A 60,948-nucleotide genomic window follows, 5' to 3' on the forward strand; every position below is an offset into this window, starting at 1 on the left:
CTAAAATACAGGGGGTGGTCCACCCAGGTCTTTCCTAATGTGTCTAGACAGTGAATATACTACGGGTATATGTATGCCCACGGGCCTCTTGCCTAAGCCCTCCCTTGGTGCCTTCCCCTTCCCCCCTGGGAACAAATGAAACAGAATTATCCAAACAACTTCAATAATCAAAACACTTTGTCCTATTGACACACAAAAGACATAACCAATCAGCTCTCTCACTCAACCAATACAGGACACACTAATAATCTCCCTCTGAGAACAATCAACACAGTATATCACCCTCACAGCCATCAGCCGCCTCTCTCAGCAATCATCTCTCAGTTATGATCTCTCTCTCTCCGCATTCTTTTCTCTTGAACAGAACACTGGCTTTTATATAGCTTCAGAAGGAGTCTAATCGGATACAGCTGTAACTTGACGAGGGGGCGGGGTCAGCTCCAATCATCAATGGGGCTGACCAATCAGATGCATGGGGAGAATTCAGGAAGCCATCTCCTGAAACACACACACTCAAATACACAAACTACAACACAGAAACTGGGGAACGTAACAAAGGTCCCACAGTTGACAGAGCAAGTCAGAGAAAAAAACAAGAATTGTCTGTATAGCTCCGATACAGAATTGTGTCGAGGCACAGATCTGCAGCATTGAAGGGGCACAATGTCAAGGCACAATGTCTGCAGCATTGAAGGTCCCCAAGAACACAGTGGCCTCCATCATTCTTAAATGGAAGAAGTTTGGAACCACCAAGATTCTTCCAAGAGCTGGCCGCCCGGCCAAACAGCAATCGTGGGAGAAGGGCCTTGGTCAGGGAGGTGACCAAGAACCCGATGGTCACTCTGACAGAGATCTAGAGTTCCTTTGTGGAGATGGGAGAAACTTCCAGAAGGACAACCATCTCTGCAGCACTTCACCAATCAGGACTTTATGGTAGAGTGGCCAGGCAAAACCACTACTCAGTAAAAAGCACATGACAGCCCGCTTGGAGTTTGCCAAAAGGCACCTAAAGGACTCTCAGACCATGAGAAACAAGATTCTCTGGTCTGATGAAACCAAGATTGAAGTCTTTGGACTGAATGCCAGTCATCACATCTGGAGGAAACCTGGCCCCATCCCTATGGTGAAGCATGGTGGTGGCAGCATCATGCTGTGGGGATGGTTTTCAGTGGCAGGGACTGGGAGATCAGGATCGAGGGAAAGATGAACAGAGTAAAGTAAAGAGAGATCCTTGATGAAAACCTGCTCCAGAGCGCTCAGGATCTCGGACTGGGGTGAAGGTTCACCTTCCAACAGGACAACGACCCTAAGCACACAGCCAAGAGAACACAGGAGTGGCTTTGGGACAAGTCTCTGAATGTTCTTGAGTGGCCTAGCCAGAACCCGGACTTGAACTCAATCGAACATCTCTTGAGAGACCTGAAAATAGTTGTGCAGCGACGCTCCCCATCCAACCTGACAGAGAGGGTCTGCAGAGAAGAATGGGAGAAACTCCCCAAATACAGGTGAGCCAAGCTTGTAGCATCATACCATAGACTCAAGGCTGTAATCACTGCCAAATGTGCTTCAACAAAGTACTGCGTAAAGGGTCTGAATACTTATGTGAATTATATATTTCAGTTTTTATTTTTAATACATTTGCAAACATTTCTAAACCTGTTTTTGCTTTATTATTATGAGGTATTGTGTGTAGGGTGATGAGGGATAATTTTTTTTTAAAACCCATTTTAGAATAAAGCTGTAATGTAACAAAATGTGGAAAGAGTCAGGGGGTCTAAATACTTTCCAAATGCACTGTATATACTGTACCAGTCAAATGTTTGGACACACCTACTCATTCCAGGATTTTTCTATATTTTTACAATTTTCTACATTATAGAAAAATAGTGAAGACATCAAAACTATGAAATAACACATATAAAATGATGTAGTAACCAAAAAAGTGTTAAACACATTTTAGATTCTTCAAAGTAGCCATCCTTTGCCTTGATGACAGCTTTGCAGACTCTTGAAATTCTCACAACCAGCTTCACCTGAAATGCTTTTCCAATTGTCTTGAAGGAGTTCCCACATATGCTGAGCATTTGTTGGCTGCTTTTCCTTCACTCTGCGGTCCAACTCATCCCAAACCATCTCAATTGGGTTGAGGTCGGGTGATTGTGGAGGCCAGGTCATCTGATGCAGCACTCCATCAGTTTCCTTCTTGGTCAAATAGCCCTTACACATCCTGGAGGTGTGATTTGGGTCATTGTCCTGTTGAAAAATAAATGATAGTCCCACTAAGCCCAAACCAGATGGGATGGGATATCGCTGCAGAATGCTGTTGAAGCCATGCTGGTTAAGTGTGCCTTGAATTCTAAATAAATCACTGACAGTGTCACCAGCAAAGCACCCCCACACCATCACACCTCCTCCTCTATTTTTCACAGTGGGAACCACACATGTGGAGATCATCCGTTCACCTACTCTGCGTCTCACATTGACACGGCAGTTGGAACCAAATATCTCAAATTTGGACTCATCAGACCAAAGGACAGATTTGCACCAGTCTAATGTCCATTGCTCATGTTTTTCTGGCCCAAGCAAGTCTCTTCTTCTTATTGATGCCCCTTAGTAGTGGTTTCTTTGCAGCAATTCGACCATGAAGGCCTGATTCACACAGTCTCCTCTGAACAGTTTATGTTGAGATGTGTCTGTTACTTGAACTCTGTGAAGCATTTATTTGGGCTGCAATCTCAGGTGCAGGTAACTCTAATGAACTTATCCTCTGCAGCAGAGGTAACTCTGGGTCTTCCTTTCCTGTGGCGGTCCTCATGAGAGCCAGTTTCATCATGGCGCTTGATGGCTTTTGCGACTGCAAAGTTCTTGAAATGTTCCGTATTGACTGACCTTCATGTCTTAAAGTAATGATGGACTGTCATTTCTCTTTGCTTATTTGAGTTGTTCTTGCCATAATATGGACTTGGTGTTTTACCAAATAGGGTAATCTTCTGTATACCACCCCTAACTTGTCACAACACAGCTGATTGGCTCAAATGCATTAAGGAAAGAAATTCCACAAATGTACTTCTAACAAGGCACACTTGTTAATTGAAATGCATTCCAGGTGAGCTGTTTGAGAGAATTCCAAGAGTGTGCAAATCATCAAGGCAAAGGGTGACTACTTTGAAGACTCTCAAATATAAAATCTATTTTGATTTATTTAACACTTTTTTGGTTATTTCATAGTTTTGATGTCTTAACTATTATTCTACAATGTAGAAAATAGTAACAATAAAGAAAAACCATTGAATGTGTAGGTGTGTCCAAACTTTTGACCGGTACTGTATACAAAGTATGTGGATACCCCTTCAAATTAGTGGATTCAGCTACACCCGTTGCTAACAGGTGTATAAAGTCGAGCAGACAGCCATGCAATCTCCATAGACAAACATTGGCAGTAGAATGGCTTTACTGAAGAGCTCAGTGACTTTCAACGTAGCACTGTCATAGGATGCCACCTTTCCAACAAGTTAGTTCGTCAAATTTCTGCCCTGCTAGAGCTCCCCCGGTCAACTGTAAGTGCTGTTATTGTGAAGTGGAAAAATCATCTGTCCTTGGTTGCAGCATTCACTACAGAGTTCCAAACTGCCTCTGGAAGCAACGTCAGCACAATAACTGTTTGTTGGGTGCTTCATGAAATGGGTTTCCATGGCTGAGCAGCCACACACAAGCCTAAGATCACCATGCGCAATGTCAAGCCGGCTGGAGTGGTGTAAAGTTTGCCACCATTGGACTCTGGAGCAGTGGAAAGGCATTCTCTGTAGTGATGAATTACGCTTCATCATCTGGCAGTCCGATGGACGAATCTGGGTTTGGCAGATGCCAGGAGAACGCTACCTGCCCGAATGCATAGTGCCAACTGTAAAGTTGGAGGAATAATGGTCTGGGGCTGTTTTTCATGGTTTGGGCTAGGCCCCTTAGTTCCAGGGAAGGGAAATCTTAACGCTACAGCATACAATGATATTCTAGATGGTTCTGTGCTTGCAACTTTATGGCAACAGTTTGTGGAAGGCCCTTTATTGTTTCAGCATGACAATGCCACCGTGCACAAAGCGAGGTCCATACAGAAATGGTTTGTCGAGATTGGTGTGGAAGAACTGGACTGGCCTGCACAGAGCCCTGACCTCAACTCCATCGAACACCAGGCCTAATTGCCCAACATCAGTGCCGACCTCACTAATGCTCTTGTGGCTGAATGGAAGCAAGTCCCTGCAGCAATGTAACAACATCTCATGGAAAGCCTTCCCGAAAAGAGTGGAGGCTGTTATAGCAGCAAAGGGGGGACCAATTCCATATTAATGCCCATGATTTTGGAATTAGATGTTCAACTAGCAGGTGTCCACATACTTTTGGTCATGTAGTATATATTCCAATGCGTTGTGCTCATACGGCTTAGTGGTTGCGCTCAAACAATTTTGTCCTGACACCCGCCCTGTAGCAAAACACATGACGTCATCAGGAATGCGCTCGTGGTCGTTGATGAGTCGAACTAGCTGGTTAATTGCAATGTGTTGGGACAATTTTCCTTGCTTTATTTAACCAAGCAGCAAACCCATTGCGGAAAAGTTGTTGATAATGGATTACTGCAAAGACCGTCTTAAAGCAGACTGTGAGCTGTTGCTGAGTAGATTTCAGCAGACAGAATCGGTGCGATACGAGCTATTTTTGACGATATGGAAAGAGATGAAGTTCCAAAGTATTTTCTAGTAAGATTCTCTTTTTTTTTGTTAGACTAAAATCTACTGCTCTTCCACCTGTAAAATATAGTCTATCGTCTGTCTCAACTTCTCAGTGAATTTCATTAGCATCACGTGTTCCAATCCTGAGTGTTGCGATGAGTGTAACGTTGTCATGTAAATGGTTTCATATTTGCGTCTGTCTTGTGTCTTTTACAGTGGAAAAATTGAAAACAATCTAAAGAGGCTGTTCAGCCGTGAAGTCCTGGCTACAGCGTACACATACTTTCTGCCACCATACACCTTTCAGATTAGAGTTGGGGCCTTGTACCTACTCTATGGGCTATACCACTGCCAACTGTCCACACCAAAGGAAAAGGTTAGATACTCTGGTTTCACTGAAATACAGATTTCACCACCCACTATATAGCAGAACTACCATTCAATGTTTGAGATACAATTTCTAAAGTCAGTCTTGGACAACATATTCATACACAAACACATTCAATTATTATCTGTATACACTTGCATTTGTGTTCATTCATTATTCACATATAATGCATGCTTTTTAACATAAGCTGTTATTTTTCTCTTGTCTACAGATAAGGCTAGCCCTGAAGGACTGGGAGGAAGTGAGGAAGTTCCAGCAGGATGCAGTTAGTGCCCAGCACTTTGATGTGGTCTACATCATCAGACAGCTCATCTCACAAAAAGCCTTCTACTTCACTGTCATGCCCACGCCAGTAAGATCTCCAGTCTTCTTTAGCTTGCTGTCCACATCAACAAATGGATAGACCCTGTAGAGTTAATACAGAATCATCCCTAGTTGAATGATTGCACATGAGTAAAGGGTTAGATGTGTTAAAAATACTAACAAATGTTTGAACATTTGTGCTATAGCCTCAACATCATTGTTTTATAAGAAGGCTGTGAGGAACATTTGTTGTTGTTTTATTTGAATCCATCTACATGACATCTTTCTCCTTGTGCAGCTGATTTTCAACGTGAAGAAGAGCAACAAGAACTCAAGAACCGTGTGTGAGGATTTCCTTGAGCGAGCGGCCCGGCCACAGGAGCTGGTCAGCATGGATATGCTTGAGGTGAGCTAGTAGAATGACCATGTATTCCTACACACGCACACAAGCAGCTGGTTGGAATGGTAGACAAGTGCCTGAAGGATACTTATGTCTTTACTTTCTCAGAGATTATAAACCGGGGTACGTGTAGTTTAAGAGGCACTACTAGTGTCACTGCTGTATTAGGGCCTACATGTTACTGTGTGTATTACAGGCTCTGATGTTGTGGTGTATGTGTGTATTCTATGAATGAACACAGGAGCTGGCGAACGTACATGAGCACTATGAGCAGGTGAAGGCATCAATTTCAGCCAAGCCAGGCCAGTCAGACCCATCCATCAATCTGATCCACAAGAACTTGGTGCCACGGCTACACAATGCTGTCGTGGGATTCTACAACTGGCAGAAGGCTCAGGTTAGAGATCTGCTCATCGTTTGTGTGAGAGAGAGAGAGAAAGTGTGTGATACACCTACCGTTATACTAAGATTGTGTGCTTTATGTTAAATTATGTTTAGGGTTCGGAAGATAGAGTAGCTGGAGATAGCGGCGAGGGAACTTCAAATAAGCAAGAGGTGAGTTTTAATATACCAAAATAAACAACTATCAGAAGATTTCTTTGTTCCAAATTCACCCCTATGTTGAATTAAGACTGATTATTATTTGTGTGTCGTGTCCACAGATTTTCTCCACTGCCCTCAATACACATGTCTTGCAGTAATGACTTTGGCCAGAGGGTGGCACTGTGGTCAACATGTTTTCTCTTTTATTCTCTTCCCAGAGTTCCCAGCGAGCTCAGCGTATTGCATCCATCAAGTCTAAATCATATGGTCAGATAGTTGAGGTTTGTAAAGTTTTTCCTATGTACCAACATACCGTTTTTGATCCCGCTTCATTTGAAGTGCATCTTATGAAAGCTTCATAAAGGTTTCATATAGGATTCATAAGCACTACATAAATACTTCACAAATCATCTATAACCGTATATCATGCTCTATAAAGATTCATAATGTGGCATAACCATCCATTTATTTGTTCACATTTATTAATCCTTTATAGAGCATATATGGTTAGATTATTAGTGGATTATTATTAGTGACCCATTTATGTAGTGCTTATGAAGCCTATATGAATGCTTTATGAAGCCTTCATAAGATGCACTTCAAATAAAGTGGGACCCAGTTTTTGTATCATCACAAGTTAATTGGTTCCGGTTAATTATAATCTCTAATGACTGGAATGGTGGTTACGTTTTTCCCCATAGGCCTCCAAGGCCCGGCGACACCGGCAGGTTGAGAGGGATGAGGTAGTGCTTGCTAAGGAGACCTCACACCATAAGAGACTCAAGTCACTCAAACAAAGGACCAGTCATCTGACCCAAGGCAAGTCCCTATGTACCTGCCTGCCAGTAAGGCCTGTTCCTCACATCACCTTAAAATGGTCCTGATCAACTGACAGTCTGTGTGTCCAACTAACAATCTGTATGTCCAACAGGCGCTGCAAGGGAAGAAGCTCTGAAAACCACCAGCCTGTGGTGCATGAGTCAACTTGAAGCTCAAGGTATGTAAGGGCTTTGACACACGAGGTGAATGGATGTGGTACACTCAAGTATCTGCTCAGACAGTTTTGAATCAGATAGTGGTAGTTCTAGAGATGAATTTGATTGGATAATACAATTATGCTGTAATGTATTTGATATGAATGATTAGGGCTGGGATTTGCCACGGACCTCACTATACAATATTATCATGATACTTACACTACCGCTCAAAAGTTTTAGAACACCTACTCATTCAAGGGCTTTTCTTTATTTTTATTATTTTCTACATTGTAGAATAACAGTGAAGACATCAAAACTGTGAAATAACACATATGGAATAATGTAGTAACCAAAAAAGTGTTCAACAAATCAAAATATATTTGAGATTCTTCAAAGTAACTACCCTTTGCATTGATGACAGCTTTGCACACTCTTGGCATTCTCTCAATCAGCTTCACTTGGAATGCTTTTCCAACAGTCTTGAAGAAGTTCCCACATATGCTGAGCACTTGTTGGCTGCTTTTCCTTCACTCTGTGGTCAGTCTCATCCCAAACCATCTCAATTTGTTTGAGGTTGGGTGATTGTGGAGGCCAGGTCATCTGATGCAGCACTCCATCACTCTCCTTGGTAAAATAGCCCTTACACAGCCTGGAGTTGTGTTGGGTCATTGTCCTGTTGAAAAATAAATGATAGTCCCACTAAGCCCAAACCAGATGGGATGGCGTATCGCTGCAGAATGCTATGGTAGCCATGCTGGTTAAGTGTGCCTTGAATTCTAAATCAATCACAGACAGGGTCACTAGCAAAGCACCCCCACACTATAACACCTCCTCATGCTTTACGATGGGAACCACACATGTGGAGATCATCCGTTCACCCACACCGCGTCTCACAAAGACATGGCAGTTGGAACCAAAAATCTCCAATTTGGACTCCAGACCAATGGACAAATTTCCACCAGTCTAATGTCCAGTGGTTGTGTTTCTTGGCCCAAGCAAGTCTCTTCCTATTGGTGTCCTTTAATAGTGGTTTCTTTGCAGCAATTTGACCATGAAGGGATGATTCACACAGTCTCCTCTGAACAGTTGATGTTGAGATGTCTGTTACTTGAACTCTGTGAAGCATTTATTTGGGCTGCAATCTCAGGTGCAGGTAACTCTAATGAACTTATCCTCTGCAGCAGAGGTAACTGGGTCTTCCATTCCTGTGGGGGTCCTCATGAGAGCCAGTTTCATCATAGCGCTTGATGGCTTTTGCGACTGCACTTGAAAAAACTTTCAAAGTTCTTGAAATGTTCCATATTGACTGACCTTCATGTCTTAAAGTAATAATGGACTGTCATTTCTCTTTGCTTATTTGAGCTGTTCTTGCCATAATATGAACTTGGTCTTTTACCAAATAGGGTTATCTTCTGTATACCACCCCTACCTTGTTACAACACAACTGGTTGGCTCAAACGTATTAGGAAGGAAAGAAATTCCACAAATTAACTTTTAAGAAGGCACACCTGTTAATTGAAAGAATTCCAAGTGCAAAGCTTTCATCAAGGCAAAGGGTGGCTATTTGAAGAATCTCAAATATAACATCTATTTTGATTTGTTTAACTCTTTTTTTTCTTCATGATTCCATATGTGTTATTTAATAGTTTTGATGTCTTCACTATTATTCTACAATGTAGAAAATACTAAAAATAAAGAAAAACCCTTGAATGAGTAAGTGTTCTAAAACTTTTGACCGGTAGTGTAGGTTCCAATACAATATGTATTGCAATTCGATGTTCAAAACATATTGGTCACTTGTCTGCTGCAGAGGGACAAGAGAGACCCATGAGAAAACGAGTTTTGATCAGTCATGGAAGTAAGTGCTAAAAACAAATTGGCTCCCTATTTAAATATAACATGGAGAACAAGCTATGAAGGAAAAATACTGGAGTTCTGGTGCAGGTACAGCCAACTAGTGCAAAAATAATATTGTGATATTGTCAAAACGATACGATATATTGTGAAAAAGAATATTCCGATATGTAACTATCTATTTTTTCCCCCCATCACTATGAAGTTTGGAATATTTTATTTATTATTTAAATGTAACCTTTATTTAACTAGGCAAGTCAGTTAAGAACAAATTCTTGTTTACAATGACGGCCTACCGGGGAACAGTGGGTTAACTGCCATGTTTAGGGGCAGGATGACAGATTTTTACCTTGTCAGCTCAGGTATTCGATCCAGCAATTCCCGATTACTGGCCCAATGCTCGATTACTGCTGCCCCAGGAATAGAAGTGTAATGCTATGAATTTTGCTCTCTGCTTGTCCCATTTTAGAAACAACGAAAAAGAAAAAGAAAAGGAAATTCAAATGGTGACGTCACAGAAGAGGAAAAAGTTACCGAAGAGTTGGTTTGGTTTAGAGAGTCAGTCAGACATCAATCCCTGTGTACAACCACAATCATCATCTTTGGCGCAACTGATTTTATCCAGCATACATCTGGTTTCACCATAGGTGTTGTTAATCACTCAAAATGCAATGCTTTTAAAGTCTGGCACATAAGGAAGTTAGTCTCTCTAGGTGTTACCCTTCCTTTATGAAGGCTTCGAAGACATGCAAAGATTTTGTTCATGTCGCAGTAAAACATTTAAGAATTGTATTGTGCTGGTATCAGTCAATGATATGGATCATTTGTTTCTGTCACTGACAGTTTTATTCACTACTTGATGCTTGAAAATATTGAGAAACAGTTCAATTACATCGCAAACCAAGTTCCCTTTTCAAATGCCTATGATGTTTTTGATACTGTTGTTGGAACATCAAATGTTATTACTGTTATGGAGTTATGAGTTCAGAGAACATAATGTTGTCACAGATATGTAAGTCTTTATCAAAATGTATTGTTTACGTGCCGAATACAACAGGTGTGGACTTTACAGTGAAATGCTTACTTACAAGCCCATTCCCAACATTGCAGTTAAAACGTAAGACAAATATTTGAAATAAGGAAATAGTAACACAATAAGAAACAGTAACAAGGCTAGGTACAAGCAGTATGAGTTCTGAGGTCTCTGTTTATATGACGTCACTTTTTTTCTAAAAATGTATGTTTACAGAATGTTTGTGTTTTCTCCTTTTTATGCTGTTCTGGTTCCTGCATTCTGGGCTTTATTCTCTTGCCCACCATCTTACGTTGCGTTTGTGTATATGTTTCTGTGTGTGTGTTTGTATCTTTGATTGAATGGGCATCCAGGCAATTTAGCTGGATGGCACTGGCAGTATGACCTCTGAGGTCAGTATGGACTGCTCTCCTCTCTGTTAGTGTGTTTGCACATGCATGATTGACTTCTACACATGGGTGACTCTGTCAAGCGGATGTGTGTGCGTGGTTTTTAGTACTATATTATGTCACAATAAGAATACGAACCACTAATCTAATCCCCAGATCAGATTTACACTCAGTTGTTTTATTCATCTCTGCATTACATGCTGATGCATGTCACCACCACAATGCCTGACCTGGATAACCAATGTGCTACCAACCTTAGGGCAGCCTACCACACACACACACTCACTACATGCTTATTTTTTTAAATTCCAATATTTATTTCAGATGAATTGGAAATAACGTTTTAGACTACAATTTGCAATTATGCAAATATTTCCATCAAATGGAGTTAACTGGGTTGTAGGGTGCTGTAACATACTAGTCTGGCAGTAAATTGCTAACTGAAGATGGAGAACTAGTCTGGCATTGGAGGTGCAGAGGCGGGAGAAGAGGACAGGCAGGACACACCATAAGTATCAGCCAGTAACTGTGGGTTTTGTACACTTAAATAAAGAATTCGATCATTACTATTGTCACTCCCAGTCGCGGTAAGTAGTAGCCTATCGTTTTTCAATTATGTCGAATTGTTTCGAATCATTTATTTATCCTATAATCTATCTAGGTCACTCACTTGGCCAACGTGTCTTTAGCAAGACCGACCTGGTCCAAGTACATTTGTGTCACGAAAGTGTTTATTTAATTTGAAAGAAAATAATTTGTGCTCTGTTGGTCAAAGCCAGGTAGGTGCACATAAGGTCACTCGTGAGAAGATGAGAGAGAGACGGGAGGGAGAGGTATGGGGGCGAGCACGTCATTGTTTTGAGGCTAGGAGGGACGGTGTGTTGGCGAATCGTCAGGGTGGTAGGAAGAGTCTAAACCGTGAATGCGGCTAGAGAGCTGGGCAACTGCGGAAGGAGGCGAGGAAACGGCCCACGGCAGCCAGTATACCCCTTCCCGCCGCTATCCGTGCGGCAATCTATGGACAATGTGAGCCACCGGGAATGCCACTGCAACGTTAATCCTATTCACATCTAAATCGGACTTTAAACAGACTCAACCATGGCCACAGATAGTAAGTATCCCAATAGAGAAAATGAACAAATTTGTTTTTTTTTGTAGCAGAGGAAAGGCAAGAGATAGGCTAGTACAATTATTTAATTTCACAATCTGCTGTTGCAGATGCTATGTGGTTGAGATTGAAGCTATCTTTTTTTTTTTGGTGCGTCTGGCTACAATGTTTCCATTTTACACTGCTTGATACAGTGATACAATATATAATTTTGTTGGCTGCGTCGGCTGACATAATAGGCTATAATTCCGCTATTTCAGCTACGACTTGAACACGCATGTTGTGCTCTGCAATTGTATGTTGGCATATGTTGAGAATTCCCCTTTGCCATATTTCCTGTGACGACCTGCCATTGCAGTCATTATTATTGACTTTTCTGAGGGCTATTTGTGTTAAATTATGACGCAAATGATTAGAACTCGATTCAGTGTTAAAATAAAGGATAGGCCTGCGCCCAGATCAGTACTTGCATTTTATGTAGGCTATGGCACACAGAAGTTCCATGTTTGATATAGCCTGCCATCTCCAATGGAATGGTTAATCTAGGTCAACATTTGACAAGGTACAACATTAGTTTATACAAATCAGGCCATGAATAGGATACCACTTGTGAGGTTGAATAATGGCTGACAGGAGCCTGTATGGACTTCAATGAATGGTAGAATCCCCTAACTGACTCCACACACACACACACACACACACACACACACACACACACACACACACACACACACACACACACGCTATAAGCGCCTTATTAAATGTGTAAAGTTATCTAACAACTGACCTATCTTTACTATTCTGTCACATTATTTCAATAGCCTGTTGTACCAAAGCTGAATGGCCCTGCATTGTCGTGATGAAGTAACAGAGAACCTGTTGGAGTAACTCACCAGCAGTTGGACTCACCCTCACTTGCCAAACATAGACATTTAGAAAGACATAGTAATTTCTAGTTGCCAGAATGGACATTCATGAGGGGTGTGCCTGCTTTTTCATTCATAGTATATTCATTAAGAATGCATAATCGTGTTTATATAAACTCATGGAAAGGTGTGGGTGGAGTCGAGACACCCTTTAAGGTAAATATGCGGATTTACTGTGAGACTAGAAAGTCTGTACATGCATCCATACTTTTAGATCCCTTTTCTGGGTCATATCCCTAGAGGTGGCCACTCTCTCCAATGGACATTCTATCCCTGAACAACTGGTTTGGAACCATATCTCACCAAACTGCAAAACAAAGCCTGGGAAAACCTAGACATACTGTATTGTATACTGACTCAGTCGTAACCAACCTCCTTTCTCGGTTCCCACAATGGAGAGACTGAAGTGATGCTCTCTGATCTCTTATCTCTGTATGTTTCCGAGCTTTGTGTTGTGCAGGAGCTCCTCTGAGCTGGAGAATATGGTTGAATAAGTCCAGAGCACTCTGTTGTGTGTGCTGCTAATGGTGGCCTAGTTACAGGGCCATGCGTAATTCACACATTTCTCTCCATGTTGGGCAGACAGGGCTGGCCTGGAACTGACAGTGTGTGTGCGCGTGTGTGCATGTGTGTGTGCATGTGTTATTCATGTACAGTATTTCCTGTTTACTGTAGTCTGTAAACTCTGTTCAGAATATAGCATATTCATCTATATAGTTTCATGAAAAGTCAGATGTTCACAGACACAATTATTTTGGTAATCATCAAAAAAAAATTGGGCCAACACTTTTTTATCTTAGATGTGTTTGAACCTTACACCAGTGGAAAGGCAGTCTAGACTTTTTGAACGATGTCATCACCTCGCTCCATGTTATTGCATCTGAGAGCATTATTCAGGAAGGGTGTTTGGCCTAGCCCAGTTGGACAGGAAGAACATTAGGAGAGATTGAGGGAGCTAGTTCTTGTAGAGTCAGACAGAACACAGGGAGGGAGAAGGAAGTAGGTTGAGAACAGAACAAAGGTTACGTCTGTAACCACAGTTATGTGAGCTACATAATTAGTTCACTCCAATATGGTATACTCCCTCGCGGCAGTATACATTCTGAGTAAGGATTTCAGATTAGTCCAATGCATCGTGTAGTGCTGAGGCTGTGGCTGACCCCCTTAAACATCTTCCACTGCTCTACTTCCACCTTGTCCTTTTTCGAGGCGCAGTAGATCACAGACAAAGAGGATTGAAGTGATCCAATAGCTCACATAACCATGGTTACATACGTAACCTTTGTTATGTAGCACTATCTTGGATCACTCCATTTTTGGTATCACAATACCAGATTAATCGGTGAACTAGGTAAGGGCCAGGCAGAGAGCAAAGTCCTGTAGGACTGAGCTCAGGGCAGACATAGTCGCGGTGTTCCTCCGTCCCGACTCAGGGAAGCGGAGGCAGCATCCAGCAAAGCCGTCCTGACCTCATTGGCGGGGGCAACATTGACTCGAAGGTACCTCTTGGCCGTCATCATGGCATGCCTATATTGCGGCTAGATACACTCTCAATGTGGATGCCGCATCGAGCTGTGACTGAAAACCGTAAAACCGTTTGCACATATGACTCTCTCACCAGGTACAGAATATGCCCCGCCACATTTGATATGATGCATTGGTGGAAGAAGCCATGGCGCTCCGCAAAGTGTTCACCACATTGTCCTGAAGGCCTAGACTGGTCCACTAACGCCTCTCAGAGGCCAAGCCCGAAGCTGGAAACGGTGCGAGTCCGTATGCTACAGTGTCCCCCCAGCCTGAAAGAGCAGGTCGGGCCTTAGGGGCAGCTGTCATGGAGTCCATGAGAGGAGGGACAACAGGAGGCTGAATCATGGTGGTCTCGGCCAGCATGAAGCTATCAAGAGCAGCTGGTGGTCCATCAAGATGACCCTGTCTAGTGTATGGGAAATGGTGGGAACACGTAAAGCGTCGTTGCCAGCCAATCGTGAGCTAGGGCATCCAGACCCAGAGGGCCTATAGGGTCTGACATCGAGAAAGAGCTGGGGAAATCAGTGTTCTCCTGAGCTGCAAACAGGTTCACCTGTGCTCTCACGAACCTGTACCAAAGCAGTAACACCACCTGAGGGTGTAGACTCTAGTCCCCCTTCGACAGGCCGAGAGAGCATGTCCGCTGCATTGTTCAGGACCCAGGGGATACTGTATGTTCTGCTTGCAGCGATGCCAAGCGGGTTTGGGCCCATGGCAAGAGCTCCCAAGCCATTGAACCAGGAAATGCTGTCCTACCAGGTAGGGCTGGAACTGTTGGAGAGCTAGGCGAACCAACCTGAGCTCCAGCACATTGAGGCACCATGGGGGCTCCAGTGGCCGCTGGCTGCCATGCCACTGAACACGGCTCCCCAACACATCAGAGAGGCGTCAGCGCACACCAGCTCTCTGCGGTGGACTCTGATCAGGCCCACCCCCTTTTACAGGAAGGAGCAGGATAACCACTCAAACATGCACTCATCACCAGCAGGTGACGGTGTCTGTGTTGTTTTGGGTAACGGCCGTGGGAGTTGAACCATTGCTGGAGTGGCCTGATGGAACCAACAGGGTAGCCACCATCAGTAGGCCGAGTAACTGTTGGCACTCTAACACCGACATGGCTCATCCGAGCCAGAAAAGGTTGAGGTAGGATAGGATTTTGTTACTCTCACCTTTGGGAGATGTGTCCTCATGAGAGTCGAGTCTATGGACATCCCGAGGAAGATCACCTTCTGTGGGACTTAAGGGAAAGTGTGTTTATTTCTGTGCTTAGTCCTGCAATGGTCACCTCTTGTTAAGCTAGCTACTTTGAAAACTTGTTCACCGTGGAACACACAAAAGTCTAGGCAAGATGGCTGCACCCTGTGAGAGATGAAAACATGGTGCGCCGCGAAACCTAGCTTACATAGTTTCATGATCTTGGGAGGTAGGCGTGGTCCCTGAACCCCAATACTAAAACCGTGAGGGTTCCGGTGTACGGACAAGTCAAACAGACAACTAAGACAAACTCTCAGCGCCGCTATACTGGTCGACCAAACCGAGTATCGACTAGGTTTGTACGCTGTCACAAGAAATAAAAACAAAGACAAAACCCAAACAAGATGGCACAAGCCAAACCGGGTGGGGGGACAGTAGACCATCTAGATGGAGAGGCTAGCTAGGTAGCTGCTCCAAGCTATTGAATAGCTGCGGGTATACTTCTGCGCTAATACATGCTAACGTAGAGCTCTTACCAAGCAAATCCTCTCTGGAATGAACCAAGAAAAGGAAGAGCTGGAAGTAGTGTGGCGGCAGCTATTTAAGAGGGTCAGCATTAGCATCAACACTAACCGGTACACAACTCCAATATGAAATCCTATCTTGCCACGCGGAAGGATACCATATTGGAGTGATGCAATATAGTGCTACATAACTGAACTGAGACTGGGTGCAGGAGTGCTAGATTTAACTCTAACTGGAAGCTCAGTGTGAGACATGAAGGGTGAGAGAGGACCTAGAGACTCACAGTTCCCCTCTACAGGGACAGAACCTGCTCTACTCCACTCAGCCAGGACCTTTGAGCTGCTTTCATTTCATCAGTATATCCTCAGTCTAGTTTGTGTCGGCTGATAGGGAGATGTATGAACATGATATCGACTGATTAGGAAAAAAAATCTTGATTGATTGATTTTCAAATGTTTGAAGATGAGAGAACTTGACATTTACACTTTCTTTGGACCTCTATACCGTTTGTATCAGAGGAAACAGCAGATATTTTTCTTACATTGATAGTAATGTAACAAAATGAAAGGTTCCCGTTGTAGAAGGTTAATTTCCGCAGACCTCTGGGAGTCATTTGATAAATTGGTTGTTCTGTTGAATGCCATGACTAAATTGTCCAACAGATGGCGCTATCCTCTTTAGTCTCATGGGTTTAGGACCTTCTCTTTCTAAATCATCAAAGACAGAGCAGTTTGGGGAAGACAGATATTTCCTCAATTTGAATTCACGTAGATTGTGATCTCATTCCAGTGTGTGGCTCTGTGTAACTTTGTATTGTATTGTCTTTCAAGATGTAGCATATGCTACATGAAATTGCTCAGTCTGCAGAATATTCATGCACAACCTCATGGAACCAGCAGAGGGCATCTGCACATCAACATTGTGACAGTGCTCTTGATATTGGTTATTGAAACAGGACTGAAGACCTTGATCATTCATGTGAATGTTCAGTCTTACTTATTTCCATGCGTCAAGATTATTCTATGTTGACGTTAGTATTACCTTCTTCTCATATGCATGGCTAGACAGAATAACACAGCACATACAATACAGTAGCTATAGCCCACATGTTCATGACTGTTATCAATCACAACCCCCTGACTACTGTTGTGCTTCCTGGTTCCCACTCTCTCTGGGCCTTGCCCTTTGTCTCTGATCCCTACTAACACACTCACCTCATCACTGAAGAGCTCTTGTCCTCCTGACCAATCATGGCAAGACTGACTGGCAGTGCCATGGTAACATGGGTCCTTTCTCTGTGTGTGGGCAAAGACACTCATCACATTATCCTCAACAGAGCCATTGGGCTGTTTCCAAGGAAACCAACTACTGCTGTGATGCTCAGGTGTTTCTGAGCTGTGAGATAGGCGTTGTGGTCATAGGGTTTGAACTAAGGAGAAAACATAGTGGATATGAAGAAAACATCATGTGGTATATAAGGGTTGGGTTCTTCAACCCCCTGCCCAGAAACTGAATCTCTCTCTCCCAGGCACAGTGTGTACCACAAACACATGTTGGTGTCCTCACCTCAACATCAATGCGCCAATCTACATAGTCAGCAGTACATTTTATAATAAAGATCAGGCTTGGAGACTGGACACACACACACAGTCCTGTACCTTGGCACAACTATAGCTGCTACCCCAAACAATAGGACCACTCACACAATCACACAGCCAATAGACAGCATACAGTACCAGTGTTTGTTCACTGCCCTGCCCCTCTCTCTATTACACACCTGTCTACTCCAAGTCTCACTCTCCTGAAACAAGTTCATTAGCAGAGAATACATCCATATCTTCAAGACTTTTCCTTTGTAGCGAGACGATCTGATTCTACTGTAGTCGTCTAGTTGAGTGATGTTGCTTTGGCTCATTCTGTTCATTCTGCTGGAGGGCTGTGAACTAGCTGGGTATGTGAGATTTATTTTGATGTGAGTGGGGAGATGCGTTTGAATGTTAATGCCTGTCTGTGCATGATCCTGTTTGATTATTCAGTAAGAGCATGCCTGCTGGAGTATCAATGTGGTTCTGCGTGAATATTAAAACATTAGCTTGATTATTATGCTGCCCACCCAGCGTTGAAATGAAACCAGAGAGAGGAGAGAACACTTTGAAGTCAGGGTTAGATTCAACGGATGACTGAAAGCATGGTAAAATTGCACCTCAACTACATGATGATGAGATCAGTCCATAGAGCTTCTTATTAGTCTGAGAATGATCACAGTGGTGTTTAGATTACCTTATAGTGGAGCTGAACAAAGGAACTTCACACTGTCTTTCAGTCTGGTGTAAAGTCAAACAGGGATAATTAGGTTTCCTCTCTGCTTGGCTCGGCACTACTCGAGGTATCATTCATCTCCCTGCTGTTTCAAATGCAGCTTTTGAATTGGTATTGGTTTGTTTTCCTAGTCCAGACTCAGATGATATTGTCAGTAGTGTTGGCTCTGATTGTGTGTGTGTGTGTGTGTGTGTGTGTGTGTGTGTGTGTGTGTGTGTGTGTGTGTGTGTGTGTGTGTGTGTGTGTGTGTGTGTGTGTGTGTGTGTGTGTGTGTGTGTGTGTGTGTGTGTGTGTGTGTGTGTGTGTGTGTGGTAGAGGCAGATTGCCCTGCTGAGGGCTCTGTGGGAGGAGCAGGTGTCGCCCCAACCCCCTGACCCTGGTCCATTTCCTGTCCATCTGTATGGGGACACAGGGGGCTCTCAGAGAGACATAGTGGAGCCTTTGTGTGCAGCAGAGAAGGAAACCCCAGTTATCTTGTTTTGGGTCTCACCACAAATCTCCTCTGGTTGTTGTATGTGGATGTGTAACAGACCACAGTGAGAGACCTTGGGGAAATAGCAGATCCAGAGGCTCAGTGCGAGAAGAGTAGTACAACAGAACAGAGAATGACGAGAGGCATCATGGAATAATGAAGAAATGAAATAGATGAAGGAATTGTTTTACATGCTTCAGCGTCTCGTACACACACTCACCCACGCACACCTACAGTAATCCTCCCAGTAGTGTTGACTTCATATCATCTGTAGAGGGTGTTTCTCCAGGGCATAGAGTCATGGCAAAGCTCTACTCCTTTTATGGATTCCAATGCACTTTGGAGGTTGTCATGGAAACCACAAAGAAAGACATGGCTCTCTCTTGTACTGTACTTGCATTCATTGGTTGGAGGAGTCATTGAGAGTGGAGTGGAGTACTCTATTTTTCTGTCTTTCTCTTAGGGGCCATTTACATCAGTAACATATGTTCACTGAGATCTACCTATCTTCAACATCCGATGTGCAACTTTTCTGTTCACACTAGCCTTGGATGTCGTGTGGCCAAAGCCACATTCCTGCTTCATGTGTGACTCAGAAGGAGGTTGTGTGGGAAAAATCACTTAATGAGAGATTTGAATCTAGGTCTGTCTCTTTACACTTCACAGGTATCTCTCCTGGACCTGGTTTTGTGTTGTCAAAGTAGTGTAGTGTAAAGAGGCTGTTAGTACACAAGTCCTCCTCATGGCCTTCACAAGACAGCTCACTAAACATGCCCATAGAAGGACAGGATTCTGAACTTGAGCTCAGGCAGAGGGGGATATTTAACTACTCCTTCTATTTGACTATTTATTAGAGTGGTTTCAAAATAGTTGTGTAATACATGGCAAGTTACGTAACACTTACAACCCTGAATAAGAATCAGAATGTTCAATATGCAATGCTAAATCCCAAGAAAGTTTCATAAGCTTATGTATTGCAGACAATTGTATTATTATTTGAAACATGTACAAATGTATGTATATTTGCGCTAAAATTCAATAGGCAGATACCACAACCAGAATATGTAACTTCTGCCCTGTTAGCTTAATTAAACTGAAACTCTTACTAAAGTGTTGCCCATTCTGTCTGTGTGTGTATCCTGTGTGTGTGTGTGTGTCTGTGTGTGTGTGTGTGTGTGTGTGTGTGTGTGTGTGTGTGTGTGTGTGTGTGTGTGTGTGTGTTCAGGCTGTCTGTTTATGTGGTCTGATCAGTGTGTCTTTGTGTGTCCTCTCTCCTTCACAGTCACCCCAGAGGCCATCGGCTTCCTGTCTGCGGTGGGTGTCTTTGTGGTGTTTCTGGCCGTCCTCTTCCTCTTCATCAATAAGAAGCTGTGTTTCTCCCGCGTTGGGGGTCTGCCCTGTCTGGAGCAGCACGGCCGCGGGAAACGCTCCCGCAGCAGGCCCGGAGTCCGCCAGGGGCTGGGTGAGTGGACTGGCATGGTGCCTGACTAGGGCCTAGGGGTTATGAGCCTGGGGCAGGGGAATACGGGAGGCAGAGGGGTGGGGTCTGTCTGCTCTCTGGGTCCTGAGGTAGGGTTTCTGGTATTGGGTGACCAGTTGGAGGGGTGGGCCCTGGGATGGAGACTGGAGGTGAGAGACTGTCAGTGGGGAGGGAGCGGGCCTAATGCAGGGAGACAGGTAGGAGGCCAGAGAGTGGCTGGCTGGGGAAAATATGTTATATTCATGTAATTCACTCTCTTTCTTTCTTCTCACAAGTTGTAGAAATTCTGTCACTTTATCTTGAAACATACGGTAGTAGAACAATGGTACCCTTTAATGCTAATCATTCAGTCAGGGAGGAGGCTGTGCTTTGTTCTTCATTAGTCAAACACTGCAAACATTTCCCATAATCCCCAGGTAAACGTTAGGCTCTCTGTGGTTGGAGAGGGCGGTGTTCTTGGCTCCGGTATTTCCTGGTTGTTCAGTCCCTTGAGCAAACATCTCCTGCTTGGATAGGCAGAGTTTCGGCTGATACTGTACTCAAGTCAGCCGTTGCAGTCATGTCACTCTGAAGTAACAGTCGTTTACAGCGCGCTGCTACGAGATGAAGCGAGATGATCCTGTATCGGAGATCCTTTCTTTGAAAGGATGGTTCGTCCAGGTATCGGAGTCTTTGTCTGCGGCCCTCCTACCCTCGGGCCAGGGACCGGGCCAGACTAGGGAGTCTCAGGGAGTGTCTGCTGACCCAGCACCCTCACCAGGAGAGACCCAGGAGGTGTCTGATCCCTCAGAGCTCCAGGAGGACTTAGGGTCCCAGACCTCCAGGGCTGTTGTGTCCTCCATGGACCCCCAGCAGAGGCTACAGGCCCTCCAGGCTCAGCTGACTCTACGGGGCATGAGTAGGCCTAGCAGCTCCTGTTCTGGGGCTTCCCCATCTGCAGAGTGTCTGTCTATCATACCCGAGGAGAGTGAGGTGGTGGGGAGCAGGGTGAGCTGGGCAGCCTCATGGCACTCCAGTAAGGCTGGCACAGCAGGTAAAGCGTTTATCTTTCATCACACTGGGTGGGTCAATATCAGAAGTAGATTCAGTCTGTTATGCTGTGACATACTGTGATGTCACACATCACCTTGAAGATTGTGAATAGAGAGACTTTTATGTGAATCCTCATTGTACTGTACTGATGTGTGTTTTACAGGAAGGATGGTTAGAATATGTGTGTAAGTGCGTGGGTGACAGATACACAGACCTCTGAGGGATGCACACACACACACACCAACACACTGTTGAGTGAGAGTTGTATGGATCTCTGCTATACTGTAGGCACTTGAGAGTGGCCTACTTTTATATGTGGGCTCTGAGAGTGGCCGTCTAAATGAGCTCTCCAACATGTGCTACGGCTGTCACATGGAGACTGAGAGGACTGACAAATACTCTCAAGGTCATTCACTTCAGGAGTGGCCCTCCACCATATTAATTTGCATACCTTGATGGATGTGCTTGTGCAGCTCTCTGTGCCTGCACCTACAGCTCTTCTCAGCATTGTGGAGATGAACCTTCTCACTTTATTTTCTCTCCCTTTTAGTGCGGTCAAATGAGCATGAATCAAATATGTTTTTTAAAATGGAAACCTGCTTTGAGGGTTCTTCTGTGCACTCACTAGGCTTTAGTGAAGTGATGAGAGCTCTGCAAGAATAACTATTAGGATGTGGTAAAGGTCCTGGGCACAGGAATGATAAGCCTTGGAGTGATTGATGTAATGGTGGAGTACTGAGGTTGGAGTGGCAGGGAGCTGCGGTCAGTATGTTCCAGTAGTGATGACTTTGTGATAGGGTTGAATATTTTCCTGGTATTTTACAAATGTTCCATCCAGAGAATAAATCACTTTTCTCCCTGGTAACCCGGTATTTCCCGCCAAAACCGGAAGTGTCATTCAAAAGCATTCTAATGCATTTGATTTGATAAGAGCTTTGATCAGCATGAAAATTCAAACCTGATGCTACCTGAGTCTGTTGAGCCATAATTAAATACATTTTGTGAGTCCTACATTAAATACATTTTATGAGCCCAAGCCCAAAAAAGCCCAATTATTGTGCCAATTATTATTATTGTGCCATTATCCAATACATAATATGATATAGGCTACTACATTACGCATGACAGAATAATATAAAAGCCGATAGTATCATGGCACTAGGCGAGACCCAAATGCAGACACATGAGGCAGATGGTTGGAGTTTAAGATGTTTAATAAATCCACAGGGAATAGGCAAGAGAACGGTGGTGGACAGGCAAAAGGTCATAACCAGATCAGAGTCCAGGAGGTACAGAGTGGCAGGCAGGCTCGAGGTCAGGGCAGTCAGAATGGTCAGGCAGGCGGGTACAGAGTCCAGAACAGGCAAGGGTCAAAACCGGGACGACTAGAAAAAGGAGAAAAGGCAAAGCAGGAAAACTGGAAAAAACACTCGTAGGCTTGGACATAGAAGACGAACTGGCACAGAGAGACAGGAAACACAGGGATAAATACACTGGGGAAAACAAGCGACACCTGGAGGTGGTGGAGACAATAACGAGGACAGGTGAAACAGATCAGGGTGTGACAGATAGATGTAGCTAGCTATATGCTCTCTTGGGTAAATAAATGAAACTAGCTCCAGTAGGCTAGTCTTTTTTAGTGTGAACTGTATTACTGTATCAATCAATCAATCAAGTTTATTTTATATAGCCCTTCGTACATCAGCTAATATCTCGAAGTGCTGTACAGAAACCCAGCCTAAAACCCCAAACAGCTAGTAATGCAGGTGTAGAAGCACGTATTGTATTATACTGTATTATATGGACTGGATTTAGGCCTACTTACATCGTTCAAACCATGATAAAGCAGGAGAGAACATGTGATTCGGGTGCAGCACTTGCGGCCTACAAAGCTACAAGTGTAGGCTAGCTAATTAGATTTGACATTTGAAATATAATAGGGCCTATTTGTATAATTAGTGGTAGGCTGACTCATATGTACCTTATATAATATTTCCCCTAATGTTGTTATATATAGCCTACTCTCTCTTTCTCTATATTGTTTCTTCATTCGTTCCTCGCTTACAACAGTTAAATGAAATAAGTTTGTCCTCATCTTCATCATTTTAATGACATGCTTAATATAATATATAGTACTAGAATTAGATGCAGACGGCTTTCACTTCTCTTCACGAAGATTGAATGGTTATGTGTCTGAATAAATAAATGCATTCGCCTACCGCCATCGCGCGTTCGCTCTTCTTTCAAACTACCCGTGAGTTCTATTGGCTGCTGTAATTAACATTCAGCAAACACGAGCTTGCATCCCTCTTAGAATAATCTATTGGTATAAGAAATGCAAAGAAATAAAGCTATTCTAGTCTAGCTTTTCCTGCATGGGACTCCAAGAGCTAAGAAGCATTTTTTAATGAGAGGCCAGAGGAGCATAGATGTTTGTGTATTGCGCAAGAGACAGAGACTATAAATTATACGCTTGTTATGCATAACCCATCATTAGTTAGCTAAATATTAGGCTAAAACTGCATTGAATTTATTACCTGGAAGAGGTAGGCTAGGAAATCTATATATAGAGGGCTATATATATCAATCTAGAACAGGATTATCTATTTTGGATGCAATTTGAATAGAGTTGATGGAGAGAGAGAACGATATTCGAGTGATAGGCTATTTTAAAACTCTGCAGCGGCAATTTAAAAAAAAAAAAAATCTTTACAAAAAAAAAAAAAAGGTGACTCCCGAAAGCCAGATGGAGATGGGTAAATTAGATGCACATTCGGTCTTCATATTACTGCAACATAGGCTACGCTGCAGCAAGTATAGGCCTACCTGTCACAAGAAAAAAAGTTACCATGATGAGATGGATGATGTAGACCTGTCTGTGGTTTTGGGCGGTAAATCACGGTAACCGGTTTCCGCCATTCAACCCTCCTGTGTGATTATAAGGCTAAGGGTTAGATGGCTCTCGGTACTGCAGCCCTGGCGACGCATTGAACACGAGGTGGGCAGGGCCACAGTAAATCAATCAGCGGCCTCTCGCCCACTCACTAGAGCCATCCTGGGTTACCATGGTGATGGATGGTTCAGGTAAAGAGGGTGGTGTACTGGGTGACCTGCACTGACGAGGGAGACGGGGCCAGAGACATGTGATACATCTCCATTACAGCCTCAATCAATATGTCAACAGACACTTACATAACCAAGTTACTCACTGTCTTTCTGGCCATCACTGGTGGAACTAATGGTGTTCAGATGAAATGCTTTGTTGAGATGGGGAGAGGGGGAGAGGGAGAGAGAGGGTGGAGAGGGAGAGAGGGAGGGAGAGAGAGAGAGAAAGAGAGAGAGTGTATGAAAGGATAACAGGTGACAGCTAATTTGTTTTGTAATGCTATGGGGATGTACAGCTGGCACTTCTCTCCTGCTCTCCTTGTTCTGGTTTCATAGCATGGTAGATCACTGGTTTACACTAAAGTCCCAGTGATCCAATACTCACCTGCCAGGGACAATCTCATTTGGATATGCGGGTCATGCTTGTGATCGTTTTATTAAATGTTCTTTGAATTAATTCCTGTGTTTGTCTTGCCCTCGGCAGTAGTTTTAATAAGCACACATATTGATGTGATCATATTCACATTGTTATTATTGATGTGTTTCTCTATCCTCCTCTCCTCTCCTCTCCTCTCCTCTCCTCTCCTCTCCTCTCCTCTCCTCTCCTCTCCTCTCCTCTCCTCTCCTACTATAATCCTACTATAATCATTAGGTTCTATAGTAGCTCTCCTGCCTGCACCTTCTCTCCTTCTCTTTGTGAACTCTGTATTCCGTGTGTGTGTTTGTGTGATCTCTGGTCCATCCAGTGAACAGTTACGGGGATGGTGAGGATCAGTCCAGCTCATCGGATAGCGAGGACGAGATAGTGAAGCAGTTTGAGATCTCAGTGTCTCGCTCTCAGAGCTTCCGCTCTACAGGGACCACCGAGGTTGTAGCCCAGGCTGCACCGGGAAAACGCCACAAGTTCACCCGCCTACTCTCTGACCAGGAGGAGGGCAGCACAGAGCCCTCAGACTGCGAAGGTACTCATACACACGCACGCACACATACATAACGCACACAGAGACACACATTCTGACACAGTACAGAGTACAGATTAATTGGAGGATCTTAATTGGATCACCCTGTTGCAGGAGAGCTTTCTTGCAACGCAGGACATTTGAAACTTGTAGTGTATTTGAGGTTTAGAAAGGCTTCTGAAGTTTGTCATTTCCACATTTCAGACTTGATTTTCTCTTACGGAAATGTATCAAGCCCTACAAAAATGTCCATTAATTATAATCCACATAATAATTCACATTTCCTGTAGCTGCAGAATTATCTTCCTGCTGTAGCAAACTGGCTCAAAACTAGATCCTACATCTGTACACACACTCAAAACATGTCCTCTAATCTGATCCAATGGGATGTAAATGAATCAACCCACTGCCCCAGAGCCCAAAAATAACATTTCATCACAGACTGCTGTCTGTAAAGATCTCAGGCTGAACTTGATTGGCCCACTCTGTGAGGGATCAACACAGAGATGGTGAGAGAGCGCTCTGGGTCTTTAGATTAATTAGTGACTTGTTTGGACTCAAGTCAGGCTATAAGACTGATCAGTGTAAGTGGTGACAGCAGACCCAGGCATTATACAGATGTCATGGCCCTGGAAGATAAGGGGGGATTTACCCACCCAACCCCCTCTTCCACCACTAGTTACTGGTACATAAAGAATACAGTTAAAGTCTAAGTGTTCATCAAGCCCCTGTTAGATCATTGGAGGCCCCTGGCATTAGGAATTCCCTGACTATGCCTAATAGTTTTTCATTGAATTCAATTATTTTATTGAACAAAGAATCCATTTGTTTGTATGACTGACATCCTGTCATGGGGGTTCACAATGCCTCAGTGATTCACAATAACTACCTGTGACTCACAATAACTACCTGTGACTAACAATAACTACCTTTGACTCATAATAACTACCTGTGACTCACAATAACTACCTGTGACTCATAATAACTACCACATTTCCTTCCTCCAGCGAGCATGTGACTGGTGGTGTTATGATATAACTAGTGGTCTGATCGACCCTGGGAACACACAACACACACTGATGAGTCACACTGTGCCCTGTTGCCATGGTGATCACTCTCTGTAGTCGTTGATATAACTGTCGGTCTGCCCTTAATGATACGGAATTGGAGGTAATTGCCATTGATCAGCTCATGGTGCAGCCCCATACCAGCCACACTAATTGAAGGAACAAGTTTCTGAAAAGTTATGCAATTTCTGTTCAAATAGGAGGCTTTATATTGCTTATGTTTATAAAATGCATTCAATTACTATGTTATACACACAGGGCTGGCTTGTATTTCATTTCCCAAGGATGTTTCATGACAATGTTTAATTGCAGAAGTCTGTTCTGTCAGATATGTTTATTAAGGGAAGCCTGTTCCATTTCAGACTGCATACCATACAAAATATCTCAGTGTGAGTGTGTGCTGTATGTTTCCATGTGATATTGTGTCTTTATGAAGCCCTGCTGTGATCGTCCCCAGACGTGGACGGAGACGTGAGCAGGCTGAGTTACCAGAACCCCCTGTCGTACGGGGATGAGAAGCTGGGCTCCCTGGGGTCCCAGGAAATGGCTGAGGGTCTGGACGGCCCACCACGGGAGGGCTCGCTGGACACAGGGGGCAGCCCGGCCCCCAACATGAGTCGCCAGGCCACCGAGGGGAGCCTTGAGATGGAGACAGCCGTGGACAACCAGGGTGACGACAACAACGACCCTACAGACAGCTCCTCCACATGGAGCCCAGAGGTACTACAGCCAACAAGCTCTCGCTGTCACCTTGGGCCTGGTGAACCAAGGTTTCCTGATCAGGGTTTTTTCTCAAAGGAAATGTTGGTTGGCAATAAGAGGCAGCTATGTCCATCATGCCACACTGATGAGGAACCTGACAAGGAGAAGATGTTTTGTATTTGTCCCACAGTTTTTTCTTGTCAGAGGAATTTTGGGCATACCAAGAAAAGGCCGACATGAGGCCCAGGGGCACATTGGACACAGTACATAACTCCTTCCTTATGCCTCATAAATATTGATGAAATGTGGCACAACCTGTTGCTGTAAAGCGTTACTGAGTATTGCTAATGCTTGCATAAGCGTTGTGTTTGTGTGCTACTGTGCTAAAGCACTAATGTGTCATGTTTGATTTAGGCGCCCAGTTGGAGTGAGGTGAGAGCGAGTGGGCAAGTGATGCTGGCTAGCACTGCAGGCTTCCATTTCACTGTCTGCCCAGGCCCAGACGTGCTTTTGCGACAGCTTGTGTGTGTGTGTGTGTGTGTGTGTGTGTGTGTGTGTGTGTGTGTGTGTGTGTGTGTGTGTGTGTGTGTGTGTGTGTGTGTGTGTGTGTGTGTGTGTGTGTGTGTGTGTGTGTGAGAGAGAGAATTGGGGAGCAATCTGTGCATGAGTATCCCACTAACTTTGTTTCACCTTTTATCCAACTCACTTTGTCAAATAGAACCTGGTATGTGGATGGTAGCTAATAGATACCTTCGACATGTATTGAAAGAGATATACAGTATATATATATATATGGATGTGAATGGAACAACACATACAGATATACGTGAAGTAAAGCAAATTGTTAGCATCATTGTATATTGTTTGTTTTGGATCATTTGAGTCGTGGCTAACCTTGAGCGTCAGGTTGTCGTGTCAGTAAATGAAGGGAGTGTTGGGGAGGGATATAGCTTGAAGAAGCTCATGTCGCCTGATCTGTGCAGTATATTGTAGCCGCCACTACGATTATCTTAGCTCTGGTTGCCGTGCCAACACAAACACTCCGCCTACTCTGTCAACATGGTGACCCAATCGATGCTGTGTTTACTGACCGCATGAGCGCTGCTTGGCTGGCGTCAATTTTCTCTTCAACACCATCCTCTATCTTTGCCTGATACACACACAGCAAAATACAGTATTTGATTAGAATTATGACATTGATGACTATTTCATATGTTGGCTTCTCGCAAGGAGCATATATAAGCAACTGTCTGTGTTTTCTGCTTCCCCTCCTCTCAGCAGGAGCATCTTCCTGTAGAGGAGGTCCTCCCTTGCCCCCCCAGCTCCACCTCACGCCCCCCTATCACCAAATGTGGTGACCTCGAGGTCACCATGGACTACAAGGCCGCCTCTCAGAAGCTGTTTGTTACCGTTGTGACCGCGCGGGACATCCCAGACAAAGGGCGCAGTGGGATGGACTCGTGGCAGGTGCACGTGGTCCTGCTCCCAGCAAAGAAGCAGCGTCATAAGACCTCCGTCCAGAAGGGGTCCGTGCCCGAATTCAACGAGACCTTCCGCTTTTCACACCTGGAGCCTTCAGAGCTGGGTACCTCTGCCCTGCGCTTCCGGCTCTACGCCCTGGGGGGCCGGATGTCCCGCGAGCGCATGATGGGGGAGAAGGTGGTCCGCCTTGAGGGGCTGAGCCCAGAGGGGGGAGATATGGACACCACGCTGGTGCTGGAACCCCGCAGCAACATGAAGGTGAGAGAATAGACACCTAACATCACCCAAAGACACAACAAAACACTGCTAACATGTTACTGTATACGATGTAAACTTATACTGCATGTGTGTATCTTTCTCCTGTGCTCCAGAGTGTTGACTCTCAGGTCAGTCTAGCTGGGGTGTCCCAGAGTGACAGTGCGTCCTCCACCCAGTCTCTAACCCACGGGGGCGTCCCTGAGCTGCTGGTGGGCCTGTCCTACAACGCCACCACCGGACGCCTCTCTGTGGAGCTCATCAAGGGAAGCCACTTCCGCAACCTGGCCATTAACAGGCCGCCCGGTGAGCAAACACCCTCACACACACCCATGTTTACCATCATACATACAGACTATCAGATTGTAAGGGCAGTTCCAATTCGCCACTTGATGCTTGAGTGATGTTTCTGATGCCCTAAACAGAAGAGACTGGTGGTAGGAGCTATAGGAGGATGGGCTCATTGTAATGGCTGGAATGGAATTCATGGAATGGAGTCAAACATGGTTTCCATATACCATTCCATTTACTCCATTCCAGCCATGACAAGGAGCCCGTCCTCCTATAGCTCCCCCCACCAGCCTCCTCTGCCGCTAATTATTTTATTTTATTTGGACTAAATTATGTAATGTCCAGACTTAGATATATTGTTGGGTGATGTAATGAATAAAAGAGTATGATGACACGTTATACTTGATGATTCACCTTGATGGTTTGTGGTTCAGTAATCTGTGTTAAAGGCAATCTTGTGAATAGCGGTAAAAGAATCTCCTGTTCACCCATGCATGACCACTACCTGGTTACCGGTGACCTTATACACCTGACCAACCACATGACCCATAACCTCAGTGAGACTGCTCTCTAGTGGTGAGAAATGACAGTCCAAAACAGACAAAACTATACAAACATACAGCAGAGGAGGCTGCTGAGGGGAGGAAGGCTCATAATAATGGTTGGAACATAGCGAATGGAATGGCATCAAACCATTTGTTTGCGGTATTTGATACCATTCCACTCATACCGCTCCAGCCATTACCACAAGCCCGTCCTCCCAAATTAAGGTACCACCAACCTCCTGTGACATACACCCTATCAAAATGGCCCTTAAACAGAATGCACCCCCATGCAATCATGACTTAGTCAATCATACTTTTTTAGTTTATCCCTCTTGACTTCATTACCTCTATCTTTGCCTTTTTGCCTTTTTCTGTCTCCCTCAGACACCTATGGGAAGCTGACTCTGCTCAACTCAGTGGGCCAGGAGATCTCCAGGTGTAAGACATCAGTGCGGCGGGGGCAGCCCAACCCCGTCTACAAGGAGACCTTTGTGTTCCAGGTTGCCCTGTTCCAGCTGTGTGACGTCACCCTCATGGTGTCCATCTACAACCGCCGCAGCATGAAGCGTAAGGAGATGGTAGGCTGGCTCGCCCTGGGCCAGAACAGCAGCGGGGAGGAGGAGCAGCTGCACTGGCTGGACATGAAGGAGTGTAAAGGCCAGCAGGTCTGTCGCTGGCACGTCCTCCTGGAAGCCTAGAAGCCAGGATGGAGAGGATGGGAAGCAATCCCCAACACTTACCCAGTCACTTAGGGCCCAATTCCGACTTATTATGCCTTTCTTACTCACCGCTTTCCTACGCACTTCTCAGTAGTTGGTATTCAGACTTACCTTGTGAAGGTGGGAACAGGGATTTGCAGGTGTGGTTCGCTTGCACGTTTTCATTCAATAGGGTTTTCTGTACATTTATCTTAAACCATCCTTTTAAATACGGTGTACCTTTAAGTTTGAATTTTGTCGACAGACTCACTAGAATATATAGTGAGAATGGTTCAGAATATTAGGGATCAATGAAAGAAAGCCATCTAAATATGCACCATCTAAATGTATGCATATTCGTCTCTGTTTCAGCACCAATTGGTAGATTTAAAAATACTCTGATCTTGTAGATTATTTAGGGCAAGGAAAGTATTTATGAATCATAAAAAACAGGTTTGGAGAGCCTTTATGCACGAAAGAAAGAAAACGGTGGTTTGATTCATTCTTAAAAATGTTAACCCGTGGTAATGTTGGAAGATTAGTGTACATAGAAATATAATAGGGAGAATAGTGTACAATAGTAGGCTATACCCATGTTTATTGCCTGCACTAACCATGGAACTGTGTGATGACACAGCCAGGTATTGCGCCATGCGACTTACGGCTTGGTCTGCGCCCTGCTCCGTAATGATTTAATTAGCCTACATATATATTTTTATATTATCAACTGTTACTAATGATCCTCAGCAACAACCACATGGCCGTGGCAGCGTTTACAGAGGAAGCAGGTGAAGGTAAACGAAACAATGTAATTAAATGGAATGATAATGTAGGCTATACCAATTGAGGGAACTAACAGTAAATTGGCAGGAGAATGTGTGTTGTTGTTATTAGGCCTACTGACAGTCAATGCTGATAGTGTCTAATATTTAACATGATAGAAATAGGAGACAGAGAAAGTTGAGGTAGCCCATAATTAAGACATTCGAGAGTGCCCATCCCTGCAAGTTAAAAGGCAGTACAATTTAAATTCTGCATAATGGCACAGCATTTCATAAACTTTACAGTGGGAAAGTTGATATGTTGATATGCTTCAGTTTGCTGCCATATGACTGGTTTCACCTTTTCACCCAGCGATTATAAGGTAAAATAGATCTAAAACAAGTGTAGTTTATATTTACAATTTCCTTATCCAAACAGTTTGCTCATATACCTAGCTCTTATCAAGTTGTAAATTAAAGTACATGGAAAATGGTGTTATTTCTTTTGGAAAAAATAAAGTAGCTTTTTCCACTTGGAACCAGCAGGTTCGCTAGACCTTATTCATAGTTTCCTTGCGCGCAAAATTGATTAAATTATTATAGGGAATTAAGTCAAGGTCAGAATATCGCGTATCAATAGACACACCTCAGCCACGCCTTAATTTAGTCAATCTCCACCCTGAACGAATAGCAGGTGAATAGCACGCTATTCTCATGCTTAATTTCAAGGTCAGAATACGCATAGAGAGAAAAGTGCATAAAAAAGGGATTTCCGTTCCATTTATGCATTCTTAACTCGGGTTGGAATCGGGCCCCTAGTTACTAAACTGGTTGTTCCCGGTAAGTGGAGGGAGTTATCCTGTCCCCAGTCCCCAGACAGACACCTGCTCTATGTAGGCAGGAGAGCCTCAACACAACTACTGTGGCCCCATCATGACTACAATCTGCAAACTACAGCTCCACACACCTGTTTACACCATTGATGAGCAAAAAAGGATATTACATAGCAAAAAAAAGCAAAAAACAAAGTGCTTCAATTATGCCGATATGGATATACAGAAAAGATAAATTGTTGCATTTATTCTATGGGGTTTTATAAGTTTAAATTCAGAAAAGGTTATTAAGTATTGGTTTAACTATAGTTACATTGTGTTGTCACAGACAGCTCGAAGTTTGGTTGGTCTTCTCTGTATATGTATATGTATATGAAGATGTCAAACATTGTATCATACAAAAATGAATATACTGTTATGATTGTCCAAGGACAATGGTTTTTGATGAATTACTATCGTACTTTATTCAGCCACACTTCAAGGTGAAGAAAACAAATATTTTAGAATGATTTCTTCCTTTATGAGGGAAAAGGGAGACTGAAATCTTTGTTATTTTGTATCATTCCAAACACATACATTTAATCATTTGGATTTCAAAACAGTTTTGATAGATTTCTTCCTGCTTTCTACTTTTCTAGGTTTTGAAACTGTATAGTTCAGGGTAATTTCACATTGAATGAGCATGCGTTTTGTTCTTTATCACACGTGTTTGTATCTTCATCAACTTTTACTCCTCCTCTCCTACTCTAAGACATGACCTGCTCTCAGACAAGTAACTAAAGGACTCTTTATTACTCTTTATATTACTCTATTGGATGAGAACATCTGTCCACTCTGTCTGACAGATTCAGTCTCTTCACTTAGTGGCCCTTAGTGACTTCCCAGGGTAAAGTTAAGTTCAACAGCCATCCAAGCTGAGCTGAAAATAGGCTTTAAACATCCCAGTGCATCTGTTAATAACATCATGCCATGAATGACCCTCCCTGGCAGTGTATTATTTTTCTCTGCTAATTGGTAGTTACAGTACTTGAACCATACAGTGTGATGATGATGATGCTGATGCTCATGGCCAAGTCTGCATCAGCTTCATTATATCCTATGGCAGTAGCTGCTTTTGGGTGATTACACTTATTACACACCCTAGGTCGAGGGCTTCTCACACCAAGGAGGATATGGATTTTTCAAAAAATATTACATTTTCACTTTAGAGCAACTGTATTCCTACTAAGCATATTTTGCAAAGCACCTCTCCCTGGACAGCAGTTTACTGGCCTTCTAGTCCACTGGTCTTCAACCTTAGTGTACCTACAGTTCAGTCAGTATCTGGCTTGTGGACTCCTATGGGGCCTGTCTGATTAACTCTATCTAAGCAGTCATTGATTGTTCAATGAAGTACTGAGGTGGAATGTAAATCAGTATTATTCTCTGCCATTTGAGTTAATTATCCATGGTCCATGACCTGTGGGGTGTTATGGAGCATTGAACCTGCAACCTTCATAACCACTCAGTTTTCCTGGATAGACAACAGATGTAATTAGGTCCCTTGGGTTGCACAGGGGAATCATAGTCTTAATCAAAACACCAGGGTTTGATCCAATTAGAGAGCTGTGCTACATATGAACTTGTCCATTTCCTCCAATCAAACTAATCACCCCTACATCACATATGGAATTCTTCCAATGAGAAGAATGGATGGAGAAATATATTTGAGCTTCCTTGGAACTGAATGGCTGTCTTAGAATTGCCCAGGTTGGTCAAACGTTTACATTTGTATCAAAGGTTAAAACCACTTTTTTTCACTTTTCGCGAGAACATTGACTTAGTAAGTAACTGATTCAGGGATGAGTATAGCACCACGTTTGATGATGAGCTTTTCATTACAAGATGACAAACTATGAATGCCACAGTTGGAGAGACTTTCCTCTGCTCTGTGGATGAACTCTAACCTAACCTGATATAACTAGTAGGTGCAGTTCATGTCATATCTATAACACAGGTTTGTATGGTTAATGATTTGACCAATGATTCCAGAATGACCGTTACAGTGATAAGATGTTATTTACTGTACCGGCTGAACCAATTATGATGTATTGTATGCATGTCAAGAGTTGCTGTACATAATCCCTCTATATTTTTGACATTTTAAATGTTCAAGATGCCCTCTGAAGTATATGTTACTACCACAGCATGCTAGTTTTCAGCTTCCACACAGTGAGATTCTAATGAAGTGCCTGTATCGTAAGGGTAAGAGTTGATGCCTGTATGGGGTGAAATTGATAGATGCATAAAATAGAAATAGATGCATAAAAATGAGCATGAGTGTATAGTCAACCATGTTTAATGTTCCTGTGAGATGCAGCTGTATGCACGGACTGTTGATTTGTTCTCATGCCTATATACACAGTGCCTGCACCATGCATGCAAAGAATGACAATGACATAGATAGTACTTTTGTACATACTGGTCGTATTAGTTTTGTTCTTGCTAATAAAATAAAGGTCCATGTTGTAGTAAAACTGTCTGCCATCTGGTTTTTAAGTCGTCTGAGCGTGTTTGTTAAGATGCCTTAATTCTGAGAATGGCTGTGTCTTAATGATGGTCATCAGCAGTACATAGTTGGTCCCATAGTGTGAAAGGTTTTCAGTTGTAATACCTCCTTGCCCAAAACACTAAGGAAATCATCAGGCTCACAGGCAGGATTATGAAAGATTAGGAATAGAATCTTGTGGTTTCTAAGTGTTTTTGGATGAGATAAATGAAATCCAGCAGATGCTTGATTTAGTTAATAATTCCAGGTTTAAGAGGGAGAAACGAGAGCTCTATGTTTTGTACATAAGCCAAGTTGAATAGGGCACTATTGTTTATTTGTCATATCTAGGCTATCATAGCAGCTGTAAAATAGAAAGGTTAGGCCTACATTTAAATCAGACATCAAATAATTACTCATCCAGTCAATAGGTTGCCCATACACCAAAGTAGAGCGAGAGAGACACCCAGGTATAGATAGAGAGAGGGGGGGGGGGGGGGGGGTTGGAAACCAAGGAGCACATTTAGAGGATGTGAGAATAATGGAGCCTGATGATGAAGCGTCATCATTGCCTAGTGACTCTCCTAGCAACAGGAAACATCTGCTTCGGCGAAGACCAATGAGGTTGTAGAGAGAATGGTGTTGTTGCTTGTTGCACAGAAAAGGATATTTTAAGACCCTAGGAGTGTTTCGTACTCTGAAGGGATTATTTAAACGAAGATACGGTGACTGGGTGTGAAGCGCAAACTTAAGGCAGAGCTTGGAGCCAGAGCTTGGAGCGGGATAATTGGCACAGACGGTAAATGTCGCAGCAACGGACGGTCACACATTGGACAGACACATCCAGAAGAACGCATTACCTTCAAAGGCTGCCTACATATAAAAGGACTGCTGATTTGCTGAAGTGCTTTATGAACTGTTGGAGATCGCCATCATAAGGTAATTTTCCTCCTCCTTTTCCTTGATGTGATTATATTTGATCAAATGTGTGGGTTATTCTTACAAATAGGTGACATTCCAAACTGATAGAGATAGCTAAGTAGTATTAAGACATCATCATTGCATGGTATCATCATTATCAACATAATCATAAAGATCAATCAGTTGCATGATATTTTTTGTCACATGTCCAAGCAGGTGAATGCATTATTTGTGTTACAGGTATTTTGTTTGATACCTTGAATAGGAATATCACAGTTCCACTGTGCCTAATTGCAGTGGGAGTAAAATAACGTGTTATAGCAGGTGTCATTCAGTTGAAAATGCACTAACAAGTGCAATATACACACACACACACACACACACACACACACACACACACACACACACACACACACACACACACACACACACACACACACACACACACACAGAGATACACACAGACTACCCACGCATGTACTCAACCCAATTTCTTTGTAAATAGCCTTGTGTGGGGAAATGGCAATGGCTGTAAAGATTTCAGCTTCGCCTACAAAGCACATGCTGCAGAAATAAGACCAAAAGCTGTTTTGATATTTAAAAAATAATCTGTTTAATCTGGCCATGGTAAATAGCCTATGCAGTGAGATGACATCTGAGAAAACATAACCCACATTTTCAAATTGTGCAGAATATTTTTTTAATGGTTATTTTGAGATACAGATTAAAACATGTTGTGTGTGATTTACAACTTTAATAAAACAGGTGTCTCTCCAATCTCTTATTTTCTCTTTATATCTCATTCTCCTCCACTATAGGCCCCTGAAGGCAATGTGTGAGGCTCAGAGAGCATCCCAAGCAATCAGGACCCCAGTCAGACAACTCATTTGTGGCTCTGGGCTGTCATCAGGTAATGTACCGTGGCGTGGATATGACTCCACTACTGCTGGGGCTGTTATATAAATCTGTGTCACTCCTTTAACCACATAATCTCTCCTTACTAATGTGTTCAAAGGGAGAGCTTTATCAAGGTTGTAATTGCATTTTTCCTGATTGTGCTTCAAGCAGTCAATTCCCTTGAATAGAGATCAAACCATTCAACAACGTCGAAAGTTGCCTACTTCAAGAGGAAGTATGCGGAAGAGGAGGATTTACATGGCGACCTACATGGATATTTTCAAAAAGTACGAACTGCTTTGTTTGTGTTGACATGTTCAGACATCAATTTGTTGTTCTATGACACGACACTTTAGATGTGTCTGTCTCATAATCACAACCTCTTTTTCTTCAGCACCTGATACGCCAGGAGGACCGCAGCTGCATCCTCAAGCTCTCCTTGGAGAAGCTGAGATTCCTGGAGGACCCTGAAGCGTACCTGCGACGCTCTGTGCTCATCAACAACCTTCTGAGGAAGATCCACCATGAGGAGAAGGAGGTGGAGGAGGAAGAGGAGAGGCAGGGGACCTGTGAAAGGGGCTCAGGCGGGCAGCGGCTGCTCTACCCAGAAAGGAAACGTGTGAAGGTGGTGGTGGCAGACTGCTGCTCTCAGTCCTTTGGGTTGGAGGAGATACCCCACTACCACCTGGTTCCCTACCCCTCCCCCACATGCCTCTATGGCCTGGGCACATGTCCCAGCATCTCCCCTGGCCACGGGGCTCAAGTCCTGCTCTACAAACTGGATGATAATGGGTGACTGTGACTTGCTGACAAAGTACGGGAAGAAATTGATATGGACCATGCACATCGAAGTAATTGGCAGGGAGTGGTTCGGTGACAGAACCCCCTATTCACTCAGAGCTGCATTCTGTATCCTGCAGTCTGACGTTATCTACATCCAAAAGGGAGGCTACGGCTTCTCCTGTGTGATTTTTGACTAGGTCAACAGAGCAAGAGTCCAAATCAGGGTCTGTCTTCTAAGGGCATCTTTATTACAGCGTCACTGCCTTTACAAGCTGATGTGAGAGTCAGAGATTCCTTGCAGGAATTTGTTTTAATGGTCTTTGCACATGTGAACCTTAAGGGATACATATAGTACAACTCATGCACCCCGCCACTACACTACTCTCTAAGAAAAAAAAGGTGCTATCTAGAACCTTAAATGGTTCTTCAGCTGTCCCCATAGGAGAACCCTTTGAAATATTTTTGGGGATTCCAAGTAGAACACTTTTGGGTTCCAGGTAGAACCCTCTGGTTCTACCTGGAACCAAAAAGGGTTATCCTATGGGGACATCCGAAGAACCTTTTTGGAACCCTTTTTTCTAAGAGTGTAGAGAAACAGACAAGGTTTGTGTTTGGAGGTTTGGATGTCTGCTAGTATGCTTGTGTGACCACAATCAAACTACTCTGTTGTGTATTTGAAAAATATTATATTTCACTAAACATATCCCTAATGTTAAATGATAGACTACTTATCAGAAGCTTGCAAAACATGATTGAAATGCATATGGGAAAAACGAATTCAAATGAATCTCATGATGGCATATTTGTTGAAGAATTAAGCATTATGCATTTGATATAGAGGTTTTGGTGTAAGTCAACTCTCTGGGCGAATCAATTGTTACACATTTCTGTCATAGTGATGCATGTCATTCCCCCCCCCCCCTCCTGTTTCTGTGTTCTTTCCTACAACATTTTGCTGCCCTCCAGTGGTCAAGTTGAGTGTGTGAATTTTGGGGCTGGCTATTCAGTACTGTGCATCATTCTGACATCAATATTTATATTTTCTTGTCTGTTTAAATTAGCTCTCTGTAGCTCTGTTTTGAGGTTGAATCTATTCAGGCCAAGAAAAATAAAGCAGAACATTAGGCCGTTTCACAGCCTCGTCTTGAATGTGCCAGTTTTAACGTATTAAATAATTTTCATTCTCAAAGAGACATGACCCTGTTTAGTGCTTGTTACTCATGCTCCAAGAATACACTAACTTTATTCAGCAAGAGCACATTGGCATATTGCTTTCTTTGACTATGCCTATGTCAAACAATTCCCTGTTTTTTTCTAGCTAATTTTGATATTTTTCTGCAGATTTCTCAGTTTTATGTGTCAGGCAAACAATGTTAAGGTAAATAACATATTTATGAATAGATTGACTGTTCATTATCTTGTTTTTATTTTATTTTCAAATTTGTGCAACAATGTGAATATCGTTTGCTATTGTCCATTTTTTTCTGTAATTGAGTATCGGTAGTTGAGTGTGTTCAGTGTAAGAATTGTTTTTCCATTATTGTTAAACGTCTTACAAACTACAGACTAAAATAGAATTTTAAATGCTACTTTTCAACACAATATTTTACTGTATGAAATGTATATTTGGAAGACAATTTACATAGGCCTATTCCTTATTAAAGACAAGCTATTTTGCCAAAAGACTTAAGTAGCACCATGAATCTGTCTTTTTTCAGGTGATTGCTAATGCTATAAAATAAAGTGTGTAAAATGACACCTCCATTACGTGTTGGAGTGATTATTGGTAACGTTACTCTGATGAGCTACAGAGCATCAGACTATGATAGAAGAGGGACTCTGACAATTCAGGGATATTATGATGTTTCATTCATCCATAGGTATATATTCTACTCTATGGAAGCAAATGTATTTAAAGTGACAAGCTAAAACGATTAGATAAAAGCTTGGGTCAATACCCATGATTTGCCCTATTTAAATTGTGAAGCGCGTCCACAGCACCGCGAAATCGCGAATACAAGGGTCTTTGGAATCGACAATCTACGTCCCTACCGCATTGAAGTTTACGTTTAAAATTGTTAAGGTATGGGTTATGGTTACGTACGCGTTATGGGTAGGGGTTCATGTTAGGGTTAGGCTTTAGAGTAGGGACGTCCAAAGGAATCGATAAGCACTAACCTGAATACAAGCGCAGTCCCGTTGAAATCGTGAGTGCGTCACCCATGCGTGCGCGTTCGCGAGCACTTCATAGATCTATCATTAACCGGATACTACTTGAGATAGCGGAGGTTCCAGGACGACTAGCTCCGAGAAAAAGCCTCTGTCATCTAAAACGTGTTTGCCGAGCATTGTAATGTATCACCTGATCTTTTAACCGGCCTTGTTGCTGCCTTCGACAGGAAAACGTGATACACGTGTTTATTTTATGGGAATAAGCTGTATGGAATGAGCAATAACTCATGATGCACGAGCTGCTGCTTGAAAGCATAGGAAGCTTGCTATATGGCTAACGTTAGCTAGCTAGGAACGGGTAATTTATAGTAAATACACAGTGCTCTATATTGAATCAACATGGCACACAATATTATAACGCAAATTGGACAACTCTGTAATTACCTCCAAGACCCGATTCATGTAGCACGGTTTCAGCAGATTTGCGGTGTGAGCGGGACGTTTTCAAGGAACCCAGCAGAGACCGAAGAAGTGGAGCGAGCTCGCTTGCACAACAACAGCATTAGCCATCTCCAGGGTGAAAATGAGAAATGTACTGTCAACGGAGGTGAAGGGGAGAAAACCAAGAGTCTTCGGCAGAGAAAAGTCACCTCGCCGGGGAACAGTTTGAAACAGGAAGGAGTAGACAATTCTTCTCAGAACCGGTCAGTCACTCCTGCGGGGAAAACGGCCGGGCACATCGGGAGCGGTTGCCGCATCGCAAGATCCAGTGATGTCGGGGTACGGGACCTCAAAGAAAACGGCTCAAGTGGTGTCAACGGGTCCAGGGTGGAATGCACCTCTGAGACACCTGATGAACGGATTAGTGAGGACCCCAGTCCTAAGACTACTGTCAAGCCGCTGCGCAAAAATTCCCTGACAGGTGATGTGGGCCAGGAGTTTTTAATCGAGAACAAGTTTTTGTACTACCTGTTCACCTTAGGAACTGAGCTGGGCAACGAGCTGTTTTACATCACTTTCTTCCCGTTCATCATATGGAACGTGGACGCTTACGTAAGCCGGCGACTGATTGCCATCTGGGTTTGGGTCATGTACCTTGGCCAGAGCACCAAGGATGTCATTCGGTTGTCCAGGCCAGCCTCACCGCCCGTGATCAAGGTGGAGATGTTCTACAACTCTGAGTACAGTATGCCCTCTACACACGCCATGTCAGGCACGGCCATTCCATTCTCACTGTTACTGCTGACCTATGGCCGCTGGGAGGTAAAGTTTTGCTGTGTTATTGTTTTCAGTTAGGAGGAGGAAGTATCAATGCACAGTTTGATCAAATTGCTTCCCCACTTGGCAGTGTTTTCATGGAACTGGCAGCTATTGAGGAAAACATCAAGTTTCAACATCAAGTTCCTCTTAGTCACCCCACTATAAGTGGTGTCATCAACTTGTTACAGTTGTAAGGGTCAAATTTCCTCAAGGCTGCTTCAGCTGACAGTCATGCAAATATGTAGCCCTTGTTCTATGGATTTGTTTATTGATGTTACTGTCACTTGTGAAGTGTAATTTTTGGGGGGACAAAACATTGAACTTCAATCTCCCCCAAGCAGCCTAGCTAAACTAAGGGTTAATTATACAATTATATCATAGAGTTATACAGTGTCTCAGACATGATTCCTTTCAGTGTGCAGTTGCAGAAGCTATTGCATTATTCCCACAGTCAGTGCTCATTTTTATAGTCTTTTGTAAGTCCCTGGCCTTATTACTCATTGTCTCATACCAAATCATCATGAAGCGTGAAAGAGCCAAAGGAAAGAAAGTCGTGCTTCATGGCTCCACTGTCATTACCTTGACAGTGCACTGCCTTCCCCTAACTCTGCCTGTAGGCTACATCCCTCCTATACATTCCCTGTTTCCTCGCACAGTATGCAAATGTTGACATAAAAGTCTGTAAGGTCTACATATACAGCTGGCCATATGGTTCCTACTCTTATTATTACTTTTAATTTACCAGGTTAGCTGATAGAGAACATACTCTTACTTACAGAAATGTTGGGAAAAGAGTTGCAGAGTTTGACCTACTCCTTCTGGCAGCCGAGTTCTAAAGAGCTCTGCTGGAGAATCATTTCAGAGGCGACAATGATGCTGTTTGAATCATGCCATGAGTGCAGGGGAGGGATTGATGTATGTGCACTGCTCACGGTCTGTTTGCCTGGAGATAAGAGAGGAACTAAGCCTCCTGCAGGTCATCAGATAAGCCATTCACATCTTTTGCCTCAGCACTAGAGTTATGCCACGGGCCCAGCCATTGTGTTGTTTCAGATTTGACTCAAAAAGACAGTCCTCTCAACATTATAGGCCTATCATGCTCTTTCATTAGGCTGTTTTTGTATCGTCCTTACAGTTCTCTCTCTGACTTGCTCTGGCATGCCGTAGTCTTCATGCGGAATGCCTGCCGCTGACTTGCCTGAGCAGAGCAAGTATTTGGGATGTGCTGCAGACCCCCTCCTAACACAGTCTTTCCGGCCCTGCACGAGTAATTAGAGCCAGATGTCTCTCTGTATGAAGAAGCCAGAGGGAGAGGCAACCAAGGTCCTCTGTGGGACAGATCTAATACATGGAGAAAAACATTTCCCTGGCAATAGGCTGCTACAGGCCTGGTCAGGAGGACAACCATTCAAACCATGTTTACAGATGTGACCTTTTGTTTTGGCTGTGTTGATATAACACAGAATGCTGCTGTAGACTTTGCACTGACAATCCAGTCCCGTCTCTGTCAGCATCTCAACTGAGTAATGTAGGGATCCACCACCACCAAGTGATCACAGAGCTACAAGCCCAGCAGAGATCCTTCTCAATGACAAGCGGCCAGTGAACCACAAGCTGCACACAGCATAGTGCTGTACACACACCACCTCCATAAATGTTTGCATGCCTTAGCCGCAGTATGACCACACACCAGAGCATAAGAGGTCTGTCAGTGGGCTTCCAAGCCAAACGAGCATGTTAACATGGATGTGGACCTGTGGGGCCCCTCAACAGATAGTCCATGTGTTGACAGGGCTGTTTGGACAGTCTTCCACCACAAGGCTTGTGATTTCATCAACCCCCTGCTCTCTGCTCCCACAGAAACACTGACCTCAGGACAGTTTAAGAGGGCAGGCAGTAGGGCAGCAGGCTATGTGTGTGGCCTGGCTTTGTGTCTACTACACACACAAATGAGCTTTTCCTCTCCTTCTTTCGCTCTCTGTTCCCCTAGTGTTTCCCCTAGTGTTTCTCAGTCTCTTGTGTGTAAAGCCTTCAGAGAGGCATTGTTCACTGGATGGACTAATTACCTTTCATTTGACACTGAAATCTCCAACCATATGTGTGTTCAGTTCTGAAGAGGAACGAGTAGTGCGCTGTGAATCCAGTATGATGTGTGTGTTCAGTTCTGCAGAGGAACCAGTAGTGTGCTGTGAATCCAGTATGATGATGTGTGTGTTGCGGCAAGTTTAGGCTCCACTCTGGTTAATTAAGTCATCATCTTGATTTCCCCTCAAGGTTTCAGTCCCAGATGAGTGGGAGGAAGGACAACCGGGGGAGGTTACAGGGATTCTGTGCAAACCTCAGCAGTCCTCTCCCTCTATCTCTCTCTTTTTATGGACCAAGTGCACTCCATCTGATAAGAAAATTACTCAAGTGGCATGCTGTATAGAAAAATGCATAATCCTCGTGTGACTGAACGATGTGTGTTTCACCCCCCTTCTTTTGAGTACTAGCCCAAAGGTCTGTCAAATCAATTTCAATGAGCACTGCTGAGAAGTGTATATATGCCTATATATCACGTTTCAAACTCATTCCACAGAGGGCTGAGTGTACGTGTTTTTGCTTCTCCCTTGTACTTACTCACTGATTAGTAAGGAACCCCTCACTTGGTTGTCTAGGTCTTAATTCAAATGAAAAAACAAAAACCATGCGTTTGACATCCCTGCTATAGATCAGGGGTTGACGTATTCTATTGAAGTATAATTTCATCCATGCTTTCTCCTTCCTCATCCCTCTCTTACTCTCTCTCTCTACAGTACCCTTTCATGTTTGGGTTCACTCTGGCAATGTGCTGGTGTGTGCTGGTCTGCATTAGCCGCATCTACATGGGTATGCACTCCATCCTGGTAAGTCTACCTTACTTCACATATTTGTGGTGGTACCTGCCGTTTACACTAATATCAACCAGGCTGTAAACTAGAGGTTGGCCGATTAATTAGTGCCGATTTTCAAGGTTTCATAACAATCGGTAATCGGCCTTTTTGGATGCCGATTTACATTGCAATCCATGAGGAAACTGCGCGGCAGGCTGACCACCTGTTACGCGAGTGCAGTGTCAAAAGGACCTTGTGGCTGCAAGGAGCCAAGGTAAGTTGCTAGTTAGCATTAAACTTATAAAAAAACAATCGATCTTCAGATAATCATTAGTTAACTACGCATGGTTGATGATATTACTAGGTTAACTAGCTTAACCTGCGTTGCATATAATCAATGCGGTGCCTTTTAATTTATCATTGAATCACAGCCTACTTAAACTTCGCCAAACGAGTGATGATTTAACAAAAGTGCATTTGCAAAAAAGCACAATCGTTGCACAAATGTACCTAATCATAAACATCAATGCCTTTCTTAAAATCATTACACAGAAGTATATATTTTTTTAAACCTACATATTTAGTTAAAAGAAATTCATGTTAGCAGGCAATATTAATTAGGGAAATTGTGTCACTTCTCTTGCGTTCATTGCAAGCAGAGTCAGGGTATATGCAACAGATTGGGCAGCCTGGCTCGTTGCGAACTGTGAACTAATTTGCCAGAATTGTAGAAAATTATGAAATAACATTGAAGGCTGTGCAGTGTAACAACAATATGGGGTTGACACCCATTCGATAAAATACGGAACGGTTCCATATTTCACTGAAAGAATAAACGTTTTGTTTTCAAAATGATAGTTTCCGGATTTGACCATATTAATGACCAATGGCTCGTATTTCTGTGTTTATTATAATTAAGTCTATGATTTGATATTTGATAGAGCAGTCTGACTGAGCGGTGGTAGGCAGCAGCATGCTCGTATGCATTCATTCAAACAGCACTTTACTGCGTTTGCCAGCAGCTCTTAGAAACGCTTGAAGCACAGCGCTGTTTATGACTTCAAGCCTATCAACTCCTGAGATTAGGGTGGCAATACTAAAGTGCCTATAAGAACATCCAATAGTCAAAGGTATATGAAATACAAATGGTATAGAGAGAAATAGTCGACGCGTCATAATTCCTATAATAACTACAACCTAAAACTTCTTAACTGAGAATATTGAAGAACTGGGAATATTGAACCACCAGTTTTCATATGTTCTCATGTTCTGAGCAAGGAACTTAAACGTTAGCTTTTTTACATGGCACATATTGCACTTTTACTTTCTTCTCCAACACTGTTTTGCATTATTTAAATCAAATTGAACATGTTTCATGATTTAATTCAGACTAAATACATTTTATTTATGTATTATATTAAGTTAAAATAAGTGTTTATTCAGTATTGTTGTAATTGTCATTATTACAAATATCTATATAAAAATCGTCTGATTATTCGGCATCAGCTTTTTTTGGTCCTCCGATTTAATCGGCATCGGCGCAGAAAAATCAGAATCGGTCGACCTCTACTGTCAACCACTCAGCTAGTTGATTCAGGACTGTTCACTGCTGGCATGTCTTGAAAGCACTTGAATTTGATACCTAACCTATGTGAAACAGTATCTAAACCGTAATGTCACCTTGTCCTGAGCTTTGTGTCAGGCGCTGGCTCTACTCTAGTGTCTTCTCCCGGACTGCCTGTAGGTTATAGACACCTCAGTAGAGGCCTGTATAGGACAGTTACAACACTGCAAAAAAGGATGATTTCTTTGGGAGGGGAGAGCATAGTGATTCTGCAGTAGATCAAATGATTATAGGCATTTTAGGGAAGAGAGGGCTTATCAGATACAAAGCTGGTGGTCTGGTAAGCCGGAAGAGGGGTTCTGACCCCCACATGGCAGGCAACATGTTGGTCTATGGAAGTGGTCTCTCTATACCACATGCCCACAAAGGCTGGTGCTGGTGGCCCTCAACTACTTCCAGCTAGAAGTTGGGACGACATGAGAGAGGTTGTTGTTGGTAATTTAACATATTCTAGGTTACTCCCCTATGATCATAGGGACTATCACCAATCTCCCGTAACAGGAACCAGTGGAGAAATAACTAGTCCCAGCACCAGAAAGATACAAAAATAAATGCATTGGATTGAAACAGTGGCTTACTATGGGATGCATTCAGGCACAGTTTATAAACACTACTCCACTCTGTGTCATCTACCACACAACTCCATGGGCATCCTGGCAGACTGTAAATGACTGTACAGTAGACTTGTTTAGTCTGACTGCCACTGGGCTTTAGGGAAATGTGAACATTACAGATTTATATTTGCCTTCGTGTAGTGCCTTGAGGTCTACAGTGCAGACCCATCTGTCCTATAAGCGACAATGCTGTCGTCAGGGTGTGAGAAGAGTATTTTTTTTAATTTCACCTTTATTTAACCAGGTAGGCAAGTTGAGAACAAGTTCTCATTTACAATTGCGACTGGCCAAGATAAAGCAAAGCAGTTCGACACATACAACAACACAGAGTTACACATGGAGTAAAAACATACAGTCAATAATACAGTAGAAAAATAAATAAGTATATACAATGTGAGCAAGTGAGGTGAGATAAGGGAGGTAAAGGCAAAAAAAAAGGCCATGGTGGCGAAGTAAATACAATATAGCAAGTAAAACACTGGAATGGTAGATTTGAGTGGAAGAATGTGCAAAGTAAAGATAGAAATAATGGGGTGCAAAGGAGCTAAATAAAGAAATAAATACAGTAGGGGAAGAGTAGTTGTTTGGGCTAAACTATAGATGGGCTATGTACAGGTGCAGTAATCTGTGAGCTGCTCTGACAGCTGGTGCTTAAAGCTAATGAGGGAGATAAGTGTTTCCAGTTTCAGAGATTTTTGTAGTTCATTCCAGTCATTGGCAGCAGAAAACTGGAAGAAGAGGTGACCGAAAGGAAGAATTGTTTTTTGGGGTGACCAGAGAGATATACCTGCTGGCGCGCGTGCTACAGGTGGGTACTGCTATGGTGACCAGCGAGCTGAGATAAGGGGGACTTTACCTAGCAGGGTCTTGTAGATGACCTGGAGCCAGTGGGTTTGGCGACGAGTATGAAGCGAGGGCCAGCCAACGAGAGCGTACAGGTCGCAGTGGTGGGTAGTATATGGGGCTTTGGTGACAAAACGGATGGCACTGTGATAGACTGCATCCAATTTATTGAGTAGGGTATTGGAGGCTATTTTGTAAATGACATCGTCGAGGATCGGTAGGATGGTCAGTTTTACAAGGGTATGTTTGGCAGCATGAGTGAAGGATGCTTTGTTGCGAAATAGGAAGGCAATTCTATATTTAACTTTGGATTGGAGATGTTTGATGTGAGTCTGGAAGGAGAGTTTACAGTCTAACCAGACACCTAGGTATTTGTAGTTGTCCACATATATTATAAAGCAGAACCGCCCAGAGTAGTGATGTTGGACGGGCGGGCAGGTGCAGTCAGCGATCGGTTGAAGAGCATGCATTTAGTTTTACTTGTATTTAAGAGCAATTGGAGGCCACGGAAGGAGAGTTGAGTTGTATGGCATTGAAGCTCATCTGGAGTGTTGTTAAGTGTCCAAAGAAGGGCCAGAAGTATACAGGATGGTGTCATCTGCGTAGAGGTGGGTCAGAGACTCACCAGCAGCAAGAGTGACATCATTGATGTATACAGAGAAGAGAGTCGGTCCAAGAATTGAACCCTGTGGCACCCCCAGAGACTGCCAGAGGGCTGGACAACAGGCCCTCCGATTTGACACACTGAACTCTATCAGAGAAATAGTTGGTGAACCAGGCGAGGCAATCATTTGAGAAACCAATGCTATCGAGTCTGCCGATGAGGATGTGATGATTGACGGAGTCGAAAGCCTTGGCCAGGTCAATGAATACGGCTGCACAGTATTGTTTCTTATCGATGGCGGTTAGGATATCGTTTAGGCCCTTGAGCGTGGCTGAGGTGCACCCATGACCAGCTCTGAAACCAGATTGCATAGCGGAGAAGGTATGGTGGGATTTGGAATGGTCGGTAATCTGTTTGTTGACTTGGCTTTCGAAGACCTTAGAAAGGCAAGGTAGGATAGATATAGGTCTTTAGCAGTTTGGGTCAAGAGTGTCCCCCCCCTTTGAAGAGGGGGATGACTGCAGCTGCTTTCCAATCTTTGGGAATCTCAGACTACACGAAAGACAGATTGAACAGGCTAGTAATAGGGGTTGCAACAATTTCGGCAGATCATTTTAGAAAGAAAGGGTCCAGATTGTCTAGCCTGGCTGATTTGTAGGGGTCCAGATTTTGCAGCTCTTTCAGAACATCAGCTGACTGGATTTGGGAGAAGGAGAAATGGGGAAGGCTTGGGCGAGTTGCTGTGGGGGGTGCAGTGCTGTTGACCGGGGTAGGGGTAGCCAGGTGGAAAGCATGGCCAGCCGTAGAAAAATGCTTATTGAAATTCTCAATTATAGTGGATTTATCAGTGGTGACAGTTTTTCCTGTCCTCAGTGCAGTTGGCAGCTGGGAGGACGAGTTCTTATTCTCCATGGACTTCACAGTTTCCCAGAACTTTTTAGAGTTTGTGTTGCAGGAAGTAAATTTCTGCTTAAAAGCTAGCCTTGGCTTTTCTAACTGCCTGTGTATATTGGTTTCTAGCTTCCCTGAAAAGTTGCACATCACGGGGGCTGTTCGACGCTAATGCAGAACGCCATAGGATGTTTTTGTGTTGGTTGGGGGCAGTCAGGTCTGGAGAGAACCAAGGGTTATATCTGTTCCTGGTTCTAAATTTCTTGAATGGGGCATGATTATTTAAGATGGTGAGGAAGGCATTTAAAAAATTATTATTATTATTTATTTTTTTACCAGGCATCCTCTACTGACGGGATGAGATCAATATCCTTCCAGGATACCCCGGCCAGGTCGATTAGAAAGGCCTGCTCGCTGAAGTGTTTCAGGGAGCGTTTGACAGTGATGAGTGGAGGTCGTTTGACCGCTGACCCATTACGGATGCAGGCAATGAGGCAGTGATCGCTGAGATCTTGGTTGAAAACAGCAGAGGTGTATTTAGAGGGCAAGTTGGTTAAGATGATATCTATGAGGGTGCCCGTGTTTACGGCTTTGGGGTGGTACCTGGTAGGTTCATTGATAATTTCTGTGAGATTGAGGGCATCCAGCTTAGATTGTAGGATGGCTGGGGAGTTAAGCATGTTCCAGTATAGGTCGCCTAGCAGCACGAGCTCTGAAGATAGATGGGGGGCAATCAGTTCACATATGGTGTCCAGAGCACAGCTGGGGGCTGTATGAGTATTTATCCTGAAACTTTCTTTGAAGAAGAAAGTAAAGGCCATTTTTAGTATTTTCTCCAACCTTTTTATCCCAAAATGTTTTTTTCTCTTATGTAATAGAACACACAGCTCAGATGTGGCAGGCAGGCAGTAGGCCCATCTGGAGAGTCAGACTAGTAGCTATGAGGCATGCTGTCTGTCCTAATATGGACCTGCCTGTTGGCCTCCATTTCTACATCTAAGCACCAGGGATACAGAACTGCATGTTTGACTCAGTGGCTGTTTGTTAGTGAGAGTGTCTGTGTTTTTCAGAACGTGTGCGTTTGTTTCCACAGCTCCAATTAAGTCCCAAGGGGTGATGTTGTTGTCGCTTACTGGTATGATGTCATTGGCCTGGTTGGCTGCAGTGTTGCGTTTGACTGCCGGTCGCATGGGCAACCGTTGCTTTGGTGATGCCTGTATCATGTCTCAGGGAGTTGACTGATGGACTGATACAGTGCAGTCAACTAGGCACAGGCAAGGGAGTTAGTAGTTACCCAGCCCCAGGCAGTAACCCTGTGTAGCCTCTCTCCTCCTTCTCTATAGCTTCACTGACCCCCTCATGTACACTGTTGATCTGTGTCTCTCTGTACAGGACATGGGGGGGGGGGCTTGTTTCCAGCTCATATAACCCTTTAATGGCAGAGCTAACGCTGTTAATGGGGCTAAATGTTGTGTCTGGGGGACATTATTTCAGAAACTGTATTCTGGGGTCTGCTGGAGTGTAGAACATCCATTTGTGGTCTCTGACCACTGCCAGGCTTCACTGCTTAATGTGTTCTGTATCAACTTAAAATCTTATCTCGCTCAATGAATACGCTTCCCCCTCTTTTCCTACACAGGAATGGTTTGAAATGTAGCTAAAGGAATTAGTGTAGATATGCCAGCACCATCTTCTCCACCATCTGAGAGGCTAACAAAGGCTGGTCCTCCAGGCCTGTCTCTCATAAAGCTGGGAATATACGGTCATTGGAACTAATGAGGCTTGATAGCTGATCCTATTAAGTCATTTAGGATCTAAGAGGTAATACAGACCAGGAGTTGTCTATTCTCTATCCTCCTCCCAGGCTTTCAGTAATGGTAGGCAATGTAGGACCTATGTCATAAATGATTCTGTGGGTTGTATGCCACAGTTCACGGAATTTCTCTCTATAGGCTTTATGAGTGCTGGTTTGGCTGTGGTTGGAGTGAGCACTGAGTAGCACTAGATTAATGCTAGTGTAGTGTCAGCACAAGCTACATTTTCAGGGTGTCTGAGTTTAGCCTAGTTGGACCAATGGAGACAACGGTTGGGACAGACTAGTGATAGCATATGAGAGACTAATTCTTAATGATTAAAAGAGAAAAGGTGATAAAACATTACAAGGGCATTGATAAGGATATAAACTCGTGACCCCACCTATGGAATATTTCCTGCTACTTTTATTTTTGTTGACTTCACAGTTAACAGTCAAACTTTGGACCAGAGGAGCCAAAGACTCCCATTTTCTCCTAGCCTGGTACTGAGGCATGCCTGGTAAAGCCTTCACTGTCATTGACATTGAAGGATATTGTGATTTATTTTTAAGTCCCTGCATTTGAAATGAATACAGTGTAATATACCACCCTGCATACCACTGCTGGCTTGCTTCTGAAGCTAAGCAGGGTTGGTCCTGGTCAGTCCCTGGATGGGAGACCAGATGCTGCTGGAAGTGGTGTTGGAGGGCCAGTAGGAGGCACTCTTTCCTCTGGTCTAAAAAAAATATCCCAATGCCCCAGGGCAGTGATTGGGGACACTGCCCTGTGTAGGGTGCCGTCTTTCGGATGGGACGTTAAACGGGTGTCCTGACTCTCTGAGGTCATTAAAGATCCCACGGCACTTATCGTAAGAGTAGGGGTGTTAACCCCGGTGTCCTGGCTAAATTCCCAATCTGGCCCTCAAACCATCAAGGTCACCTAATAATCCCCAGTTTACAATTGGCTCATTCATCCCCCTCCTCTCCCCTGTAACTATTCCCCAGGTCGTTGCTGCAAATGAGAACGTGTTCTCAGTCAACTTACCTGGTAAAATAACGGTAAAATAAATAAAGAAATAAATATAATCAATCTTGAATAATACAGATATTGAACTTGTATGGACAAGTTCCCCCTTCACTTCTGACATTCAATTCGGTATTGATACTTATTATTGGTACATAGGTTACTGTGAGAGGCTGTAACAGGTTTTCAGTTAGCCGGGCCAAAAAACGAACGAAAAAAAGCCGAGAAATAAAACTGTTGCCGGCCAAAATGACTGGGAGAGAAAAAAATCCCATTCCAAAATAATGCTTTTTATTCATTCATGTAAATACATTTCACCGTCATGTTTATCGGACTATAGGTTCACTTGCAATTTGTGGTATTAAATTGGTCTGTGTGTATTTTCGTTAGTCATCATGTTTCTTATTTATCCAACACAACTATCACACATACACAGCATACAGAGCCTATTTTGAGCTGGATTTCTCCTGCATCTCCTCAGCTGGTTGCTGCTGGAGTAAAACATGTGCTTTTATAAGACCATTAATTGCACAACAATTCTAAATGTAATAGTGTGTTAAAAACAGTTGGTGCACGATTTAAAAAGAGCTATTTCCCCCCCCCTTCTCAACTTGTAATTGAAGCGCGTCTCCCATTCACCATTCAAGTGTAGGCAACAGGCTATTAGCACATCACCCATCCCTTTACAATGTGAGCTGGAGGCAGTATACATTTTTAAAACCGGTTACTTAATGGTTTGAAACCTGAATGTTCTATTTCATGTTATGAGGCATTTCTTACCTCACTTCAAAGTAACCTATAGGCAAAATCCGACAATGGAAACATGGAGGCAATTATTTTATAAAGACTTCATAGGCTTCATAGTGAGTTTAAAGTTTGGGGAAACAAACAATTTATCCTACCATTAATACCGTTCTGCATGCCAGTTATGATTTTCAAATGCTCATTTTCGTGGAACAATTTAACTTCATTAATAACGCTTTCGTTTCTCAAAATCATTGTCAACTGGTTAGTCTAAAAATCTGAATGAAAATGATAACCTAAAAGTAAACTAATGAGAGATCACCAGCATCTGCCATATGGACACATTGATACACGGTAATGATTGGCAGCTAAAGAAATGAGCGCATGGAACTCATAGCCTACAGGTCAATGCAGCAGTAGGCCATTGCTCTTTCACACTGAGGATTGGTGATTATGGAAGAGTAGATTGTTGGAAAGAAAAAAGCTTAAAAAAAGCTTATGCATTAGATGCATTACCATTATCTAAATGTGATTATAATTCTGGGCACCGTGGGTGGACCCTACTGGGTTATGCAGCCAATGCATATGGGTCTGGTAAATTTCTCAAATGGCGGTAAATTAAAATCTTCCCGGTCATGTTGTCCGGCGCCACATTTTCCTAACAGAAACCCTGTCGGTAGTGGAAATAGAAGCTGGTCTGAAAGTGCTTCTTAGAGCTATTTCACTGTGTACCTCTGGCCTATCTCGCCTCTGGAGCTCTGAAAGTCCCTTTGATTGTAACATGTGGCCTTGCAGTGATTTTACCACTTGAGGTCACACAGAGAGGCTGCCAAGTGCAAACACGTGAACGTGGAATGACTTTGACATGGCTGTAGTAGACACGTGTAGGCAAGGGTGGGTTAATGACTGACAGCATGGCGAGCGGGGTAGAGGTAGGATGATCTATGCCCACTGGGCACAGATGACATTTCAACATCTATTTTGTATTTAATTTTGGTTGAGTTGTCAGCTAATGTGAAATCAACTAAAAAAATGTCGCCTTGTCATTGGATTTAGGTTCAAAGTGGTGTGAAAAGACGAAATATCCTTATGTTGAGGACTTTTTGCAAATCCAATCAGTTTTCCACGTTGAGTCAATGTACAATTATTTTGTAGAAATTACATGGAAACAATGTTGATTCAACCAGTTTTTGTCCAGTGGGTGGAGTGTAAATAGTTAACTGTCCTGAGCCCTATACTATGAATCGGATACTGTATGAGGAGTTAGTGAGGTAGCTTTGTTCCCCAGCTAGCACGTTTGGTTCCTTGGAAGTTGTGGGAATGTACGTTTTTTTTATTTCCCATTGGTTCTGGGAACGAAGGCATACGCTTCCTAACCTGTAAAACTGAAAGTTGTTTAAATGTTCTGAGAACGGAATTGAAAACTTTGCATGTTCTGGGAACATTTATTTTTAGGTTGTAGGGAGGTTCTGAGAATGTTTTACTCTGGTTCCTGAAGTTTTCCTGGGAGGTTTTATTAACGCTTTGAAAACCGAAATTGTGAGATTCAAACCTATAGTCTTCTGTTCTCTATCCATGAAATTAGTCCACTGTGCCACCAGGATGGGGATTGCACCACCAAGATGGAGCTAGCATGCATGTTTTTTGACACATACAAACTGTTCATTTTAGTCTATTCTAACAGACCCCATTTCAAAGGAAAGCACTCATTAAGATCAGGTGAGGCCATTTACTGGGCATGGCCAAAACACCTGAACACACTTAACAAAATGGAGGAGAGAGGGGGTTTTGTTGATGCTGAGAACGGAATGTATGTTTTTAAATGACATTTTTAAAACGTTCTCTGAACATTAGTAAAGTTTTCTTGTGGAACGTTTTCTTAATGTTCTCAGAACAATTTGAGAACATGACTAAATAAAACCATGAGGAACCTGTAGGAAACGTTATGCGGAAGTACTGAAATTCCCACAGAAGAACATTGTTTCTTAACGTTCTCTGAACTGTTTGAGAACGTTCCCAATGGCAAACCAGTTCCTCGAACATTACCAACATTGAAATGAATTTGAACTTTTAGGATACGTTCTATTAAAGTAATGTAATGCCAAGAAAATCTAATTTTCTTAAATGTGCTGAGAATGTTCCAAAGCCAAGAAATGATCCTGCACCGTTGTATGCAAAATAACCATAGGACAACCACACTCTCACCAAGCTCTAAGAAACTGGCTGGGTCAACTCTGAGTTCAACTTGGGATAACCGGTCATACGAAAGTTGCTCACCTTTTAGCCAGGTAAGTTTCTATGGCAACGAATCCTTCAGAACTGACCTGCTCTGCGGCAGGCTAACTCACTGCTAACTCTACTTACACCGAATGAAATAACTGAGCAAATGAAATCAGATTCCCCTCCCTCTTGCAAAGATTGCGTCATCATCCCCTTCATTTCAGGAAGACGATTAAATCAGAGACGGAAGCGTACGCAAGACATCCCACTCCCTCTTTTTTTTTCTGGTTCAAATACAGTCAATGAAATACGCAGACCAGACCCAGCTGCTAATGCTTTGGTGCCTATGGAAGAGCCACCCCATTAAGCAGACCAGAACTGACCTATTTTTTCCAATGGTAAACAGCTTGCGTGGGACATCTTCATTTATCCACCATCTTTGATTAAATATATACTTTTTTTGTGTTAGATATTTTAATATGACCATTTCTACCACATTAGACCTTTAGTAATGACAGGATGCAATTGAAAGTTCACTCACAGTAAAACCTTTGTATGACTTTATAAAATAATTGTATGGATAGGAGTGGGGGGGAAAGGTGGTTGTGCATTGATAAGCACACCAAAGACGGCATTAACGATACGTAATAAATGAATGACGGCACTTCTAATAGCTTATTTCATACCATAGCCTGCTGAATTTGCAAGATAACTTTTCTTTCATGTTGATTGCTGGAAAAAAGGAAACTGTGACACTAACTAGACCATCGATTGATGGTTATGCATTGTTTCAATTAATAGTTTGGCCATGTGCGACATGCACGGGCAGTAACAAGCCAGCTTGAGTTAGCAGCAACTGCATGATCAATATCCACCTTCGTAGTATGGATGAAGCCTGAGTTGGAATGTGAAGCTAACTGAAGCTGGCTAACTTTATAAAAGTCTGAGTAGATCTAGCTTCTGTCGTAGTTTAACCCTCTGGTTACTGAACCGTAGGTAGATAAGAGGTGTTTCACCATGGTTAAAGTGAAAATCAAATATAGATTATAGCACTGTCTCACATATATGTAGTTGGACCCTGCTGATACGTTCCCCATACTTTCCCAGGAAAATAATCACTGTAGAGAATGAGCTTTATTGGACATGAGTCACATTAGGCTGTTTGTGTGCATAGTCTTTGTGCGGTGGCCTCCATGGAATCGCACACTAAATGATAAAGTGATCTGGAACGTCAACTTCACTAAAACAGACACATGAGCACGGGCTACTCTGTTAAACAGAGTAGCCTGCTTCATGACCCCTGGCCTGATTCTTTTCAGAATGGTGGGTTGTTCTCCTCAGCCAGTACTTTTTTTGCACAACATGTCACACCACCATTTTATGGTCCTCGCTAGTTTTTGGCCCATCCACCCCCCTTCGGAGGACAATTAAAATGAAAATAAAAGGTTTTTACAGATATTTTGTTACATATACATTATTCAAAGACTTCACATATATGGTACTTTTATACACAGTATTACATGGTAGGAAAACAGTTTGATATACACATCCAGTGAAAACATGGGATCTTTAGTGACCACAGAGTTGGGACACCCGTTTAAGGTCCCACCTTCTTCAATTTTATTGAGGAACATTCCATTGTTAATTAGTACTTCAACATTATTAAAATGAAATTAATGTTGTAAAAGTGTATGATATAAAGTGAAGGTCAAGAATATGATATTACTATTAGAATGAAACACTAGTAGGGAAACTAAGAAGGTTGCTCTGTCAAATAGAATTACTCCTCTGTGCTTGGAATGGAACCCCTTATGCTAGCTAGCTAGCTCATTTTAGATAAGAATAGGGAAAGTTAGCTACTAGGAAGGACAACTTACCCTTTTGCCAAAAACTTTTGTCATTTCTTAATGTTATGCATTTTTAATGATGTTTGCAGTTCTTGTTCCTGTATGTATTTATATTGTTATTTGGTCCTCAAACTTGAACTCGAGATATGCCATTTCGAAAATTAGGCATTTCCCACAAACCGGCATCACACTCCCTCAACTGATTGGTCGGGTAGGCAGACCTTCTGACTTTGTTGCTGTGACAACCCCATGTCTTCCTCTATTGTGTCAATTTCAAATAAAAAAAACTCGGGTTAAGCAAGACTTGAAAATCTGTCATACATTACTCACATGATTAAAGCATTGTTAAGATTTTATGCATTTATTGAGTGCTGTCTGTATTATGTATACTTTGCTAAGTTGTTGATGTTGTTTTTTCTAGGACATCATTGCTGGCTTCCTGTACAGCCTCCTGATCCTGGTGGTATTCCAGCCAGCGCTGGACCTGATTGACAACTTCAACCTGACATACCGCTACGCCCCCCTCATCATCATCTCCCTGCACCTGGGCATGGGCCTCTTCTCCTTCACCCTGGACACCTGGAGCACCTCGCGGGGCGATACAGCTCAAATCCTGGGCACTGGCGCTGGCGTGGCCCTAGCCTCCCACCTTAACCACTACCTTGGCCTGATGCCCGACCCCCCGCTGGACCAGCTGCCCCTATCCCCCCCGGCTCTCAACGCCGCCCTGCTGGCCGTAGCCATGCTGAGGATGTGCCTGGGCGTCCTGGTGCTGCTGGCCATCAGGGCCCTCATGAAGGCCATCACCATCCCTCTGGCCTGCCGTATCTCTGGCATCCCCAGTGGAGACGTAAGGAAGGCCCGGCAGCACATGGAGGTGGAGCTACCCTACAGGTACATTGTGTACAGCACGGTGGGCTTCAGCACCCTCTTCCTGGTGCCCCAGCTCTTCACCTACCTGCAGCTGTCCTGATGAGAGAGCCCTGTGGATCCCCCAGTCCCCTGTCCTCACCCTTGCTCATCTAAAACCAAGCCCTTAGGAACATGGGAAATTCACACCTTACATATCCTGTACATCCACCCCCTATACCACTAACCTTTGGCCCTGCCAGTTCTAATGACAGAAACCTCTTATCAGGGAACTCCTATAGACTGATTTGACAGAATGTCAGCACTGATTACTAAATCCTATTCGCTTTATCTTACTTCAATTTCTTTTGTCAATCAGAATTTGACCTCTGTTTATCTTAATTTCCCATTTTATGGTCTCAATTTTAATGGAAATGCACTAATGATTTTGGGCATCAGAGCAAGTTATGGATCAACCAGACTAATTTTCTCTCTCTTATTAGTCACCCCTTCCCCAACCGTACATACATTGTCTATCCTGAGTATTTATTTAAAATACTTTCTCTGCTTTTTTGTACTTGGGAGAAAATAAGGATTCAATTCTAATCTGATAAATTCAGCCTGCGTCCTGGTTGTGTTCTCATCTATTTTTCTAAAGGGCTCTTTTTATCTATTATTATTGAAGATGAGCGGTTGACGTTTGAATATATAGATTTGTACTGATGAGAGAAAAGCCATGACTGGGGCTGGGCACATGTGATGCAGCGGTGTCACTGTGGGATATATAGAGGACAGGACATTAGCCCTATAAGTCAGATGGTTAAAAGTGGGATTGTTTTGAGCGTCAGGAGGACTTGGCTCAGACACACAGTGAGGAACTTCCTGTTTTATAGGAGGGGATGCACCTGACTGCACGGAATCACTTCCTGCGGGTCTCGTGTTTGGAGGGGCCAAGGGAGGATTAGAGGAGATAACACCAACCCCAACTCTTACCTCAGTGTTCTTACTATATCTCTTTCCAGAAGTGACCAAGGCTTTCACTGCTTTAATGTGGTATATAGTATAGGTATACTATCATAGGATTGGAAATTGTCTGGCTAATTGATTTGTTTGTTTTTGATTGTTTTTAACAAAAAAAGAGTGCTGACCGGAAGATTGCCAGCAGTTTCCCACTAGCAGAGAAAATACTGAAAGGACTGGAGCCCATTGCTGTGCTGATCACAATGATATAGATATACTGTAGATACATCCATTATTGGAAAAACAATATTGTTCCTGGACCAACTGTCAAACAACAGAACTGTATCTTATCTTGGCCCACAGGGGCAGAGGCTTGATAAGAAAGCTAAACTGTACATCCTAGTGTGGTTATGGAATACATATGATATATAGATGTCTATAGTACTGTCCTAATAGAAACCCAGCTAGCACATTTTGTTCCTTGTAAGGGGTGGGAGCGTATGTTTTTGGGAACGAAGCCATATGTTTCCTGACTGTTAAAACTGAAGTTTTTTTAAAACATTCTGAGAACAGAAGTGAAAATTTTGCCTGTTCTGGGAACTTTTATTTTTAGGTTGCATGGAGGTTCTGAAAACGTTTTACTCTGGTTCCTTGAAAGTTTTCCTGGGAGGTTTTATTAATGCTCTGAGAACAGAAATTATATGCTATTTTGAGTTTTTTTAATAACTTCCTTAACAATGCTAGCTTGTAGTGGGTTAACTTTTTTTAAACTCCAAGCATAGATAGGACACATGGAAAGGAATATCCTGAGGCATTAATCATGCAAATACATTTTTATTTTGACCACATTAGTGAGATTCAAACCTATAATATTCTGTTCTCTATCCGTGGACTTAGTCACTGCGCCACCAGGATGGAGCTAGTATGCCTTTTTCTTTTGTATATAAAGCTATTCATTTTAGTCTATTCAAACAGACCCCATTTCAAAGGAAACAAGCATTAATTAAGATCAGGTGTGGCCAATTAGTGGGTGCAACCAACACACCTGAGCAAACTTAACAAGATGGAGGATAGAGACAGTTTTGTTGATGCTGAAAACGGAATGTATGTTTTTTAATAACATTCTTAGAACGTTCTCTGAATGTTTTCTTGTGGTTTTTATGTAAAGTTTTCTTAACGTTCTCGGAACAATTTGAGAACGTGACTTTAAATAGAACCATGAGGAAACTTGTAGAAAATGTTATGCTGAAGTACTGAAATTCCCACAGAAGAACATTGTTTCTTAATGTTCTCTGAACTTTTTGAGAACATTCCCAATGTCAAACCAGTTGCAGAACATTCCTAGAACATTACCAACATTATAATTAAATGTAACCATGTTTGAACTCTTAGGAAACGTTCTGTTAAAGTAATGAAATACCAAGAGAATAACTTTTTTTGTCAACTTATTTAAATGTGCTGTGAATGTTCCTAAGCCAAGCAACTATCCTGCACCATTCCCAGAAAGTTGTGGGAAGGTTGTATGCAAAATAACCATAGGACAACCACGCTCTCACCATGCTCTAAGAAACGTAGGGGATCTCAGAATTGTATGTGCTATCTGGGAATGCACTGTTTCTGCAATGCACTGTTGTTGTCCTGTCCATTTGCTGGTCTGTCTGTGTCTTACTGGCCACTGTTGACTGGAAGCGCTCAGGAGACAGCTATGTTGTGGCCTTGTCTTACGTGTGCGAGTTTGTTTTATTTGTGCTTGTCTCCTTCCATTTCAGTGAGAAGGTAGGTCATTTTTGTGGTTATGCTGAACAGACAGTACAGGGCTCTGATATGATAATAAACTTGGACTAAAATAGAGCACATCATTCTGATCCTCTAATAAACAGTGTGGTTGGACCTAGACTGTCAGTTAATTTAGCACTACCATTTTATCTTGGCCAGGAAGTCTCCCTGCAGATTGAGGATCGATGCAGATAACTCAAGTTTCAAGTGTTATTAGTTGTATGTGCGGGATACGCATGGTATACATCGTCTATCAAAATGCTTACTTGCATGTGTGTTCCTTCTCGACAATGCAACAATAAGAAAATATAAGATTACGAGCATAAAGTAAACAGCAGTAGAGTATGTATATTTTTTTAGCATAAGTATCATATAGGAAGGTATAATTTTTAGTCCAATATTTACGTGTGTATGGAGGGGGGGGGGTCGGCAACTTCCTGATGCTGATTACAGTAGTTATTTCTATACTGAATGCCTCCGAATTCTGAAGTGAATCTTAATCAGGAACTATTTTAAATAAATATTTTAAATAAATGTAAGAAATTACATGGTTAACTGTTGGGTTGTGTTATCAATGTCTTATTTCAAAGCATTTAGTTTCAACATGATGTGACGTTTTCCAAGATACTCTCAATGACTTTCCATTTGGATGGTGATTTGATCACCGTTTCTTTTCAACTTTTCTACCAAATGAAAAGGGTTCAGTGATGTAGCTGTACTGTAGCTTTAGTAGAACTCTGTTCTTACTACCCTAGTGCCTTTTACGGTGTTTCAGGAAGGAGTTGTAACCTTTCATGTTTTTTGTAGCCATTGAATTGGAGAGTGGTGAGAGACATGTCAAAAAAAAAGTGTTGGGTTCAACCTATTTCAATTCCATTTTAATTATATTAAAAACTGTGTGTTTGCCTTTGCACTTGTAACTGCAGATTAGGTTGATTGTCATTACTACTTTAGTACTTTGTTCAAACAGCAGATGTTTGAAACAGTTATCCATGTTTTTCACTGTTACTTGTTTCCCTTTTGCTTCTCATTTTAATTTGAAGCATTTGGTCCTTAGTTCTTAATTTGTCAAACTGCATTATATAAGATATTTGCATGACCAAATCTTAGATGCAGTATTTGTGATGATTTTTGACATGGCTACAACAAATGTCCATGTCAAATTGCTTGTTTTACAGAATCATCTTTTTATAGACCAAATAAATATTTATATTGAACTGTATTTAATATTAGAAATATTCGTGAAACTGAGATTTATATGTGTCTGCCGGAAAATCTCTTGATGATTCAGTTATTTGTTTGATCAAATGTTATTTGAAATGACCATTTCATGCAGTTTTGACATGGTAGGTAATTATTTTACAACCTAAAAAAGTGTATGTCCATTTTAATGGTTGGGTTCAATCTATGATGAGGATGTTCATTATATGAGGCTCTGATCTGTCAGACTGTATGAGTGAATTAATCAAAATAATCTAGTGAGCTAATTAAAACAAAGTGACTGTCCACTCCAGTCCATTTTTAACAATTTCAATAAAGAGATGTAATTTTTGGTCACTTAGTGTCTGTGTGGTTTCACTTTGAAATGGCTCTAGTTTTTACCATGTTGAAGGGTCTTTCTTTTGTGTCCTTTCTCTGCATTACCTCAGCCCTGTTGGTTCTGTATATTATGTAGACGTGGTGAGGTATGTGTTTTTCTAAGCACTGAAGACACGCAGCAAAGTTTCCAATATGTGCTGCCAAGGTTGTCAGGAACAGGGAAAACATGCTTCAACCACTGGCCCAAGATAAAATATATTTTCTTCTGCAGTGAGGCATGTTGATGCAAGCGAAGCATGTGGGACTTGGTCAACCTTGCT

The 60,948-nt window shown here is 42.8% G+C and overlaps 3 protein-coding genes and 1 long non-coding RNA gene across 6 annotated transcripts; all 4 read left to right on the forward strand.

Annotated features, from left to right (window-relative positions):
• The first annotated feature begins 4,468 nt into the window (after positions 1-4,468).
• Positions 4,469-10,437, forward strand: snapc1b (small nuclear RNA activating complex, polypeptide 1b). The gene is made up of 10 exons (XM_055863312.1): positions 4,469-4,748; positions 4,938-5,097; positions 5,321-5,461; positions 5,711-5,818; positions 6,054-6,209; positions 6,311-6,367; positions 6,574-6,636; positions 7,057-7,174; positions 7,287-7,352; positions 9,656-10,437. The coding sequence occupies exons 1-10, from the start codon at positions 4,618-4,620 to the stop codon at positions 9,694-9,696; spliced, it is 1,041 nt and encodes a 346-aa protein (XP_055719287.1). The 5' UTR covers positions 4,469-4,617; the 3' UTR covers positions 9,697-10,437.
• Positions 10,438-11,280: 843 nt separating this feature from the next.
• On the forward strand, positions 11,281-34,405 carry syt16 (synaptotagmin XVI). Of its 3 annotated transcripts, none has more exons than XM_055863307.1 (7): positions 11,281-11,719; positions 19,905-20,141; positions 25,043-25,258; positions 26,780-27,042; positions 28,303-28,764; positions 28,878-29,067; positions 29,982-34,405. In XM_055863307.1, exons 1-7 carry the CDS (start codon positions 11,707-11,709, stop codon positions 30,293-30,295), a joined length of 1,695 nt encoding a protein of 564 aa, XP_055719282.1. In that variant the 5' UTR covers positions 11,281-11,706; the 3' UTR covers positions 30,296-34,405. The 3 variants fall into 3 exon arrangements, with proteins under 3 accessions (XP_055719282.1, XP_055719284.1, XP_055719285.1); XM_055863309.1 differs by having other exon boundaries at positions 11,283-11,719; positions 19,962-20,141; XM_055863310.1 differs by lacking the exons at positions 11,281-11,719; positions 19,905-20,141 and adding an exon at positions 20,322-21,192.
• Positions 34,406-34,949: 544 nt separating this feature from the next.
• Positions 34,950-38,781, forward strand: LOC129811753 (uncharacterized). Its single transcript, XR_008752936.1, has 4 exons — positions 34,950-35,355; positions 36,156-36,247; positions 36,406-36,521; positions 36,629-38,781. It is a non-coding gene; the product is annotated as an uncharacterized LOC129811753 (long non-coding RNA).
• Positions 38,782-38,974: 193 nt separating this feature from the next.
• Positions 38,975-60,646, forward strand: sgpp1b (sphingosine-1-phosphate phosphatase 1b). Its single transcript, XM_055863311.1, has 3 exons — positions 38,975-40,452; positions 43,245-43,334; positions 55,926-60,646. Exons 1-3 carry the CDS (start codon positions 39,589-39,591, stop codon positions 56,475-56,477), a joined length of 1,506 nt encoding a protein of 501 aa, XP_055719286.1. The 5' UTR covers positions 38,975-39,588; the 3' UTR covers positions 56,478-60,646.
• Positions 60,647-60,948: the final 302 nt, after the last annotated feature.

Source organism: Salvelinus fontinalis, chromosome 15 (assembly GCF_029448725.1).
Source record: "Salvelinus fontinalis isolate EN_2023a chromosome 15, ASM2944872v1, whole genome shotgun sequence".
Classification (NCBI taxonomy): domain Eukaryota; kingdom Metazoa; phylum Chordata; class Actinopteri; order Salmoniformes; family Salmonidae; genus Salvelinus; species Salvelinus fontinalis.

Bases quoted from the DNA above. Each gene is read 5' to 3' on its own strand.
- sgpp1b (XM_055863311.1), top strand. From the start codon at position 39,589: ATGGCACACAATATTATAACGCAAATTGGACAACTCTGTAATTACCTC. The intron at 40,453-43,244 runs GTAAAGTTTTGC...CTCTCTCTACAG, and splicing joins TGACCTATGGCCGCTGGGAG to TACCCTTTCATGTTTGGGTT. The intron at 43,335-55,925 runs GTAAGTCTACCT...TGTTTTTTCTAG, and splicing joins TGGGTATGCACTCCATCCTG to GACATCATTGCTGGCTTCCT.
- snapc1b (XM_055863312.1), top strand. From the start codon at position 4,618: ATGGATTACTGCAAAGACCGTCTTAAAGCAGACTGTGAGCTGTTGCTG. The intron at 5,462-5,710 runs GTAAGATCTCCA...CTCCTTGTGCAG, and splicing joins TCACTGTCATGCCCACGCCA to CTGATTTTCAACGTGAAGAA. The intron at 6,637-7,056 runs GTTTGTAAAGTT...TTTTCCCCATAG, and splicing joins CATATGGTCAGATAGTTGAG to GCCTCCAAGGCCCGGCGACA.
- syt16 (XM_055863310.1), top strand. From the start codon at position 20,763: ATGAAGCGAGATGATCCTGTATCGGAGATCCTTTCTTTGAAAGGATGG. The intron at 21,193-25,042 runs GTAAAGCGTTTA...TGGTCCATCCAG, and splicing joins CAGTAAGGCTGGCACAGCAG to TGAACAGTTACGGGGATGGT. The intron at 29,068-29,981 runs GTGAGCAAACAC...TGTCTCCCTCAG, and splicing joins GGCCATTAACAGGCCGCCCG to ACACCTATGGGAAGCTGACT.